The following is a 72,089-nucleotide window of genomic DNA, read 5'->3' on the forward strand; positions in this document are numbered from 1 at the left end:
TAGCAATTGTTTTATATATTTTTGGGTTCCCTGATTGGGAGTGTAGATATTAGTAAGTGTTATGTTTTCTTGGTGTATGATTCCCTTCATCATTATGAAGTATCCTTCGGTATCTTTCTTTACCTTTTTTATTTTAAAGTCTGGTTCATCTGACATTAGTTCTGTCACTCCCACTTTTTTTCTGTCTTCCTTTTGCTTAAAATTTCATTTTCCACCCTTTCACATTGAGTCCATTTTTGTCTTTGGAACTGAGAGATGTTTTCCAGAGTCGGCAAATGGTTGGGTTTTGTTTTTTGATACAACCTGCAACTCTGCATTTTCATTGGTGAGTTTATTCTATTTACATTTTGGGTGATTATTGAAATATGTGTTTTTCCTATAACTATTTTATTTTTTGCTTTCTGCTAGCTCAGTGTCGCCATTGCTTCCTTATCCTGTGTGTGTTATTTTTTAATTTTGGTTGGCTTTTGTGGATTTTCCCTCTGGTTATTTTTGTTTTATGTTATACACTTCAGTTCTTTATCTTTGGCATGTGGTTACCATTATAAATATGTGGAAGATAGTTATATATACATAGTAGTACATTTTCTTCTGCATGTGCCTCATTTCCATTCCACTTTGTGAATTAGAATCTTTGACTCCTCCCTTTTTCTGTCATTGTCTCAATTTGTCCCTATGTATGCTGAACATTCATTACTATCTTGCTATAGCAATTCTCTTCTTATTATTTAAGCTTATAAATGCCTCTGTGCAAAGCTCACAGCTCTCTCACGCAGGGTTGTTCCGAGAATCTGCCACACCTTCTCTCCTCCCTTTCCTCCTGCAGGGAGTTCAGGCTGTGAGAGGCAGCTTGTTTTTCCCAGCCTTCTGCCTGACTCTCGCAGTTCTGACCTGTGGTATCTCTTATTTGCAGATGCCTTGCTCAGACGAGCTGGTGTGCAGCTTCAGTGTTTTGTTGTTGTTGTTGTTGTTGTTGTTGTTGTTGTTGTTGTTGTTGAGTTTTAGATGTTCAGCTTATTGATGTTTCAAGGGGAGTGATGTGGGGACATCTCTCATTTTGCCATGTTTCTGACCTCCCTGAGCTTTTGTAAAGCAAAGATTTCCATTATTTTGTGGTTTGATTACTGAAAAAAATCATTGTGGTGTCATGCTTCCTTGATTTTTATGTTCATTAAAGTTTTACATTGCTGTCTTTGCATTTGAAGGTGCACTCCAAATCCTCTAGTATTACTGACTAGCCTATGGATATAAATACCTTCTGTCAGCCCTATTAGAGATTTGAGGCTTTCTCAGGAATTTTCTATAGATATATCTGCTCCACTCTTCTTGTTCCCTCTTGGGGGTAATTCTTAAGGTTGTACTTTTTCTTCTTTTGATGCTGCAAGGCCAAACCAGTTGCAGAGAGACCACTATTTGCTTTCAATAGGGCACTGATGAATGCTCAAGTCTGTGTGATTATTTCCAATCCCATATAATCAGGCCTGCTTTCTGTGTGTGCTCACTAGTTATTTGTAATGGTTTATGACACCTTTGGGACATGTACAGGGATCTTTCCACATGGTGGAGATGTGTATATGTTAGGCACACTGAGTGTTGAGTGGGGGAGTGCCTCTTGGCTAGGTTGGGGGAATCTTCAGGTGAGGCATCCCCAGTGGCTTGTGGGCAGGTTTACGATGTAATTAGTATGATCCATGCTTTTTCAATGCCCTCCCAGATCTTTAGCTACAGTTCTCCTAGCTGCCCTCTGATTGTTTTACACACCTCAATATTCTGAATACAATGAGAAAGAAGTAGGTATGTTTGGCAGTACTCTGTTCCTCTGGAGAAACTGAGCACTCCCTCATATTCTCTACTTTCCCTGTGGGAAAAGTCATGGCCTAAGAAGGTCTCCCTTGGGGGAAGGGTGACATGGGTAAAGTGAAACCATTCCTCCTACCCTCTGTAGTGAGCCCAAGATCTGATTAATAGATAAATTAATTGATTGATTGATTGATTTAGATTCAGCAGAGTGCTGGAGTATCTCTTCTGGATTTCTGAACATCCACAAAGACACTCTCATTCATGGGCGACTCAAAATCAGTCTTCTTTGTGGGTAATATCATAGACAACTGATTTTGCCACTTTAATAATATCATTATCCCTTCATAGCAGTTTTACAGATTAAAAATATGAGCCTCAAAGAAAATTTGTTGTCATTTAGATTTATAAATAGAGGAACTAGAAAGAAAATCCAGATATCCTGAAGAAGAGGAATAGCAGGTATCATTAAGATAGAACATGGGATGGGGATGGGAAGCATGGGTGAAAATTTATTGGGGTAGGAAAGAGGAGGCTTATATAGGGTCAGACATATATTATATATGTGGCTAATTATAAGTCAAAAATAAGATAGTGTTGAAGATTTGTTACTCATGAGCTATGATGTTTGTTTTCCTGTTCTTTAGATAGAAATATGCCTGCTTCTTTCTTTGGACACTGAAATCTGAATGAGAATCACAGTAATTTGTCCTAAAGCCTTTTTTGAAAAGGCAGCAAGATTTTCACTTATATCAGGACGGCAGCAGTGAAACATTAACAAACTTACAGATCATTTTGCCTAAAGACTACAGTTTTCTAATATGAGTTATGAAATCTCCACTAGACAGGCCACAAATAGGACCACAATCACAAAGGGCAGCGGTCACTTACGGTGACCAAAAGTTGAAACACAGTCTCTGGAAACCCTATGGGAAATAAGTACATAGGAGTTGAATTTGAAGAGGTTTGATCCTTTGCCTGGCCCACATCCATAGAGTCTTAGTTTTCTTATCTATAAGCTATACTTTAAGGTTTCCTTTAGTTATACAATTCTATAGTTGCACATATACTCTAAAATATTGCTTTTCAAACACTAGAGGAAGTTACAGGTGTTCATGTTTCAGTATGTAGAAACTAGGCTAAATTAAAACTGTAAGGAGGGTTTGGAGAAACATGGCAGAGAGACGTCCCCAGATCTCTCCCTTTGAAACAATATGCTGAACGTCTAAACTCAACAAAAAACACCCAAACAGCACACCAGCACGTCTTAGAATGGGATCTGTGTATAAGAGCTACCACAGGTCAGAACTCCGGGTGTTGGCAGTCGACTGGGAGGAACAAAGAAGCTGCCTCTTGCAGCTGCCAGAGTACCCTTTAGGAGGAGGGGGAGGAGAGAAGGTATGGCAAATTGCCTGAATAGCCCTCCCTGAGCAGCCCTGCCTGGGAGAGCTGTGAGCTCCATGCCACCGGTGGCAGATCCAGGTATCGGGGCAGAAAGCAGAGAAACAGGATGGCAGAGAAACAACAGTTGATTTTTATCATCCCGGTTGCAAAATAAAGTCTGAGCCACAGCCCCCAAACCCAAACCCAGAGAGCCCTTACCCTCATAGCTTCTGAGACCAATCTCCCCAAAGCCCCAGGGGAACCTGAGCAAATGCTACTACTGAGCAATTGTTACTAACACTGATAGGAACTGAGACTGAGGGTAGTGAGTATGATTAAACATTTATAAGAAAAACAATATATAATTAAGACTTTATATAAAGCAGAGATCCAAGAGGCTTGGATGCCACCTACTGGAAATCAAAAGGAAAACACCTTCTTTCCAACAGCCAAGGGACCATTATATAATAAATCTTCTTTCTGGGGAAAAAAGGCAGAACACACTTCCATTAATGCCCAGGTGAAGAAATAGTCCATTAAACACCATGAACAACAAAGGTGACAAGGCATCTCAGAAAGGAAAAGAAAAATCTCCAGAAAATGAGCTTACATACATAGAAATATGCAACGTAAATGACAGAGACTTCAGATGGTACTTCTGAAAAAAAGCTCAAAGAGATCTCAAACAATTCATATCAACAATTTCAGGAACTGAAAAGACAATTCGATGAGCAGAATAAGTTCGTTAGCAAAAAGATTGAAAACCTCAAAAAAAAAAAAAAACGAATAGACCTTCTAGAGATAAAGAACACACTGAAGAGTTGAAAATAAAATAGAAAGCTTGGGAAATACAGTTGGCCAAATGGAGAAAAGGATCAGTGATATCAAAGACAGAAATCTAGAAATAAATCAGAAGGAATAAGATCAAAACTGAAGAATGAAAAAGAATGCAAGAGAAATACAAGAACTAGCTGATACTATCAGGAGAGGAAACATAAGAATAATGGGAATTCTCAAAGGAGAGGAAAAGGTGCAGGGATTAGAAAGCATTTTCAGATAAATAGTTGATGAGAATTTCCCAAATCTAAGGAATGAGCTAGAGCTTGGAATTCAAGAAGTCAACAGAACACCCAAATATCTCAACCCAAAAAAGGCCTTCACCAAGACACATTGTATTAAAATTATCAAAAATCAACAACAAAGTAAATTTTTAGGGCAGCGGGGAAAAGGAAGAAGGTAACCTATAAAGGAAAACACATAAGATTATTGCAGGACTTCTCAGCATAAACTTTACAAGCCAGAAAGGAGTGGAATCAAATATTCAGACGATTAAATAAAAGGAACTACCAGCCAAGAATAATGTTTCCAGCTAAGCTCTCCTTTAGATATGAAGGAGAAATAAAAACCTTTCCAAACATTCAAAAATTGAAGGAATCTTTCACTATGAGGCCTGCACTACAAGAAATACTAAAAGGGGTTAGCTCACATAAACCAAAACGACAACAACAACAACAACAAAACATAATTAGGAGTAAGGTGTCTAGCAGGCAGATAAAAGCAGACGAATTCAACCCATACTAGGAACAGGGCATTATAGGCTCAGGCAATAAGAAGAGATCTGCTATATCAAGATAGCAATGAAGGTTCAGCATACATAGGGACAAACTGAGATAATAATGATGGAAAAGGGGAGGATTCAAAGATCCAAATTCACAAAGGGGAATGGAAATAAGGCATGCGCAGAAGGAATTGGACGACTGTGTGTGTGTATGTGTACATACATACTATCCTTTACATATTTATAATGGTAACTACATTCCAAAGATTCAGAACTGAAGTATATAACACAAAACAAAAAACAAGAAGGACCAGAGGGAAAACACACACAAAAGCCAACCAAAATAAAGAAAATAGAAACATAAGGACTAGGAAGCAATGGAAACACTGAATACCAGAAAGAGAAAGATAAAATAATTATAAGAAAATAATCACCCTAAATGTAAATGGACTGAACTTAGCAATAAAAAGGTACAGAATGCAGATTAGATCAAAAAAACAAAACCCAACCATATGCCAGCTCCAGGAAACACATCTCAGTTTCAAAACCAAATATAGACTCGAAGGGAAAGGGTAGAAAATGATACTCTAAGCAAATGGCATTCAGAGCAAAGTAGGAGTAGAGGTGCTAATATTGATGAAATAGACTTCAAAATAAAAAAGGTAAATAAAGATACTGAGGGACAGTTCATAATGATAAAGGAATCATGCACCAAGAAGACATAATATTTATTAATATCTATGCTTCCAATTAGGAAGCCCCAAAATATGTAAAGCAATTACTAACAGAAATAAAGGGAGAAACAGACCAAAACACTATCATAGTAGGGGAACTAAATACCCGGCTGTGGGATATGGACAGATCATCCAAACAGAAAATCAGTAAGAAAATATGATCCTTAGATGATACATTAGACCAACTGGACATAATTGACATATACAGAGCTTTCCATGCCAAAACAGCTGCTTATACATTCTTCTCTAGTGTACATGGAATATTCTCAAGAATCGACCACATACTATAACACAGAAATAGCCTCAACAAATCGGAGAGGGTTGAAATCATACCAACCATATTCTCTGATCATAATGCTTTGAAATTAGAGATCAATGTAAAAATAAACCATAAAGAACCATAAATACATGGAGATTAAACAACATGCTACTTAAGAATGACTGGGTCAGAGAAGAAACAAAAGGAGAGATCAAGAAATACATAGAAACAAATGATAATGGTGGTACAACATATCAACCTTTTGGGACACGGCAAAAGAAAAAAGTTGATACCATCACAGGCTTACCTCCAAAAACAAGAATGAGTCAAATAAACAAGCAAATGTTTCATCTTAAAAAACTAGAAATGGAAGAATAAATGAAGTCTAAAGTCAACAGAAGTAAAGAAATAATCAAAATTAGACAGAAATAAATGAAATTGAAAACAAACAAAAAACCATAGAAAAATAAATGCAACAAAGAGCTGGTTCTTTGAAAAGGTTAATGAAAACAATAAACCCTGACTAAACTCACTAAAGAAAAAAGAGAAAGGACACTAATAGATAAAATCAGGGATGAAAGAGGGAAAATTATGACAGACACTGCAGAAATGCAAAGGATCATACAAGAATACTGTGAAAAAGTAACACCAAATTTAATAGTCTAGAAGAAATGGACCAGTACTTAGAAAAATACAACCTTTCTAGACTGAATCCAGAAGAACTGGAAAATCTAAATAGACCAATCAGCAGTATGGATATTGAAACAATCACCAAAAACCTACCAAAAAGTAAAAATCTAGGACCAGATGGCTTCACCAGTGAATTCTACCAAACATTAAAAAAAAAATTTAATACTTGTTATATTCAAACTCTTCCAAAAAATCAAAAAGGAGGCAATACTTCCCAACTTATTTTATGAGGCCAATATTACTCTGATACCAAAACCTGATAGAGATAACAGAAAAAAAGAAAACTACAGACCAATATCTCTCATGAACATAGATGCAAAAAAACTAAGATACTAGCAAACCGAATACAGCAACACATTAAAAAGATTATACACCACGATCAAGTGGGCTTCATCCTTGGGGCACAGGGATGGTTCAACATATACAAATTGCTTAATGTGATATACCACATAAACAAATTAAAAAATAAGAATCACGTGATCATATCAATAGATGCAGAAAAAGCCTTTGACAAGATTTAGCACACATTTATGATCAAAACACTTGACAAAATTGGTATAGAAGGAAATTACCTTAAATAAAAAAGGTCATATATGACAAGCCCTCAGCCAACTTTATACTTAATGATGAAAACTAAAAACCTCCCCTCTAAAATACGGAACAAAGCAAGACTGTCCACTATCGCCACTGTTATTCAATATAACTTTGGAGGTCCTAGCGAGTGCGATCAGAGAAGAGAATGATATAAAAGGCATCCAAATAAGAAACAAAGAAGTCAAACTGTCACTATTTGCAGATGACATGATTTTCTGTATAGAAAATCCCAAAGACTCCACAAGAACACTACTAGAAACAATAAGTAAATATAGTAAAGTTTCTGGATACAAAATCAATGTTCAAAAATCCATAGCATCCCTATACTCTAATAACAAAATGTCAGAAAAAGAAATGGAAAAAATAATTCCTTTTGCAATTGAAACAAAAAGAAAATACATAGAAATAAATCTAATGAAACATGTGAAGAACCTATGTAATGGAAACTATAAGACCCTATTAAAAGAAATCGAAGAAGATACAAAGAAATTGAAAGATATTCCATATTCTTGGATTGAAAGAATCAATATAGTTAAAATGACCTTATTACCTAAAGCATTATACAGATTTAATGCAATCCCCATCAAATTCCCATTGGCAGTTTTTAAAGAAATAGAACAAAAAAAAAAATCAGATTTCTACGGAAGCACAAAAGACCCTGAATTGCCAAAGCCATCTTGAGAAAAAGAAAAAAGGCTGGAGGCATCACTCTGCCTGACTTCAAGTTATACTACAAAATGACAGTATGGCATGGTATTGGCAGAAAAACAGATATATGGAGGAGTGAAACGGAAACGAGAGTCCACGAGTCAACCAATATTTATATGGGCAAATAATTTTTGACAGAAAAAACAAAAACATACAGTGGAGAAAGGAAAGCCTCTTCAATAAATGGTGCTGGGAGAACTGGAAAGCCACATGCAAAAGAATGAAAGTAGACTGCTGCGTATCACCACATGCCAAAATGAACTCAAAATGGATTAAGGACCTCAATATCAGACCTGAAACAGAAAAATGCATAGAATAAATCATAGGTACTAATCTCAAGGACCTTGGACTTAAAGAGGATTTTATGAATTTGACCTCAAATCAAGGGAAGTAAAAGCAAAAATAAATGAATGGGACTACATCAAACTAAAAAGCTTCTGCACAGCAAAAGAAACCATCAACAAGGTAAAGAGACAACCATCTGAATGGGAAAATATATTTGCAAGTAACACCTCCAATAAGGGCCTAACATCCAAAATATGCAAAGAACTCATATAGCTCAATAACAACAACAACAAAAAATGATCCAATCAAAAAATGGGCAGAGGACCTGAACAGACACTTCTCCCAAGAAGATATACAAAAGGCAAACAAACATATGAAAAAATGCTCAACTTTGCTAGCTATTAGGGAAATGCAAATCAAAACCACAATGAGATACCATCTCACACTTGTTAGGATAGCTATAATTAACAGGATAAGTAATAACAAGTGTTGGAGAGAATGTGGAGAAAAAGGATCCCTTGTACACTGGTGATGAGACTGCAAATTGGTACAGCCACTACGAAAAAAGTGTGGAGGTTCCTCAAAAAATTAAGAATTGACCTACCATATGATCTTGCAATTCCTCTACTGGATATTTACCCCAGAGACTTGAAAACTCATATCAGAAAAGATATTTTCACACTGATGTTCATAGCAGCATTATTTACAGTGACCAGGACATGGAAGCAACTGAAGTGTCCTATGTAGATGATTGGCTAAAGAAGGTGAGGTACATATATACAATGGAATATTACTCAGTCATAAGAAGAGATGAAATATTGCCATTTGTGACAACATGGATGGACCTTAAAATAATCATGCTTAGAGAACTAAGCCAGACATAAAACATTGAAAATCACATGATATCGCTTATATATGGAATATGAACCTAAAAGCAATAAATGAATGGGACAATGAAACAGAGACTCATAGACATTGACTATAGACTAGTGGTTACTATTGGGTAGTCATGGGGGGAGGGGAGGTGACAGGGTAAAGGGGTTCAAATATGTGTTGAGAGAAAGAAATCTAACTATGGGAGGTGAACACACAGTGTAAATATATATACATATGCCTTATGGTTAAAGTGTACAGCTGAAACTTATTGGATTTCGTTAACCAATGTCACGATAAAAAAAGATAATAATTAAAAATTTAAAAATCTGTAAGTTCACTATTTAGGACCAAACTTTAAGAAAACTAATATTTGGAAAATTAAAATTGAAAAATAAACTAGAGAATGTATTAGTTGTTCAGTAAATACACATACGTATATAATTATTTGAATTATATCAAAATCTGAACTTATGTCATAAATACATATTAGTAGTATAATCGAGCACTATTTCCTCAGCATGGAGATCACTAGATTAGATATATATTCAATACCAAGAATGAATAATATTATTTTAAAAAATTTGTCTCTCAGAGCACTATTTGAATCATCTGAAAATCATAAAAAATGCTTATAGTGTAATATTATCTAAATAGAGTTGAGAATAAATGGCGTATTAATAACAAACATAACATTAATAATGGTAAACATGTTTATTTAATCCTAACAAAAACCCTAAGAAGAGGCAATTATTAACTTAGTTCTAGAAAGAAAGAAATTGAAGCTTGGAGAGGATTCATTAAGGTTTTTATCCAAAATCACATAGTGATAAACAAAAATGCTAAGGATTTACCTATTTCTTACATTCTCCGATCTTACTAGGTTTTATTATTTACCAATTACTCTTCATTCTCTAGGGTTATGTGAAAGCAATTCAAGAGACTTCTATTAATAGAGTGGGTTGACTAGTAATTCCCTAAATATCAGCTCCCTTGGAGGTGAACCTGGCACTATTTCTTCAACTGAAAATTATAGCAGTTCCATTTTTCACATATGAAGGTTTGTGACCTGCACAATAAAAGAAGACAGTGCCAAAGCCAAGGAGGAAAAAAATATAGACCAACTCTTCAGAGAAATTGAGCTTTACAGGTTGTTGCTCCTTTAAGCCTGAGACTTGAGTCTTAACGGTGTCACCTGACCAGAGAATAGTGTCTGATCTTTTGGCAGAATTCCAGAATATTTTGTTCCATAATTTGACAAGAGGAGTCCTAGATTATTTTATATATTTGGACACTGTATACATTAACAAAGAGTTATAAGAATCAACTCTATTTCTTAAGGATGTGGCTGCTTTAATAATGCACATCTACATTTTCAGCAATATAAGAAAATATAATAAAAGCAGTATCAGTTTAAACCTGTTTTTATTGCTTGAAACACCCAGCTTTGCATACTTCAAATCCTATTTTCCTCCTACATTCATAAAGAACATGATAAGTACTAGTTACAAATGCACCATGTATGGTAAAACTAGAGGCTCAATTATGCTTATGAGCACCTACTGCCAGTTTTACAACAATTGGCAGAGCATTTTTAAATGTTATCCTGCATTTTAACCTAGGTACAACTTTCGATAAGAAAAACTTATTTACAAAATATAACCTCACTATTTCAAAAATAATACCACTTTTAAAAAGAAAATCTAAGTGAATATCATACACACACCCAAATCACATTTGGAAACAAGAAAAAGTATTATTTTATTTGTTGATTTTTTAAAACTGAGCTTTACCAGGGAGAAATGGGAAAAATGGGCATCAAAGACGACATCCAGGACATTTTCTTGCCCTGAATGAGGAATGACCACATAGAGACCTGTCACATAAAGACAAGTTGATCGATTAGTGATTTTGAGAAAATAAAAATCCCATGATTATGAAATAATATATTTAAAAAACATTCCAACATTGGAAACTCATGTAAAAATGTTAAACATCCTAGATACTTGTACTTACATAATTATTTAATGTCTTACCTTTTAACTACATGATAAATGTTAACAAATTATGTATCTGTAATATATATATATATGTGTGTGTGTGTGTGTGTGTGTGTGTGTGTATACAGAGAGAAATACATTTAGTATTTACATTGTCAAATTTCTTTTCCCAAGAAATATTACATTTCATTTGGTAAGACGATGGTACTTAAGTGTAGTGTCCAGATGAGCAGCATCAGTATCACATTAGACAGTGTTAGAATGAAAATTCTCAGGTGTGAGTCCCCAGGTCTGGCTGTGGTCCAGGCTTGCAGCTAGGAATAGGACCCCGGATTTAGAATGTTACATTAGTGTAGTAGTGTGCCTGTGCCTAATATATATAAGCATGATTCAGCTTATTGTTAATTATGCAAGTATGGCAAAATCCCACCCTGTTCTCTGACATATATAAAGTCCATGTGGTCTCCTAATGAGGCAGAAACGTGTTCCCTACAATAGAAGCTTGCTCCCCACAATAAAGTTGGTGCCTGCTGTTTCATTTTCATGTTGGCCCCTTGTGCATTCTTTCAACTGACACCTCAATCAGCTCGGCACTGACATCAGGCATCACCTGAGATCTACTGAGTCAGAAACTTTGAGAATGGCCCCAGCAATCTGTATTTTATTTAACTTCTCTGGGTAATTTTCATGCATGCTGATGTTTGACAACAACCATTATGCCAAAAGTTCCTTAGCGAACGGGTTAAGTGTAGAGAGTACACTTGTTCCAAAATAAACTAGAAATTATATTTTTAAGTCTTTTTAAATAAGCAAAACAATTGAATAATCTCAGAAAAACTGGACTATGTAACTATGATAGACGATCTCAGATATCAAATTAAAAACAGAATTTCACTTTAAAAGGGAAAACTCGATAACACAATAATAAGTAACACCATTATAGCACTATCATTGTGCCAGACATGGTTCTAGGAACTTTCCACATAATAAGTTATTTAATTCTCACAACAATCCACTGGGATGTATTGAGAGCATTTAGAGGTATAGTCACACATGAATAATTTGGTTCCTTCTATTACTGTGTCCACTTGATAGATGGGGACACTGAGGCAAAAAAAAAAAATGGTTATATGACTTGCCCAAAGCCAGAGTTGGTCAAAGGAGACTGACATGCAGAGCTAGTAGGTGTCTGAGGTGGGTTACTAACGCTTATTAGAAATTTACACAATTTCCACTTTTAATAATGAGGAAATGTTAATGCTTATCATAAATTGTTTCAAGTACTTAAGTTTTATTCATGGTAATTTGCTTCTGAAAGTGGTGCATAGATGTAACAACACTATTGGTAGGTGGCTGCAAATGAAGAGCTTTTTGACCTAGGTAGATCACCTACTGGCAAGGATTTATCCAGCAAACTAGTTTGCTTGTTTATCTGTTTTTAATTTGAGAGATATTAGGCTGGACTGCGTTGCCAATTCCCCTGCTTTCCTTCATTCCCTGATGTCTTACACCTGCAGTCTGTGAATTTATCTTACTTGCTTAGCCCTAGCAATGAGCACTGGGAAGCAGGTTCAGTTCTCTAGTCTATATGAGTCCTAAAACAAAGCTCTCAAAGACAAAAGCAAAGATGATGGGATATTTATCTTTTATTCATCTCCTGGCATTAAGGTTACTTTGAGTGTGGGCTCTACCCACATTAGGGAACTTTATGTTATTCTCCCTAAAACCCTGAGTGAGATCTCACATAACAGTGAATAAGAAAACTAACAAGAATTAGCAGGAGCTTCTTGATGATTTAAGTCCCCAAAGTATATATTTTATATTTTGAGTCACAAATTGAAAAATGAGCCAGTGGACATGCTGATGCAAATCTCAAGCTTTTTAATTTTTTTTCAGTGATAGATAAATGGGTATTTATGAATATTTGTTTTGTTTTCCTTTCCCTAGCTTTATTGATATATAATTAATAAATAACATCGTGTAAGTTTAAGATGTATAATGTAATCATTTGATATATGTATGCATTGTGAAATGATTACCACAATAAAATTAGTTAACACATCCATCACTTGACATACTTACCATCTCCCCCTCTCCCGCCCTGTAGTGAGAACATTTAAGACTACTCTCAGCAAATTTCATTTATACAATACAGAATTTTAACAAAAGTCACCATGATGTACATTAGAACCCTCCTCAATCTTTCTTTGAAAGTATTTACATTAACTGAGATTCTCTGTTCTCCAACTAAATCCACAGGTGGCTGAAACTCGTAAATGTGAAGGACAGGGACAGCCATCTAATTGAAGGCTGCTGTGATTGCTCTTATTACAGTCACCAGGAAATAAACTCCCACCATATCTAGGCCTCGGTTTTTCCATTTGGTGGAAGAGACTAAATAGCATGTTACTGTTTTGTGGAACAGGCTAGAATAATTATGTGCTGCATTATTTATTAACTATACTGATTCTGATGTGAGTCAGCAGGGGAAACAAAAAGCTGGAGATACTTAGAAACTTGTGAATAGGAAGAGCAAGGTAATTTACATATTTCAAATGTTTTCTTTACTGTCTCTCCATCATTTGTGGAACATATTTCTCCCAACACTTTCCTCCAATAGGACACCAACAGGTAAGTGGCGACACCTCTAAATACTAGTGACTTTAGTGCACACAGATTTTCCTTATAATGTTAACATTGTTATATAATGTGGTGGGTGCCTCATTGCCAGGGTCAGAGGGAGGAAGATTCATGCAAATTCAGCTGTGACTGAACCTTACCCTAGCTTGGCCAGACTCCTTGTACATTCTAAAACCTCTGCCCTGTGGTAAGCCCAAGACACAAACATTCTTGGTTCTGCCTCCTTTCTCTCCTTGTTCTCTCTCTCTCTCTGGCTATATTCTCATAGTAAATAAATTTAATTAATTTAATTAACTTAATATTTTAACTTGTAAGAAAAATAGATAATCTTCCCCACTTTTATACAGTAGCGATTCCCCCATTTGAATGAATACTATCCCTAAAACATTACTTATTTGGATCTCACTTATATAGGACTGACTATAAAATAAAAATTATTCTATAAGTCATGTAAAACAGTCATTCATTAGGCAAACAAATATACAGCTGGCCCTCAAAACTTCTAATTTCCATAACTTTTTCTATTAAAAATCTTTGATACCCTGTTATTTAAAAATATGCATTGTGCATTCTAAAATATTTTTACAAAATTTAAAATGTTAGCATAGATGATCTATTTTAGTAATAAAATTGAATAAAGTTCTAAAGTTTTATTTTGACTCTCATGTTCCTTTTTTATTATGAATTAATTGTTTTTAACAATATAAAACCAAGAAAAAAAACTAAAATAACAGTTACCTGGTAAATTACTAATTAATCCATTTTAATAGGACATTAAAAGACTTGCTGTGCATGTTCTTCTCTATTGCCTGTTCTATGGTCCACAGTTGAAAAGTTTACATTTAAAGGGATCGAATCAGAATGATATTCAAGAGGACATAGCAATTTGGAAGGGAATTACTGATATAAAGTTACTGAGTACATTTTCACAGATATGTAGATCAGGAGAATAAGAGAGAGAGCATAGAAATGGATCTACATATCTATGAAAGTCGATGCTGGCAGAGGTAAGCATTACAAATCAGGGAAAAGAGGAAAAATTCACTGATGTTGCAATGATTAGTTATTTATGTAAAATAAAGGTAGATATCAACTCACACTATATAAAAAATAAGTTCCAAGTAGTTAATGATCTAACTCTGAAAAACAAACCTGCAAAACAAAAGCGAACACCTAAAAATACAAATCTTGAAAAATTGATAAATATGAGTGTTTAAAATTTCTGAATAAAAAAGACATCACAAATAAAGTGAAATAAAAGCTATAATATGGGAGAATATAATTGCAATACATATAAAGCATAAAAAGATTTTATAACTTAAAATGAATTTCTATAAATCAATAAGAAATAAGATAAGCAAACTAATAGAAAAAAATTTTAACTATGTAAAAAGGTGATGAATATCAGGAGATATGATCATTCAACAAATAAAAATAAAAATATGCTTGATCTGATTAGAAATCTCAGAAATTAAAATAATGATATGCCTTATTAAAACATATCAGTTGATAAAATCTGACAATATCAAGATGTGGTGGTATGTGAAGCAATAAACACTACTCATACACTACTGTTAAAACAGTAAATTGATATAACCAATTTGGAGAGCAGCGCTACAATATCTCATAATGAAGATATTCATATCTTAGAACTTGCAATTCTAATAATAAGAATAGCCCCAGAGAACCTCTTCCAAATGTGTACAAGAAAACATGTGTAACTGTTGGTGGGATTGCACAATGGCGCAGCCGCTATGGAACACAACATGGAAGTTTCTCAAGAAATTAAAAATAGAACTACTTTTTGACCCAGCAATTGCACTTCTGGGGTATTTATCCAAAGGAAAACTAAAACATTTATTCACAAAAATCTATGTACCCCTATGTTCATGGCAGCACTATTTACAATAGCCAAGATATGGAAGCAACTTAAATGCCCATCAAAAGATGATTGGATAAAGAAGTTATAGTTCACATATACAATGGAATATTACTTAGCCATAAAAAATTGAAATCCTATCATTTGCAATGACATGGATGGACTTAGAGGTTATTATGCTGAGTGATATAGATCAGAGAAAGATAAATACCACATGATTTCACTTACATGCAGAATATAAGGAACAAAAGAAACAGACCAAATGAAAACAGACTCACGGATACAGAAGACAGGAGGTTTGAGGGACTGGGAGAAAAAGGTTAAGGGATGAAGAAGTACAAATTAGTAGTTACAAAATAGTTTCAGGAATGTAGAATACAGCATAGGGAACAGTCAATAGTATTGTAATGGCTGTGTGTAGAGCCAGATCAGTGCTGGAGTAATTGAGGGGATCACTTCATAAACTATACAAATGTCTATCCAGTGTACTGTATACCTGAAATGAATAAAAAATTAAAATAATTAAAATAAAATTATGAAAAAACAAAAATAATGAAGTTTTCTTGGTAAAAAAAAGAAAAGAAACATACATAAATATTCACAACGAGATTGATAATAAAGTTAGTGTATTAGTCAGGTTGATTCAGAGAAACAGAATGAGGGAGAGGGATAGGAGTAGGGGTGGGGGGAGAAGGAGAGATTTCAAGGATTTGGTTCACATGATGGTGGCAGCTGGCAAGTCCAAAATTTGAAGATATGTTGACAGATTGGAAACCCAGGGAAGAGATGCTGCAGTCTGAGTCTGAAGGTAGTATGTTGGCAAAATATTCTCTTCTTTGAGGGAGGTCTCTCATTTTTATTAAAGTCTTCAACTGATAGGGCGAGGCACACCAACTTTATGGAGAGTAATCTGCTTTATTCAAAATCTACTGATGTAAATGTTAATCTCATGTAAAAAATACCCTCAAAGAATCATGTAAAATAATGTTTGACCAAATACCTTGAGACTTTGGTTTAGCCAAGTTAAGATAAAATTAACCATTACAGTTGGCAACAACAAAAATGTCTATCAAATATTGAATAGATAAAAACATTGTATTATATTGATAAAACAGAGTACTATCTAACCATAAAAATGTGTTAATCAGAGTTCAAAAAGAACAATGTAAAAATATTAAATAAAAATTCTAATTGCAGAATATGTATATAGTATAATGTCATTTATATCCTATTAAAACGCATGAAAAGTAACATATTATTAATGGATATACACACACATATATGTGTATGCATGTATGTGTACACACACACACACACACTGAAAGAAAGAGATACAAACAGAAAGATGAAGAGAGAGACAAAATATTTCATTCATAAAAGAGCTGTGAACAGTATTACTCTTTGAATAAAAAATTGACAAAAATAATATAACGGTTATATTTATATTTTTCTTAAATAGAAGCTTTTGGTTTTATTCATGCCCCCATATCTAATCACCCAGTTTATGGGTGTTTTTAATCACCCGAATGTTCCCTGACATGGCATGGCAAGTGGATACATTTAAGTTTATAAAAGAACTAATCTTCTCAATACATTTTCATACTGGCTGAAGACAACTCAGTAATTCCTGAAAGCATTTCTAGGTGAGTGGGTGATTGAGTTACTATTGTACACATTACCCAGTATTATGTTACATAGCAAGGGTTGTGGATGGAATTAAAGTTGCTAATCAGCATGATCAGTTCATAAATTATATAAATGTCTAATCACTGTATTGTACACCTGAAACTAATAAATATTATATGTCAACTATAATTGAAAAATTTTTAAATTTTAAAATTTAACCAAGGAGGTAAAAGATCTGTATACCCAAAACTATAAGACATTGATGAAAGAAATTGAAGAAAGCACAAAAATATGAAAAGATATCCTCATGGATCGGAAGAATTAATATTGTTCAAATGTCCATACTACACAAAGAAATTTACAAATTCAGTGCAATTCCTATCAAAATTCCAATGGCAGTTTTCACGGAAAGAAAAAAAGTCCTAAACTTTTTATGGAACCACAAAAGATACCAATAGCCAAAGCAATATTGAGGAAGAATAACCAAGCTGAAAGCACCACATTTCCAGCTTTCAAACTATATTACAAAGCTTTAATAATCAAAAGAGTATGATATTGGTATAAAAGCAGGTAAATGTAATAACGAAACAGAATAGAGAGCCTAGAAAAAAAACTCATCCATATATCATCATTTAATTTATGACAAAGGAGCCAAGAATATACAATGGGGTAAGAACTGTCTCTTCAATAAATGGTGCTTGGAAAACTGGATTGCCACATGCAAAGAATGAAACTGGACCATTATACATAAATTAACTCAAAATGGATTAAAGACGAATGGAAAGCCTGAAATCATAAAACCTCTAGAAGAAAAGGGGGTAAGCTCCTTGACATAGGTATTGGGAATAATTTATTAGATTTGACACCAAAGAAAAAAATTAAGTGCTACTTTAATGAACCGAAAGCTTCTGTATAGCAGAAGAAACCATCAGTAAAATGAAAATACAATGTATAGAATGAAAGAGAACAAATATTTGCAAATCATATCTAATAAGTGGTTAATACCCATAATAGATAAAGAACTCATGCAATTCAATAGGGAAAAAAAAAAACCCAATCAATTCAAAAAAGGGCAGAAAATATGTATAATATTTTTTTCCCAAATAACACATAAAAATGGCCAATAGATATGTGAAAATGTACTCAACATCAGTAATCATCAAGGAAATGCACATCAAAACCACAATGAGATATCACCTCATACATATTAGAATGGCTATTTTCAAAAAGACAAGAAATAACAAGTGTTGTGGTAAGGATATGGAAAAAAGGGAACCCTTGTGCACCGTTGGTGGGAATGTAAATTGGTGAAGACTTTATGCAAAACGTTATGGACACTACTCAAAAAATAGAACTACCATATGATCTACCAATTTCAGTTCTGGATGTTTATCCAAAGGAACAAAATCATTGTCTTGAAAATGTATTTGCACTCCCATGTTTACTGCAGCATTATTTACAATAGTCAATACAACCTAAGTATACAAGGAAGATAAATGAATAAATGATCCATATACATATAATGGAATATTATTCAGTCATAAAAAAAGAAGGCAAGCCTACCATTTGCAGCAAAATGGATGAAGTCTGAGGGCATTACACTAAGTGAAATGAGATAGATAGTAAAAATAAATACTGTATGACCACACTTAAATGTGGAATCTAAACAAAAACTGAATTCATCAATATAGAAAACAGATTGGTGATTGCTAGAGGTTGTGGTTAGGAGACTAAACAAATGGGTAAAGGTGGAGAGAAGATATAAACTTCAATTTATAAGGTAAATAAGTCCCGGAGATGTATGTACAGCATCGTGAGTATCGTTAACAATATTGTTTCATGTATGTGAAAGTTTCTAGAGTGTAGATCTGAAAAATTCTCATCACAAGGGAAAAAAATTGTAATTATATAAGGTGATGGATGTTGACTAAATTATTGTGGTAATCCTTTTGCAATGTATACATATATCAAATCATTTCATTGTACACTTGAAGCTAATACAATATTATTTATCAATTCTCTCTCAATAAAACTTGAAAAACATTACTTCACCATGTGCTATCCTAAAAGCATGTTGAGATTCCTATGATGCTGTGTCATATTGCATCTTATCATTTGGTACTAGTTGCACTTTGTCTTATTACTAATGATGATCACTTTGATCACTTGATTATGTTGAGGACTGCTAAGGTCTGCTGTAAGTAAGTTACTCTTTCCCCTTTTAAAATAAAATTTCTGGGAAAGTAAATTAAGACTGTATGTCTCTTTGTCCTCACCAAACTTTTAATTTTCACATTTATATCTGTAGAAACTCATGGTGTTCTGTTTTATTCAATAGGTAATGATCTCTTCCTATCAATATTTTGCTCTTCAAATTTCCTTAATTTTGCTGGTGGGAGCCTTTTCAATTTGGTTCCTTCATACTTTGATATGCCACAATCCTTCCTTGAGCAACTCCTTGGCTTTTCTAGAAATCATTTGAGGCTCATCTCGTACTTGTCCATGGCTGAACTCTGGGTATAACCACTTCTCAAAGAGCCCAGTTCGAGTATTTACAACCCAGGATCTAGGACTTGATGGGCAGTATGATGACCGGGGATGCGATGTTTTTCTTTTGTTCTCCTTAGGGTAAGAAAAGAAGGGCAAAGAAAGCCCCTGTTCTAAATGAGTCTATGACATCTTTATATGTCACATCATCCTGAGGGAAAGAATCTCAGAAGTGGTAAGGTGTCTACTGAAAGGCATGAATAAAAACATGGAGGCAAGGCAGCGAGTACCTTTATCGAATTATCTTTTTGTTCCACATCCTTTGGTCCTTTTAAACACCTGTAATTAGAGTATTGAATTGATCAATCTCTATTGGTGAGGTAAGAAAAATGAACTAGACTGTGGGAATATCAAGGAAGTTATGCCACAGAAACCATTTTACTATGGCCTAACAATGTTTGCCATAGTGCAGGAATGTAGTAATTGTTTTGTAAATAATAATTATAAATAGGTATCTTAATTATTTTTTCTGATATGAGGTAAATTAGGACAGAGTCCTGATTGCAAATAAGTTTTCCTATTTTTTAAATTATTCTCTTAGCTCCATTGATTTCTGCTTGTGAAATTTCTGTTATATATAAATTGAAGTTGATGTATCCATTTTCGAGAATCAATTTTTTCTTCTATACTTTGTGTTTATCTGACTTTTGGAAGAATTTCTAAAATCTTTTATCTTATTGTGTTCTTTGCACTTTCTGCAATCTACTATTCCAGTATTTCTATTATACTTTAAAATGTGGTTATCATATTTTCCCACTTTATTAAAATGTTGCCACATCAGTGTTTTTTTCTCTTCTGCCTGTTCCAGAAACAAATAGGCAACATTTTTCTCAGATCTCACTGAGATTACTAATTAAGACATTTGTGTCAATTCATGATATTTTTCCTGTTTAAATTCTAATATTTCATGTTTGATGATTTTTCTCTTTTTAAATATTTAACGAGAAGGTATTTGTCTGATATTTGAACTTAAATGGGTTTTGCAGGTAATGACTAAATCTTTCCTACACAGTTTTAGTTTAGTTACAGTTTTACTTTGCTTAACCAGAGACCCTGAAGCCAAAGCAAAGAAAGGGGAGGAGCAGGAGGAGGAGCAGGAGTGGGAAAATGAAAGCAAGATGTAGCTGTCACAGTGATAATTTTAATACTTCTAGCTTCGTTTTGAGTCGTTTGTGGAACCTAATAGCTAGCCCGGAAAGCCTTTCCCTTCTCTAACCTGCATAACTAATGCCACTAGGATCCAGCTATGCAAGTACTTACTTCACTTTACCTGGCATGCTGTCTGCACAAACTATAAACTGAACATAAATGCCATGATTACTTCTCATCATAGGAATCTGACATGTAATGAATGGTTATCTACACAGTACTTTTCCTGTAGCTCCCCTGCCATCTCAATGTTCTCAACACTAGGAGCTAGTGGTTTGATTGGATTTTGTTGTCACCAATATTTACCATTAACAATGGTGGGCTATGTGGAGTTTTGCTGAAGATGAAAGGGGATCTCTCCCCCAGGCTCTTATTTCGTAATTTTTCTTTGCATGAAGTAAATTGTGGGTTGGTTTCCCCTCTCTCAATTCAATCTTCCCCACAAAATAGATTACAAAAATTCCTTTAACTTTCTGACAGGTAGAAACCCTAGTTTCTAGTATCATATGTTTTACTAAATAGTATCATATGTTTTCCTCTTTTTGAAGAATATTTGAAAAGGAATAGAAGGTAAATGTGCAGAGTTCTGAACACCACCTTAATCAATTGTTCATTGTTCCTTTCAAAAAATAAAATATACAAAGAAATATAGCAACACTTTTTATTTCAGTTATTTGATTATTGGTATAAATAATATAGACTATTATAGAAGCTTTTACTCTGTGAAGGAATATGTATGTCTATTAATACCTAAGGTGATCTCATAAATACCATATTCAATGAATGATAGAATATAGGAGATAATCATTCCATATTAAAAATTACCTCAAAAATTATAACAATACTTCAGTTTTAGAGTGAGTCTTTAAAAATGTGTCTTTCTTTGGAACAGAATCATGTCTTTCTTTGTTCATTGAAAACAACAAAAATTGGTAATTTATCGTCTTGTCAATATGAAAATCTTATTTACAGTAACAAATTAGATTATAGGAGATTGGAATTCCTAAATATACAAATTTTACTTTTCCCAGATAATATGCATATTAAGTACTATTTGAACACAATTATAAAGAAAATTGAAATTATGTTAATATTTAACATTTTTGAACATACAGTATTTGCAAAATAAGTTTAGTTGACATAAAAGTAAATTTAGATTTAATAAAGTATATTATTTTAATAGTCTATTTTTCTGTAAAAATGGAAAATAAATCAAGCTGTAATTCAAAGTAGTTTTGCATAAGTTTCATTTCTAAAGGCAAAATGTCCTATGTCATTGCTCTGAAATATACAATGAACATTAAAGAAAATACATAAAAACATTTATAAACAATTATATAGACAATAAACTATATAATTTGAAAGTGAAATCACATACCTGGACTACAGGCATCCCAGAGTAATTCACTAATGGTATAATTATTTTCAAGGAAAAAAACACCGAATTTTCCTTTTAGATAATCCAAGTCAGTACAGAAACTTCATATTTTGAGACTTTCATTAATGCACTACCAGAATTTTGCTCTCAGGAACGAACGTATTATTTGAGTACATGAATTGTTTTCAAAAAACATGAAATCCTAGATTAAAAACAAAAGTATAGAATGAGCTTTCAGCAGCAAAACAGAGATAATTCTCTGATGAAGAAATGCTAAGCATTCTGATGAAAACAGTAATATATCTGTTAAACAAGAAAATTTAACTGTAATCAGTAAATCTAGGAAACATCTATAGCTATATAGGCTCTACCTTTAGCTTTCCATTTTATTAGCAATTAAATCTTATAATTCTATTCATTTGTTGATATCTGCATGAATTTAATTAATCTTCTGGTAATTTCTCTATATTTTGCTTTTTCTAGTCTGCTAGAAAAATTTGTGTTCCAAATTTGTCCACTATGTTTTCCAGCTTGTTTCATTTCATCAGTATTTATACAGACTCCCACTCCTATAACGTCAGTCAAATTCTATGAAATTTATATCTCTCACATCTGTCATTTTCATTTATTCCTTCAACAGAAATAATTTTATCCTTATAGCAAATCACTAGCAATTGCAATTGTACCTCTCAAATTCATTTCTCACATAGATGCCAGGATTTATCATTCTAAAATTTTGATTTGTAACTATTTTATTTATACCTATAATCAATATTTAACAAAACAATTTTCAATAAAGTACAATTCTCTACAAAAGGTGCCTTATCTTTAAAGGTCCTTTAAGGAAACCCTCAGTCGTTTTCTAGTAAATCCACCACCGATCCCAGTCCCATTTTCAAACTATCTAATTACCCCAGACTATTCTCTCTTTCCTGAATACACCATATCTTTCACATTACTCTACCTTTCGTTGAACTGTTCCTACAAGATTAAGGTTAGATTTTACTTTTTATCTGAAATTAACACTTATGGAAAACCGTTTTTACAAAGAACTTTGGTTATGTTATAAACTTATTACAGAAAATAGTAAGTATATTTCAAATTAGATAGAATAGCATAATAGGTCCAAACAACCCACCCCTCACTCAGATTCAATAATTATTAATATGACTAATCTTGTTTTAACAAATACTCCAGCCCTTCCTACCTCCTGCAATCACTCCCATTATTTAAAGCGAAGTCCTAATATCATTCCATTTGGTACTGAAATACTACAGTGAGTGACCCTAAAAGATATGGAAGTTGTTTTGCTTTTACATAACCATGATATCATCATCACAGCTTAAAACCGCCTTAGTTTTTTAGTGGAGGTTAGGTAGTGATAAACGTGAAAGGAATTAAGTAGTACAAATTGTTAATTATAAAAATAGTCATAGGGATGTAAAGTACAGCATAGACAATATAGTCAATAATATTATAATAACTATGTATAGTATCAGGTGGACACTGGTATTTATTGTAGTGAACACTTCAAAAAGTATATAAATATCTAATCAATACATTGTACACTTGAAACCAATATAAAATTATATGCCAAATGTAATTTAAATATAAAATTTTAAAAGATGTGAAAGATAAATCAATTGAATAAAAGTTAAAAATCAAAAACAAAAAAATCCCACCATTATAATTCATTAATATCATCAAATAGCCAATGTCCAAATTTCCCTAATGCCTTAGAAAAATTTTTTAATCATTCAAACCTCTATTTAAACATGGTCTACAAACTGTATTAGGTTCATGCCTCTCCCTTTTTCATTTCATTTTTATTTTTTAATATTTATGACACATTTTTGTTGAAGAAACTAGATATTTTTTTCTGTACATTGTCACTTTTTAATTTTTTCTATTTGCAACTCCAAATCTATGTTTATAAGATATTCATGTTAATGATTCAAAACCTTATTTGCACATTGGAATCATCTGGGAAAGATCTAAATAGCTTGAAAGCTTGGTGCCATTTCCAGAGATTTAATTTCTATTTGGGTGTACCCTTGACACAGGGAATTTGAAAAACTACCAATGTGTTTCTATAGTACATCAAAGCTAAGAAACACTGCTCTATCCAGGGTGTCTTAGACTTTGACTGCATACTGAGTCACCTAGAGAGTCATACAACTTCTACCCTTAGCTTATTATTTAGTTAAACTGGAATATAGTTTGGTACTTGGGGTTTCTGAAAGCTCCCTAAGCGATTTAATGAATGATAAGTTCAGAATCACTGCTCTAGCCAATGTGTTTCCTCTCAAGCCATTTGAAGGCTTATTTGGATGTGTACACTTACGGCAGCTTACATTCCTGTATCAGAGAATATAGTTTATAGTGAATCAGGAGGAAATCTGTGTTTCACTGAGCCTATTCCATGTAAGCCCATATTTGAACTCTTCTAAGTAGCTATTTCAATTTTTAAATAAAACCTCCAAAGACCATGCCCTCTACTTCAGACACAAAGTCCTTCTATTGTCATGTGAAATGAGTAGAAGTTCCAGAGAAAATAGTCACTTGTGAATCTGGAGTCTCAGAAGAAAATGGAATCTCAGAGCTAGGATTAAATGGGACTCCTTTAAATAAAACATATACACTTAAAAAAGGTCATTTAAAAATGTACAATTTACTGAATCATTTCAGAATGATACTAGAGAAACCATCTATACACCCAGGATTAACAAGAATTGACTTACAATGAGGAGACACGCGGCAAGCATCACAGCTTTCATTTTCACATCGAGGTCTAAGGGAAACTGTATCCCAAAGTGATCGGCATCTGTAAATGTCTCTCTCGCAAAACCAGCCCACTGCTTGGAAATCTTGCCAACCACATTTTCTTCATCCATAGATTTAATCTAAATTGGGGTAAAAAAATGACAGTCATAAAGAATTCTAGAAAACTAATAAGAAAACTACTTCCAAAGTTGGAATAAAATGAAACAAATATACCTTTAAAATTATGTGTAGTACATAGCTATAAACATTATATCACTCATCACATTTGTATAAATTCCTGTATCTATTTATAGATATATGCAAAAAAACCCACATTTCTTTGCTACAGAGAACATATGTGAAAGTAGTTTTACTGAAATATTTAACATTTCTATTTTACATTAAGACAGACAATAAGAAATGAATTCAATTGTTTTAAAACAAAATTTTGGTATGAAAAGATACGAATATGAAATATTTCTTTGATGAAGTTTCTAAAAGCCAGCAGGAAGGTGGTAAACTAAACCCCCAAGTGACATCTGCTTTAGAGAAGCACAAAAAAATTTACATAGGCTGAGTGTTTAAATGCAATGGCAGGGGAGAGCATTACCACCCAGTGTCAGTAGGAAAACATAAAGTACTAAGAGCCTGGGAAAGAAGACTGGCAGTTTTGAGTGAAGGAAAGTATCTAGTAAGTAGCTAGATGGGATGCCACAGGTCAAGATTTGGGCTAAGACTGGACAACAGGAGGGTGGGGGAACAACAAAAGAGGAAGGGAGGTGTTTGAAAAAAAAGAGCTCCAAACTAAAACTTTCCTGATTTTAGAATTCTGTGTAAGGCAAGTCATAAAAATTGAACAGATCATAGCAGGACAAATGTACCTCACCAGGTGGGCATGTGGGGTTGAGTGTAGCCACATCCCCATGGTGTGTGCATGTATAGCTGCATTAGCCCAGGAAGAGATGTGTCCTTTTCAAATGTACACAAGGTAGCGCATGTGCTAGCAATACTCTTTAAAGCCCTAGCTCAGGTTGGGAGCAGCTAAATATATGTGGGGAAACTAAAAACAGTTTACCCGTCTTATTTGGGTGTGCATGGTTCTTAACAAATTCAAAGTAAACTCTTAATATGAAAACTGTGATAGTATGGACGACTGTTCATCAATATTCGTTTACTGACCCTCCCTGCTGTAGGCCCAGTATATGTCCCTGAACATGGATAATTAGGCTTGGCCATGTCACTTGTTTGACCAATGGAACGTTGATGTGAGGTGAACAGACAACTAAAACATGGCTGAGTGTTTGGCGTGCTCTTGGTGTCCAGCAATCAGCTATGAGAATAGTATGATCCAGTTAGTTGCTCTTGCTATAGCTCCGAAATGAGCATACCGAGAGCAGGCCTGTGGCCAACTTATAGCCTAAATCAGAGCCATCTCGCTGAGCCAAGGTGTATTCATTGAGACAGAGTTGATCGATGGACCCATAGCATGAGAATAAATACCTGTTGTTGTAACCTACTGAGCTGTAGGGATATATATATATATATATATAACATATATGTTATATAACATATATGTGTTATATAACATTATTGTGGGAATGTTAAATAGCATGAGAATAAATACCTGTTGTATCCTTGTGCTGTAGGGATATATATATATATATATATATATATATATATATATATATATATAATTATATAACATTATTGTGGGAATCTAAAAGGATACAAATTCTCTCTTCTGATACTTTATTGTTTTATCTGCTAATAGCTATCATCTAAGCATTTGTAACTAGTAATAAAGCCTTACATTTTATTTTTTAATTTAGTTTTTTTTTTGAAATATACAAAATTTATAAAATTAAAATTACAAAGTTAACTTATCAGCTCCCATAATCCTATCACTAGGCTTAAGAGATAACAGCATTTCCCTTTTTTGACTCTTATAGCAAGAAATCTAAACATTCAACAAAATTAATGTGAGAAACAGAATATATAACTTTTTATAGGAATGTTCAGAAATGTGAACATAATCTTCAGCTGAAAAGTCAACAGGACTAGATAATTTTTATCTATTGTCTAGATAATATTTTAAAAATAGAAAATTTATGCAATGAAATGATTTCAACTTCTGGAAGAAATAAACTTATATATTACTATTATATTTAAATTTTACATATTTCTAAAAATGATAAAGGTATTCAAAAGGATCTATAGGCTCATGTCATTACAGATATGTGTAAAAAATCCAAATAGAAGATTAGCACACAGAAACTAGATAAGTATCAAAAGAATATACTATAAGAAATTGTAAAATGCTAGAGAATTATATAATTAAAAACATAGGAGTATATCCATAGATGCTAAAAAGGTATTGTATTTATTTGCTAATCAGCATTTATATAACATCTAATATATGCATGCATGGCATATAAATTCTTTTCAAGTATTAGGTAATTTTTTCTTCATATCTTTATAAGATACATACTACAAATACACAGAGTTTTCACACACACACACAAAAACTGAAGTCAAGAGAGGTTAAGTAATCAGTCTAATATCACACATATAAGAAGTTGTCAGGATGGATTTCAAATCCAGGTTCTCTGCTCCAGAGTCTGTACTCATTACCATTATTTTACTGAGACTTTTAGAAAGTTAGGGATCAATTCTTAATAAAAATCGAGGCTAAGGTTCAGCAAACAATGGCTAATGGGCTATATTAGGCTGTTTTTATAAACCGTTTTATTAGGACATAGTTACACCCAGTATTTATGTATTGTTTTGACTTCTTTATCTACAATGGCTGAGTTGAGTAGTTGTCATATAAGTCTAAAATGTTTTCTGTCTTGTCTTTCACACTTACAAATAAGTTAATTTTGCTGATACCAGCTCTAGGAAAAATAGGAATAGAAAATACTATGAAAAATAGCAGGCAATATATTTCTAAATTATGAAACTTTTGCTATTTCAGTTAAAATCATAAACTTGGTAGATATTCTCATAGTTGGCATTATTATTCAGCTTTCCTGTAGAAATTGGCTGGAAAAGAAAATGAGCTAATTGGTTAATAAATATTATAAGACCTAAAACGATTTCATTTGCTCTGTGATTTTATACCTAGGAAACCAAGAAATATAGCAAAAAAGTTCTAAATTTAATACTTGAATCCAGTCACATGACTGCATAAAAGGGAATAAAAATGAATAGCTTTTCTCAACAGTTAACAAGAAGTACCTGAAATATAAATAATCTTTCTTAATTGTGACAATGCCTATAAATTAGCAATGAATTCATAAAAGTTAGAGGATGTATATGAAAAAGAACTATATAGTTTTCTCAAGATTACAAAATTTGGTAGGAATGAATAAAAAGATGTCCTACATCTGAGATGAGAAAGGTCTAGCATCATAACTATTTTAATTAGAAAAAATTACAAGGTCAATGGGCATTTCCAGCTTCCAAGAATGGCAAGGGCCCAGTGCCAGAGCCAAGGTGTGGGGCAAATTTTCAATCCAGAAGCCTGGAAATGTGAGACATGGTGGAGTGAGAGACATCCCTATATCTCTCCCCTTGAAACAACATCTAAAACTCAACAAAAAACACCCAGAATGCATACCATCATAGTGTGGGATCTACGTATAAGAGCTACCACAGGTTAAAGAGAGACCCTTATGTAATAAATATTTCTGGGGGAAAAAAAAAAAAAAAAAAAAAAACAGAACACACTTACATTAATGCCCAGGTATAGAAACGCTATGAACATTAATGCCCAGTCCAATAAACGCTATGAACAACCAAGGTGACAAGGCATCTCAGAAAGAAAAAAATCTCCAGAAAATAATCTTTCAGACATAGTAATATGCAACTTAAATGACAGAGAATTCAGGATGGTATCTCTGAAAAAGTTCAGTGAGTTCCAAAATGAATCATATCAACAATGTCAGGAATTGAAAAACCAACTAGAAGAGCAGAATGAGTTCTTTAGAAAGAAGATTGAAACCCTTTAAAAGAACAGAATACATTTTCTAGAGATAAAGAACAAACTGCAAGAGTTAAAAATGAAATAACAAGCTTGAGAAATACAGTTGACTAAATGGAGGAAGGGATCAGTGATATCGTAGACAGAAATGTAGAAATATATCAGAAGGAAGAAGAGAGAAACTGAAGATTAAAAAAATGCAAGAGAAATTCAAGAACTAGCTGATATCAGGAAAGGAAACATAAGAATAATGAAAATTCTCAAAGAAGGGGAAAAGAAGCAGGATTTAGAAAGAATTTTCAGACAAATAGTTGACGAGAATTTCCCAGATCTAAGGAATGAGCTGGAGCTTGGAATTCAAGAAGTCAACAGAACACACAATTATCTCAACCCAAAAAGGCCTTCACCAAAATATATTGGATTAAAATTATCAAAAATCAATGACAAAAACTGAATTCTCAGGGCAGCCAGCGAGAAGAAAATGGTAACATTTAAAGGAAAACCCATTAGATTACTGTTGGACTTCTCAGCATAAACCTTACAAGCCAAAAAGGAGTGGAATCAATTTATCAAGTAAAAAAAACTACTAGCCTAGAATAATGTATCCAGCTAAGCTGTCCTTCAGATATGAAGGAGAAATAAAGAACTTTCCAGGCATAGAAAAATTGAAGGAATTCTCTACTACGAGGACAGCACTATAGGAAATACTGAAAGGGGTCAGCTCACCTAAAACAAAATGACAAAAACAATACATAATTAAGGCGCCTAACAGGCAGATAGAAGCAGAGGAGTGCAACCCTTATTAAGAACAGGGCATTATAAGCTTAAAAATAAGAAGAGATTTGTGATAGCAAGATAGCAATGAAGGTTCAGTACTCCTAGGGATAAATTGTGACAACAGTGACTGAAAAGGGGAGGATTGAAATATCCAAATTTGCAAAGGGGAATAGAAATAAAGCACATGAAGAAAAAAATGGGTGACTGCAGATATATAAATATTTTTTATATATTCAGACACCAAAAATTCAAAACTGAAGTATATAACATAAAAATAGAAAGACCAGAGGGAAAGTACACAAAACCCAACCAAAATAAATAAATAATAGAGAGACAAGACAAGGAAGCAATGGAAACACTGAATACCAGAAAGAGAAAGATAAAATAATTATAAGAAAACCTCGTATTTCAATAATCACCCTAAGTGTAAATGGACTGAACTTAGCAATAAAAAGGTACAGAATACAGATTGGATCAAAAAACACAACCCAACCATATGCTAGCTCCAGGAAACACATCTCAGTTTCAAAACCAAATATAGATTCAAAGGGAAAGGGTAGAAAATGATACTCCAAAAAAAATGACATTCAGAGCAAAGTAGGAGTAGAGGTACTAATATTGATGAAATAGACTTCAAAATAAAAAAGGTAAATAAAGATACTGAGGGACAGTTCATAATGATAAAGGAATCATGCACCAAGAAGACATAACATTTATTAATATCTATGCTTCCAATTAGGAAACCTCAAAATATATAAAGCAATTACTAACAGAACGAAAGAGAGAAACAGACCAAAACACTATTGTAGTAGGGGACCTGAATACGCCACTGTTGGGTATGGACAGATCATCCAAACAGAAAATCAATAAGGAAATAACATCCTTAAATAACACATTAAACCAACTGGACATAATTGTCACGTACAGAGCTTTCCATCCCAAAATAGCTGCTTATACATTCTTCTCTAGTGTACATGGAACATTCTCAAGGATTGACCAAATACTGAAACAGAGAGACAGCTTCAACAAATATAAGAGGGTTGAAATCACACCAACCATATTTTGATCATAGCGCTTTGAAACTAGAGATCAACTGTAAAAAAAGGTGGGAAGAATCACGAATGCATAGAGATAAAGCAATATACTACTAAAGAATAACTGGATCAAAGAAGACATAAAAGAGATCAAGATATATATTGAAACAAACGACAATGATAGTACAACATATCAAACTTCTGGGACATGGCAAAAGTGGTCATAAGAGGAAAGTTCATATCATTACAGGCCTACCTTCAAAAGCAAGAATGAGCACAAATAAACGACCTAATGCTTCATCTTAAAAAACTAGAAACGGAAGAACAAATGAAGCCTAAAATCAGCAGCAAGAAAGAAATAATCAAAAACAGAGCAGAAATAAATAAAATTGAAAAAAAAAAGCAATAGAAAACATAAATGCAATGAAGACCTGATTCTTTGTGAAGGTTAATAAAATTGACAAACCTGTGGCTAGACTCGTGAAAGAAAAAAGTGAAAAGACACAAATAAGCAAAATCAGGGATGAAAGGGGAAATTATGACAGACACTGCAGAAATACAAAGGATCACACAAGAATACTGTGAAAATGCATGTAACACCAAATTTAATAACCTAGAAGAACTGGACAAGTAAGGACTTATAAAAATGCAATCTTTCTAGACAGAATCAAGAAGAACAGGAAAACCTAAATAAACCAATCAGCATTATGGACATTAAAACAACCATCAAAAATCTACCAAAAAGTAAAAAGTCTTGGGTCAGATGGCTTCACTAGTGAATTCTACCAAATATTCAATTAAGATCTAATACTTATTCTTTTTAAACTCTTCCAAAAAAATCAAAGAGAAGATAATACTTCTCAAATCATTTTATAAAGCTAATATTACTCTGATACCAAAATCTTGTAAAGATAACATAAAAAAAGAAAACTACAACTAATATCTCTTATGAACACAGATGCAAAAAAACTAAATAAGATACTAGCAAACTGAATACAACAACATATTAAAAAGATTATACACAACGATCAAGTGAGCTTACCCCAAATGCACAGGGATGGTTCAATATATGCAAATCGATTAATGTGATATACCACATAGACAAATTAAAAAATAAGAATTATATGATCCTATCAATAGATGCAGAAAAAGCCTTCAACAAAATACAGCATGCATTTATGAGCAAAACACTTAACATAACTGGTATAGAAGGAAAATGCCTGAACATAATAAAGGCCATATATGACAAACCCTCAGCCAACATTATACTTAAAGGTGAAGAACTAGAAACCTGCATTCTAAGATCAGGAACAAGGCAAGACTGTCTACTATGGCCACTGTTATTCAATAACATTGGAGGTCCTAGCGAGTCCAATCAGGGAAGAGAAAGATATAAAAGGCATCCAATTAGGAAATCAAACTGTAACTATTTGTGGATGACATGATTCTCTATACAGAAAACCTTAAAGATTCCGCAAGAACACTACTAGAATAAATAAGCAAATACAGTAAAGTTTCTTGATAGAAAATCAATGTTAAAAATCCATAGCATTCCTATACTCTAATAACAAAGTGTCAGGAAAAAAAAAAGTGAAAAAAGTAATTCCTTTTGCAATTGCAACAAAAAGAATAAAATACCTAGGAATACATTTAACGAAACAAGTGAAGGACCTGTATATCGAAAACTACAAGACCTTATTAAAAGAAATCAAAGAAGATGCAAAGAAATAGAAAGATAGTCCATGTTCTAGGATTGGAAGAATCAACATAAGTTAAAATGACCTTATAAGTGTTATACAGATTTAATGCAATCCTCATCAAAATCCCCGTGGCATTTTTTAAAGAAATAGAACAAAACATCATCAGATTTGTATAGAAGCACAGAAGATACCCAATTGTCAAAGCTATCCTGAGAAAAAAAGAACGAGGCTGGAGGCACACTGCTGACTTCAAATTATACTACAAAGTGACAATAATCAAAATGACATAGTATTGACAGAAAAATAGGCACACAGACCAGTGGAACAGAATCAAGATCCCAGAGGTAAACTCATATTTATATGGGCAAATTATTTTTGACAAAAAAAGCCAAAAACATACAGAGGAGAAAGAAAGCCTCTTTAATAAATGGTTCTGGGAAAACTGGAAAGCCAGAAGATAAAGAATGAAACTAGACTGAATTACAGACCTGAACATAAGACCAGAAATAATAAAATGCATAGAAGAAAACAGGAACTAAATTCAAAGACCTTGGACTTAGAGAAGATTTTATGAATTTGGTCTCAAAGGCAAGGGAACTTAAAGCAAAAATAAATGAATGAGACTACATCAAACTATAAAGCTTCTACTCAGCAAAAGAAATCATCAACAAGGTAAAGAGACACCCATCTGAATGAGAAAATATATTTGCAAGCAATGTCTTCAATAAGGGGCTAATATCCAAAATATAGAAAGAATTTATACAAGTCAAAACTACAACAATGCAAATGATCCAATCATAAAATGGGTAGAAGACCTGAACTGACTCTTCTCCCAAAAAGACATATACATGGCCAACAGTTATATGAAAAGATGCTCAATATTGCTAGCTACTGGGGAAATGCAAATCAAAACTGCAATGAGATATCATCTCACACCTGTTAGAATAGCTATAATCAACAGGACAAGTAATAACAAATGTTGGAGAGGTTGTGGAGAAAAAGGAACCTTCAGACACTGCTGGTGGGACTGCAAATTGGTACAGCCACTGTGGAAACCAGTATGGAGGGTCCTCATAAATCTAGGAATAGGTCTACCATATGATCCAGCAATCCCTCTACTGGGTATTTACCCCGAAGACTTGAAAACCCATATCTGAAAAAATATTTTCACACCGATGTTCTTAGCAGCATTATCACAGTGGCTAGGACATGGAAGCAACCAAAGTGTCCCACTACAGATGATTGGCTAAAGAAGCTGTGGTACATATATACAATGGAATATTACTCAGCCATAAGAAGAGATGAAATACTGCCATTTGCAACAGCATGGATGGACCTCAAGATAATTATGCTAAGTGAAATAAACCAGACAGAAAAAGTTGAAAATCACATGATATCACTTATATGTGGCATATAAACCTAAAAGCAACAAATGAACAGGACAAACAGAAACTCATGGACATGGACTATAGACTAATGGTTACCAAGATGGTAAGGTATGGGGGAAAGGTAGACAGGTTAAAGGGGGTCAAATATGTGGTAACAGAAATAAATCTACCTATGGAAGGTGAACACACAGTGTAAATATATACATTCCTCACTTTTAAAATGTATATCTAAAACTTAACAGATTTCGTTAACTAATGTCATCATAAAAAATAAAGAAATTTAAAAAAAATTAGAAACAGATGTAATATAATTTGAATTGGATTCTAACTTTAGAAACATTGAATGAAATAAAATTAATGTTTACAGGAAAAGAAACATTTGATAATAGCAAGAAAATACAATGAAAAAGATTAAGTGACTACTTTGCTATGATTGGATATAGGGCATATCATTAAATCATCATAGTTAAAACATAAGGTAGTGCTATAGGAACGGATAGCTATAGCTAGATCAATGCACTAGAGGTGAGAATCTAAAAATAGATCCCATTACTTACGGGAATTTAATGTATAGTATTTTATTTTGGCAAGGAATTAATAGTGTACTTAATAAACTGTGATGACACAGTTACACAGATATCTGAAAGAAAAAAAAGTGTGATTCCATTTGTATAAGTAGAATTCCAAGTAAGTTAGAAATGTAAATGTAAGAAGAGAAAAAAAGTAGATAAAATGTAAGATTGGTAAGAACTTCATTATTAAGGTAGGAGAACATAAAACTATTAATATAGGTACATTTGACTACATGAGATTTAAATTTTCTAGGTGATATTTCTATTTCTCACAAAGTCGAGAAAAAAAACAGCTGTGGAAATATTTTCAAAAAAAAAGACAGATGCGGAGTTGACATCTTCAACACACAAATTACATAAAATGACAAGGAAAGATTAAACCACTTAATAAATAAAACAGGCAATGTACATGGATAGATAATTCAAAAAGAACAAATACAAGTAGCCAATAAACCTAAAGTCATGCTCAAAATCTTTAATGGTAAGGGAATTACATATTAGAGGTAACCTTTCCTCTCCACATTGCTGATTTTAGATTTCCTTTTTAGCTTGATGTTTGTAATTTATCTGAGCTATATCTAGATGTCATTTCTCTTTCTAACCCAGAACTCCCTGCACTTTCTGAATCTGAGGATGCATAGCATCAAGTTGGCAAGATTCTTAGTCATTTACCTGCTTGAATATTATCTCAACACATCCTCTGATTTGTCCTTTACTGTAGCTCCTCCTGGGCATACGCAAGAGTAGTTTACCCTAGCTTCCTGTCCCTTCAATTATTGTGTCCCTTCCAATTTGTATCTCCCCTGTATATTTGCCTCATATAAATCATCCACTTAAGCATCTTCTCCTCATCTGTATCTAATTTGCAGCTCATCCTTTCCAATGAGGTTTTCTCAATGATGGTCCTTCATTTCTGGAGGTTCTATTTGGTTTGTTTTCAAATCCCCCCATTCTTTAGTCTCATTCTTCCCCTATGTTTCTTGTTTTGTCTATTTAATGTTTCCTTTAGGCATTTCTCATAGGATCGATTGCAGATTGTAGTATTATATGCAGTTTGTTCCTGGTGGAGTAGTTCCTTGAGCTGTTGGTAATTTTTAAATCTGCTCACGTGAAGATAGGGTTTGTTCTGTAGGAAGAGAGGGTGCCCTTGGTGATTGATGTTCTAGTGGGCTTTTGCATTTGACTCTGCCATCTGTATCACCACTTGGGATAAATTTCTATGATTTTAGATTGCTAAACCATGGTATGGAACAGTGGTATGAATTCAGACACTAAACTCATCTAGCAGCCTGAATTGGAATATCAGTTTCATGTAGGCATATTGATTTTCCTACCAAGAGTCCTGGAAGGAGACAAATTCCCTCATCATCTCCATGGGATAGAAATTCTATCTTCCTTCTATTCACCCTTGGAATAATCTTATCATGGCTTCAACCACCATCAACATGCTACAAACCCCTTAACTTTTCCTTCTACATACTTGAAATCCAATACAATTCAAGTACACACTATTAGCTCTCCACAAATCAACTATTTCTCCTCCAAGATTTTTAACTTGGTCATTGGCATTGTATTCATTTACTTGTTAATCCTCAGGTATCAGAATGATATCTAAATTTTCTTTCATCTTCAACTGACATCAAATCTATAAGTAGTTCCACTTAGTACACTTACTGTCTCTTGAATTATTTCTTCCTTTAGAATGTGCCTCTCCCTGCTGTGTTTCTATACCCAGTTGCCATGCCCACTGACACCCAAATGAAAATTATGTTCCATAATGGTCCCTCATATTGACAATTTCTGCCTTCAAACTTCTCTTATATAGCCTGCAGAAAACATTTCAAGAGACTAGTTTCTCAATTCCCTCAAATATGTTACTTAGTAGAACCATTCTAGATGCACAGGAGGGAAGTTAATTTATTACATATAATATATGTTCTAAGATATCCATTCAGAATGGTTGATGGATGACTTCTAAATTCTTTAGCATTAAATGTAAGGGTTTCATGATCCCATCTGACTTGCTTCCTTAGTATCTTCTCTTATTTTCCATAAATAAAATATATGTTATCTAAACTTGTGCTAATATTTCCTAAAAGAACAGTTTTCTTTGACTCCTCTGGATCTTTGATAGGAATGATAATCTCTACATATAGAACTATTATTATACATAAACCTATAAAGTCTTTACACATACATAGTATACATCCCTCTCCCCACAATCCATATTCCATTTTAAGAGTGTTCATAAAGCCTCTATTAAATCACATGTGCATTCTTGGAAATGCCTGTCTCAGTCATTAGATTCCTAAGTCAATGAGAGAGAAAATTTATTTTTGTATAACCAGCATCTAACAGAGGAACTGAATATCACATGACTAATTACCAGACAGATACTATAAAAGAGTGAAGCTGGATTGTGGAAAACCTGAGGAAATCAAAGGTGATTGGCAGAGTTCCCACATATTATCCCAAGGGGGCAGCACTACTTAGGTTCAGACATTTTGCTCCTTTTATAGAAATGTGAGTCCAGTTTACCACATTTTCTGATTTTCCAAAAGAATGAGAAAATAAAGATTAACTTGTAAAATCACCAGATTTTTAATATTTGCAATTAAATAATGTGAGCTATCGGGCTAGGCCATCCGTTGGAAAACTGCTGTAATGAAATTTCTCCATATCTTAAGTACAATTATATTGTGGTTTCTAATGATCAAATTTAATACAAAGATAAAGGAGAGACCATAGAGAAGCATTATTGGGTAATATGTCTTACACTATCTTCTTTAAAACTCTCTTTGCATAATTGGCCTTTTTGTAGGAACTCAAAGATGTCGGGCCTACTAAAGAGTGCCTGAAAACACTGGCAGCCTGTATTTCAGACTAAGGAGGGATCCACATGCTTTGGAAGTCAGACTATACTGACAAAGTTAAGCTTCCACTGAAAATAGATAATATATTGTACTTCCATACAAAAACTACCACATTTAGATGTTAGATATCTTGCTTATATTTATTTGACTACAGGGCTCTACTTTTCTCTTTTCTCAATTAGCATAATGAGGACTGATCCTCAATGAGAGTAATAACCACCTTTTTGACCAAATATATTTGACCAAAATGAAATATATGAGCTCATTGTCTACCTCCTGAGATATCAGATATACATATATATTTAATGTATTTTTTATATCCTTCTAATTTATATTATTCTTATATTAGGAAAGCAAAACCTATAAAGATGATCACATTTCTTACCTCAAACTCAATATCTGCACAACAATTGCCTATAAGACATGGCGTACTAATTTTCAGTACATCCTCTCTCTTCTCATTTTGAAGAGTAAACGTTGGCACGTATGGGTGACAAATCTGAGTAACATACCCTACAGGTACACCAGGAGGAGCGAGGATTTTTATCTATAAAAGCAAAAGAACATATATAAATTATAATGATAATAAGGTCTAATAATAACTCTCATTAATTGAATACTTTGTAAATGTCAGAGACTGTTCTAAGCACCACTGATTTACAACTTGTCTTCCAGGTTGGTATCATCATCCCTATTTATAGATGAAGTAACTGAAGAACAGAGAGATTCATTAACCTGTATCAGATTTCACAGATAGAAAGTAGAAGTTCTGAGCCACAAAATCAGGCATGCGATACACATAGTCTTAACACATTTAAGCACTGCTCCACCGGCCTCGTACATTTTGAAATTTCTATACTAATGAAAAATAAAAGGAGCAAAATGTCTGAACCTCTTTTCTCTAACTCCATTAAAAACAGTGGTTTGCGTGTATGGACATAACTCTGATCATTGCCATTTTCAAATATGAATGGCAGTGGTGCTATAATGAAAAGAAATGGGGCCAGGAAATTTGGCTGTGTTACTTAGCTGGGTGACCCAGACAGTACCTCAGTATGATCATGTGTAAAGGAAGACTTCTAGTGCTGCTAGAAGTGCTGCTGTTTAAGATAATGCTTTTCAATGTATTCTTCACCTTTAGACCATATTCCATCAAACTCTCAGACTTTGCTCAGATATCCTAACTGATAGCAAGATACTACCATACCTAACCAAAATGACTTGGAAAACAAAATAATTAAGTATGAATAACTTCAGTTATCTTTTTAAAGGAAGTGCAGTATTACACTCCAAATATCTCTGTGCTTGAGTCTCTGGATCATGGCCTCCCAGCTACTTATGTGGAAGGACTAACCAGGCAGGGCTGGTCTCGGGCCAATAGGGATATAGGTGAAGGTCAACTTTCCTATAAAATCTCTGTATCCTGAGATTTATGTTCTCTATCAGTAGGCTGACAAGTAATATGAAACAGACAGCTGGCCATCATGGAACTAAAGGTACTCACGATTAGTATATATCTACCACAGGGGACTCAAATACATTAATTTTTTTTTTTTTTTTTGAATGGGGAACCAAAAAACACAGGAGTTGAGATTTCTCAGAGTAGCTCTCTTTTAGGTTTGTTCCATAACGGGTTGGCTAAATTGTGAGATTAATATATCTGTTTTTTTTTTTTTTCATCATTCTTCTGTGTACTTGCTCCAGGAATTGTATTCTAGGATATTGTCTATGGTCATTTCAAGTAAGGGACTTGACCAAGTGCCTTATTGTCCCAGCCCTTCCTGAAGATCGAGAAGTCTGGTCTCTGAGCAGATGTGCAATCCTACCAGACAAAATTCTCAAGGACATGGGAATGATTTCTCATTGTTTTTCACCTGCCATCCTTCCTCTTATTTACTCTTGAGTATAAACCAGTAGCATGTGGACTAACTTTCCTTAAATCTCATTTGAGTATATAGCTCCAGAAAATGGATGAAAATTCTTATTGAATTATTTTACAATTACCCGGGTAATTGGTCACTGACCTCCTGACGGTAGCAGGGGCAACAAGAGATGGTACACCTTAGAGGTCTCTCCAGAGTTATGACTTCTCGGCCCGTATTATCAAGAATCCTCATGGTAAAAGCTCTGGAAGCCCCACAGCAATTTCGGGTACAACAATCAGTATCCTCTGCTGCAAAGTAAATCCTCTGTCCAAACTTGTTCTTAATTTCGTATTTGTTATTTGCTTGAAAGCCTGTTAAGACTAAAAGCATAAAAGAGAATCATTGTGTTAAAAGAATATTGAATCTATCCTAAGATACTATAACATCCAGTTGTACCATTTTTAAATGATACTTCAAGCAACACAGGGAGAAAAAAGAAAAGGTATTTAGAAATAATTCAGAAAGAGGAAAAATGGCAAGGAAGAGAAGGAGGAGAAGGTATTAAGGAATAGAGAAATTAAGAGTTCCTTTGTGAAATATGGAAAAAAAAACTCATATCCTCCTAATTCCATAGACCCATGTCAGAAAGTGACTTTGCTGCTGAGGGATGGTCAATGCTATAGATGGTCACGGTCATGCTAGGGGTATGCACAACAGTTTGTCCATGTGCTCGGTATAGTTTTCAGATACTCAGCGAGGATGGGGATAGAGGATGATAGCTATGTTTATGCTCTATGAAATCATATTTTAAATAAATTGGCCAGAGATTTTGTTTTATACCATATTCATGGCCTATCTTCGTGCACTATGTGAGGGAAGGTAATTAAAAAGTTGACTCTTAATGCACACATGTTAAAAGGGAGAGAGTGAAAATGAAAGGTGAATTAGAACATCACATTGGGCCCAGGGCACCCTTGTTTAGAGCAGCCATAGTTGTTCAGAAGTAGGAGATGGGTATTCAATAAAGCATAAAGGAGCTTGGTAACCAAGGCTACAACTCACAGATTATGTAGACCCCTAGCATCCTAACTCTACCTTAGAAGGTCTAATGTCTTCCTTGAGGAATCAGAAATATGCTAAATATTGACAGCTGCCTGATATCTTACCACAGGTCTTTCCATATGAAATTAACCATTTGTAACCTCTCCTGGCTTAGAGACAGAAAAGGGCAATTCATAGTTCCACTTATCCATAGTATTCATTGACTTGGGTCATAGGATGTCTCAAGCCACCCAACTAACAAGTGACTAAAAGAGCTGTACGAAGACAAACACTACTCTTTAATATCTGTGTGAATGGACTTTTATTCAGAGAGAGATGTCCTTCACAAGTTCTATCACCATGATTTCTCTTAATTGCCTTTGTTCTGATTCGCACAGGCCCTGGACAATGCTTCAATTAGAACCATCCTTAGCCCCAAAATCTTCCAGTCAAATGTTTCATGAGAAAAAATTAAATGGATTCATGAGATAGGATCTATTATCTAAGTATTACATTAAGAAATCTCAAAAATTTTCAACCTTCTTATCTGTAAATTGAGATAAATGGGTTTACATATTTGTTTCTTTATAGTTACTGAAAACTGAAAACAAATAAAACATTAATTCTATATCTTTAACTTTATTGTTTATTAGTTTTTAATTGGGAAAGGTACCTTTCATAGTCTCTGATTCTAAAAATTAACTGAGTAATATTCATCTCTTTATACTACTTGTACTGTATAATGAATAGAGTCTTTTGGGGGGGGTATTATAATCTGTAAATTTAATCCTTTATATAAAACATTTAAAAAATGTAGAATAGAAATTATCTAACATCAAAGTGCTCATTTCCAGAAAAATCTTAGTTTAAACAAACAAAAATGAGAACATTATCAATTTCTAACAATGTACATTATAAGTAATCTAAAAACAATTGATAATCGTACATTCTAACCAAATCTATTACCAACTAGTGTAATTCATATTATAAATTCTACTAGCTGAAATCAATTTGAAGACAGGTGAAGAAGGATGTAATTGATATAGTTTAAAAACAAACAGAGTTTTCATTAACCTCTATATCTAGAAGATAGATACTGGTTTATGAATCTATCCAGGTTCTCTTTCTTCTGGAAGGAGTTCTGAAACATCTAGTGGCTTTTGAAATTTTCCTTATATATAAGGGGCACTGGACCCAAGGGGACATACGTTGGAGTCAGGCCCAAATATAAGAGCGTTATTCTAAGAAGCCAGTCTCTAGGTCTTCTGGTTAGCATCCTCCAGCATCCAAGTGATAGATAATTCTCAGCCTGTGGAGTAAAGGATTTACTGGGTTCATCTAAACTCTCAAGAAACACTATTAATAGGATTGCGATTTTTCTAAACATACTCATCCATATTCAAAAAAATGTAATCACTTTGCAATATACTAAGGTATCTCTACTACTACATGTGGCTCTGCGCCAATCTCGAGTTTATCACAAATTGGGGAGAAAACAACTGAAGCAATAGTAAGGTAAAGTGATAAATCATTGAAATGATCTCTAGAGAAAAGGGGGAGTAGAAGTAAGTTTTGATCGGTTTTCTTCTAGTTAGGATCTATATCGTGAGGACAGATGCCCAGAATATTAGTATTTTACTGCTTGCTTCCTAATTTGGAGAAACAAACTGCTGATAATTATCATCATTTCATTATCATGATGAGAGACATTTGTAATAACCAGACTTAATCATTCCACATCAGTGAAAGTGTTATATTTGTGGTTGTTGATATGCCTTTATCTGAAAAACTGTCTTCTCTTTCCAGAAATATAATCAATTTAAAGAATACATACCTTCCAGAAGCTTAAATTGCTGATGAATCAAAATCTGATCTATCTGTTATAGTTTAAAAAAATTAAGCTGTAAATTTTATATCACATTTATTAAGCCAACCAAAATAACATTACAGTTCTTATATATTAAAAATTATCAATATATACCAAAGACTATCAATATTCAATGTTAGTTTATATTATTTCTAGGTGCAACTAAAGTTAATATAGTTTTAATAAAAAATATCTGCTGAATATGCTCACTATGTGGGCAAATTCAGGTCATATAAAAATAGAATCCTTATATAAATTAGAAAAAAATGTTCCTTCTAGAAAAGACATAAGAAATATTAAGACCTTTTTATCCATTTAAAATGTGCTTGTAAAAAATATAAATATTTCCTTTTTAAGTGTCGTTGATATCATTTGTAGTAGGTGATAACTTCCCCTAAAGGTTTTGTAAGACATTAATTAACAACAACAACAAAAATGTCTATTTAGGGTATCTCTTGGAGAGTTTGTGAATTGCTATAATTTCTCATGGCATATGCTTCCCAAGAAACTTGTGGGAAATTAAATTAGTGCAGAGCATGAATGAGAAAGCGAATTCATTTAAAGCGAATTCGTTTAAAATTGTTGAATATCACAGGAATATTGGTTTATAGACCAAACACATACAATTTCATATTCCTACTTTACCTACCAGATTACTAACACCAAATACAAAACCTCAAATTGCTGAGATAAACTATCATGTACATCAAAATTAAGGATTTCTTACTTTATTGGTAGAATTGATAACATTGGGTCTTTCAAAGAACTAAAGCATCATAAAAATGTAATTTTATTCATTATAATAAAAGTGGGTTATAGTATATATAAAATATTAACTATTTTTGGGGCACCACTTACTGAAACTCAACAGTAAATTGAGTTGAATGTTTTTTCCAACTTTTAGAAAATTACTCAGTGTTAGGATTAAAGAGAACAGGATATAGAACCAAGATTCCAGAAGTAAAAAGCCATTCCCACTTCCTTAATGTTTTAACAGTGAGCAACTTATTAACTTCTCTGTCATATCAGCTTTCTCCTGTATAAAGTAATGATAAGAATAGCATCTGTATACCATAAAGTTTCTGAAAGGATTAAAGGGGTTAATATTTGTATTATACTTAGGAACAAAGCCTCGAAGATGGTACTTCATAAGCGTATGTTAGAGGTTACAATCACAGTATTCAAGGTCATAGAAAACACAATTTCCTAAGACATTTCCATCTTACTTTAAAGCAAATCTGACCTAGAAGAATCAGAGCAATTACTTAGCAAACAAAATTGCTTTACCATTTCAGTCTTTTGTGAATTCATCATTTGTTAATCATATTAAGTAAAATGAAAGCAGAGTTTTATTTATTTATATTTTTTAGGATTGTTTTATGTATTTAAATTACCTGACTTAAATATTCCAACCCTGGTGGACAGTCTGATTGAGATGGTTGTGCTGGCATCCATGGTACTCCTGCAGGTCCACCTGGCTGATGATACATGGGCTGGTGTTGAACAGGAAAGCCCACTGGGTCAGCATCTGCTTGGGTTCCAGGATAGGCAACCAAGGGGCCAGGGTAGCCTGTCTGTGTCCCAGGAAAGGCAGCTGGGGGGCCAAGGTAACCAGTATGTTCTGGAAGTCCTGAAATATGAACAAGTGAAATAAATTGTAACTACATTGAAAAATGGAATCACTGGCTCTTTTGGATTACTCCATTTATCTGCAAACTGAAATTTCAGTTCAGAATTCCTGTTTCTATGAACCTTAAAGTTTGCTTTTATTTTTCAGAAAAATTTTTCAATGAAATATCTGTGGGTTCATGTACAGTTCCATTAGAAGGATTAACTGAATAGAGTTGGCCCAAGCCTTACTCTTCTTATCATTCGAAAATCACCTGAAAATATGCTTGAAACCTGAGAATGAAAAAGAAAATCAACAATGATCTAGAGTCATTTGCATAAATGTTATGGAACGTCTTCATGGAAAAGAGATGACATTGACTAGATGGCCCAAAATAAAGCCAGAATTTTTCGAACCAAGATCTCTGTTAAAACAAACAAACAAACAAACAAACAAACAAAACAAACAAAAAAAAACTACACTACGGTCATTCTGGAATTCCAACAAACAGGATCTTCTGTATGTATGGCTGGGGATGGTTTTGCCCCCTCAAGGCATATTTGGCAAGATCTGGAGATGTTTTTGGCTGTCACAACTAGATAGAAGGATGATACTGACATCTGGTGGATAGAGGTCAGGAATGCTAGTAAATATCCTAAGATGTCCAGGGAAGCACCCTAAAGAAAAGGAATTACTCATCTCAAAGTATTATAGTGCTGCTTTTGAGAAACCCTGATATAGAGGTAAAGACATGTCATTTCTTCCAGTACTCTTCAGGTAATTTCCTGGGTTCACAATTTCTCTGGAGTTTAATCCAGGGTATAATTCCAATTCTAAAATCCTCTACATGAAAACAAAACAAAACAAAACAAACAAACAAAAAAAAACAGAAGAAAACAAGACAAAACAAAATAATCCATTATGATATTTAGGTAACAAATCTACCTTTTAAATTTTAGGACCTTCAGCTCTCTGTAAAAACAGTTTGAGAACCAAGGAAGGCAAGAAGTTGTAATGAGCAAAATTGTCTCAAGTGTTTAATAAGCACAGTAGAGGACAAATATATACAAATGTATACTCTATTATCCACATGAATTCTGACTATAGTGAAGCTTCATAAGCTAACATGTGTAGTGCACAGAGTAGCACTTCCATAGGAATGCAATATAATTTCAAAGAACTATATTCCACAATATTTTAACACTGAAGGCCTTGCAAAATTTAATACTTAGAATAGGCAATTTATAAATACTTTTAAATGAAACACTGATGAAAAATACATACACCATTAAAAATGGAGACTAAAGCATATGCTAATTTCTTTTAAATAGTTTAGCTTTGGACAGTTACAGTCAAGATGACTGAATAGGAAAAGTGTGTTGGCCTCCTCTGAAGATAACATCAAAATTACAACTAACCTATAGAAAAATTATCAATGAAAATCATCTGTAGTCTATCTTAAAAGAAGTCCGATAATTAAGGATATATAGAAGCCACTTCAAAACTGGTAGAAGAAGTGGAGTTGTAAAATGAGCTGGCCCCACACCCACATGTGATGCTTAAGAATCAAGAGGGATACCTCAGCTGAGGAGGTCTCCCTAGATGTACAAGGAGTCCCAGCCTGGAGCATCAGTGCTGGGAAAAGAAGTCTCCACAACCTTTGACTGAAAACCAGTGGAGTTTGTGATTGAGTGAAACAAAGAGCTGTGGCAGTTCCAAGTATTCCTCTTAATAGGCCTGCATGGACTTATTTACTCTGAGTTTCAGCTCTGGTGCATCAGCTTAGAACTCACTAGGGACATAAAGGGTAAAGTGAATTGTTTGGCTCCAAGGAAGAGCTGAAATGGCAGCTTTCTACCAGACAGATTCTCTGGTAAAATCCATTGTTCCTTTGTAGAGTCCTTCCCACTCCTGGCATATGGACACAGGTAACTGCCATATTCGACACCATCGACCTGGCTAATACTGGTCATCCAGCTCTGGTGATTCCTTGAGACCCCCACCCACTGAACTTTTGGGCCCATCCAAGCCACTTCCAGTGGCTCTTTTATTAAAATTGGCCTCTCTTGGCTCATTATGAGAACTTTTAAAAAATCTCTTAAAAGTTCACAACCCCAGGCAAGCAGCATCTGTCCTGACATGTCCCATACCTCTTGCTGAGCAGCCCCAAGCCTGACACTAATGGCAGCTGGCCTTAGTTTACATATTAGCCTCTTCCAGGCACCTCTAAGCCCAGCACAGGTAGAATACATCCGCAGATCACTTTTAGCCCCTCCTAGGAGGCCCCAGGGCCAGCATGTTTTGTGACCACTTCAGACTGAACCTAAACATCATCCTCTTGCCTCCACAAATGACTTATCCAAAGAGAAGACTGAGAAGGCACCAGAGCCCAGCTAGGGCAAATCCTGCTCTCTAGGGTCAGCCCCTGAACAACGGCTCCTCCAATGTAGTCACAACCAATCCTAAGAATCAATTATCTTGAGTGTGAATCCCTCCCATTAATGTGCAAACAGTAACCAAGTCTCAGTTATAACAGGAGGGCACACACAACCCACACAAGGGACACACACCTGGAGCACCCAAATCAGATGACCAGGGAGTCTGTGTCACTGGGCCCTTAGGACACCTATTATATAAGGCCACTTTACTAAGACATAGCAGCTATATCTCATACATGAAACAAACACAGAAAGGCAGACAAATTGGAGAGACAAAGATACATGTCCCAAATGTAAGAATAGAACAAAGCTCCAGAAAAAGAACTAAACAAAATGGAGACAAGTAATCTACCAGATGCAGAGTTTAAGGTGCTGATTGTAAATATGCTTAATGATCTCAACGAGAACTTCAACAAAGAGATGTGAAACATAAATATGGAGAAAAAATCATAAAAAAGGACCAGTCACAAATGAAAAATGTAAAAATTGGAATAAAGAATATTAGAAGGAATCAACAGTAAATTAGATGATGCAGAGGACTGAATCGGCTATTTTTAAGGTAAGGTAGCAGAAAATACCCAATCAGAACAGCAAAAAAGAAAAAAAAAATCCAAATATTGAGGATAGTTTAAGGGGCCTCTGAGCCAACATCAGGCATACCAACATTCACTTCATAGGGGTACCAGAAAAGAAGAGGGAGAATAAGAAATTGAAAACCCATTTGAAGAAATAATGATGGAAAACATCCCTAGACATACAAGCCTAGGAAGCACAAGAGTCTCAAATAAGATGAACCCAAAGAGGCCCACACCAAGACACATCATAATTAACAGGCCAAAGTTTAAAGATAAAGAGGGAATCTTAAAAGCAGAGAGAGAAAAGCAGTTAGTTACCTGCAAGGGAGCTCCAATAAGACTTTAAGCTGATTTCTCAAGAGAAACTTTGCAGGCCAAAAGAGATTTGCAGGAAATATTTAAAGTGATGAAAAGCCAGGACTTACAACCAATATTACTTTATGCAGCAAAGCTAATGTTTAGAATTAAAAAACAGATAAAGAGCTTCCCAGACAAGAAAAAGCCAAAGGAACACATCACCACTAAACTAGTATTTTAATAAATGTTAAAGGAATTTCTTTAAAAAGGATAAGAAAAAATATTAAAAATACAAATAATAAAATGACAATAACTACATATCTGGCCACAATTAGTTTAAATGTAAATAGCTCAAATCCTCCAATCAAAAGCTATAAGGTTGCAAACTGATTAAAAAAGAAAACCCTTACATACTCTCCCTACAAGATACTCACTTCAGATTTAAAAGATACACATAGACTGAAGGTAAAAGGATAGAAAATATATTTCATAAAAATGAAAATGGAAAAAAGTTGGGGTAGCAATAGTAATATCAGATAAAACAGACTTTAAAATAGGCTATAGAAGAGAAGAAGAAGGACCCAGTAATCCCCCTTCTGAGTATTTATTCAAGTAACCCAAAACGCTACTTTGAAGGGACACATGCATTTATATGTTCATTGCAGCATTATTTACAATGACTGAGATGTGGAAGCAACCCAGTGTCTATCAATGAATGAATAAAAAAAGAAGAGGTGGTATATATATACAAGGGAATGTTATTTGGCTGTAAAAAAAATTTAAAAAGGATGAAATCTTGCCATCTGCAACAAAATGGATGCAGATGAAATAAGTCAGATAGAGAAAGACAAATGTCACATGATTTCACTTATAGGTGGAATCTAGAAAGCAAGATAAACAAACAACAGAAACAAGCCCATAAAGATGAAGAGCATTTTGATGGTTGCTGGATTGGGGAGCAGGAGGATGAGTAAAGGTGGGAGGTGATTAAAAAGTACAAATTGGCAGTTACAAAAAGTCATGAGAATGTGGAGTATACCATGGGGAGTACAGTTGGTAGTTTTGTAATAATTATGTACAGTGTCAGATGGGTAATAGATTTATCAGGGTGATCACTTCATACATTAGATAAATGTCCAATCACTATGTTGTATATTAACTAATTGAAAAAATAAAAAAAGAAAATTAAAAAATTACTATAGCTTTTATAATTCATTCCTTTTACAACAACAAATATTTACAGATGATCTATAATATAACTGACTTTCAGAATCAGAGAACACAGCAAGGCAACCTGCTCACATGCAGCTTACAAGCAATTTTTGTGAGAAAGAAAGTACATTTTTAACCCTCTTCCTATTTTCCCTGACATAACTCACAGATTATGAAGCTTGCCATGAAATAAATTGCTTTTATTATTATTTTCATATCGCTCCAGTATATTGATATTCTTTGGATACAAATGACATCATTCTATTCATAGCATTCTGTTTTTAATAGTTCGATTCCTAAAAATGTCAAATCCTAGAAAACATAGAATTCCTACACAGGTTGTGCTTTTTTCTCTAAATGGGAAAGAGTTAAAAAAGATTTTGGATTGAACTAATGGAAGAATATGTGGGGGAAAGGGAAAAGTATCAAGTAGTTACTTTTAAATAGATTAAATTTAAGTTGAGAACTAAAAGACGAGAAAGGAAATGCTTTGTATGGAAATCTGGTGAGAAATGTTCCAAGAGGAAGGGAAACCAAATGCAAAAGTCCTCGACTTTAGGAATGAATTCTGCATGATTGAGAAAAAGAGGAAGATCATGAGAGAAAGAATAGAAACATCTGTCAGTAAAGAAATAGGAATGGTTCATCTAGGGAGCCCCTCAATAAGGAGTTTGGATTTTACTCTAACTGTGGTTGACAGGCATCAGAGAATTTCAAACGGAAGAGTGAGATGCATGGTCTAAATTATATCTTTAAAAGTTTTTAGGAGTGCGGAGCACTAGAATTTAAAATGAGATATGCAGATGAAAATCCCTGCCCTCATTGTCTAATGGGAGAGAAAACTTTACGTTCACCCCTACTGTAAAGAGATATAACACCAGTGTGACTGATTAATTAGAATTGGAAACAAGTCATTTGAAGAAAGGGACCAAAGTTGTATGACTATATTTGCCAAAGGAAGGTGTTGGGATGAGGAGAATACTGGGATAGCTTCCCTGAGGACCAAGGGATGAAAGGAGTTGAGTAGGTCAGCAACACAGAAAGAACAGTTCAGACAGAAGCCCTAGGTTACTAACAAACATACGGCCTTTCAAGTCAGAGAAAAAGGCCTGTCTATCTGAACAATAGAGAGCCAGGTTTAAGAGGGAATTAAAGGGAAGGCAGGGGAGCCCCCACGACCTGGTGGGCAAATTAAACATTTGGCCTCAAGCTTAAAAGCAATGGGAAGCCGATAGAGGCTGAATACTCTCTGTAATATGAAGAGACTTATAATTTTAAGCTCACTGGCTACAGTGCAAAGACTAGATTATAGGCAACTGAGGATATGAAGATGTGAGTTAATGCATAACAGTATCAACATTACTGTAATCTTCAACTCTTGGAAAGAATGGATGGTTGATTATCCCTCAAATCAATAAATTAGGCATATAGAATCACCTGAAATTTGATAATATTTTCAATTTATATAAAGTACAATTGATTTAACACATTAATAAAGTCAGCAAATATTTTTCATTTATTATTTGTAGAGTTTTGTGCTAGATGTTTTACTTAAACTTTTATTTAATCTCCTAACCAAACTGAATTGAAAAATATTCCATTTTATAGATAAGAAGCTTGGAGGTACTAAATAGTTGTGTGGTGGGTAGCCCTTCTACTTGTAAATTTGGGTGCACCATAAACTATCCATTTAGTAAAGTTCTGGTCATTTTGATAACTGCATTTGTATAAATAAAAATGGCTGAAATTTTTTATGAACCGGTTCAAAAAATGTACTCTTAGTATGTAGTGATATGATTCAAACACTTTTCTTACAAATTCAAGACATGACTCAGACTATCTACAAAAGGAAAGCTTTCACAAAGCTTTTACTACAAAACAAAAATAATAATTATCCCCAGGGAGATAGATTATATTGCTTGCAGCTTCATTTTAAGCAGTCTCCTCTTTTTTGTGTGTGACTCGCTGAATACCATTAACCTCATGTGCTTTTTGCACATGACTAAAAAACACTCAAGGATAAATTTTCTCAATGTGATCACATGATCACAAGTTTCTGAAAATATGGATAATTAAAATATTTTATTTGATATGTGTATTTTGGGATTTAAGTTATATGCAGCTTTATATTTCATTGGCTACATGTAAACTCACTATGATTTTTATTAACTCTATACCATTACCATCCTGTATAAAAATTACTTCAATGATATTTATGATAACGTATAGGCACACAATACAAATCAAGAACTAGCTTCCAGGTTCATCATCGCACTTTCACAAAATGCACTATTGCAATAAATAGACAGACAGAAACACACCCTTTGGGAAATATCAATAATTGATTAATTTTGGTTTTTATATTTTAAACAAATACTTTACCTTGGAATGCTGCTGGACGATTTTGAGGAGGATTCTCAGCAGGTAAATTTGTTTCTGGGTAAGAAGCATTCATTTGCACATCTGTAACTCAAGAAGAGGTAAACATATATCTGCTTCAATAAAATATATGTTAGGAAGAAAAATACAATGTCTATAGATAAGTTTCATTTGTATGATCTTGTGCTATATTGAAAGAAAGTGAATTCTTCACTTAACAAAAGCTATGCCTGTTATCAGAGTTATTTTGCAGTAGAATTCTGTTTCAAACAAATTCCCTTTTAGATATCTTTAGAGAGTTGAGTTATTGGGGTTGATTGATTTCTAATTTTCAAATATGCCTGATGAGTGTTCACTTCCATACTTTGATTTTGTTGGTATTAGAAAAAATATTATTCTAAAACCACTATAGACTGTGAGAAAAAGATAAATAAAACTAGGTAGATGTGAGTATGGTAATAGAAGGATTATGGATGATTTTAAAGATACCTGTAATCATTGCTATAGGGATTTTTAAAATGTTTAAAATAATGTATCTATTTCTGTATTTAAATATTTTTTATGCTTACTCTAGAACTATTCTAATATTATTGAAACATAGGAAATTCCAGTATTTGACTGATTTCGACCTGTACAAATTATGACTGACTTCAATACAATAAACTAACACATTAAATATTGTTATCTGCTAGTCAACGTACCTAAAATAATCTTAATATACGTACAAATGGTTCAACTCTAGTTCTTCATATTTGTGTTTCTCTAGTCATTTACTGAGAATCTCCTGTGTCACCCGTGAGTTAGGCTCTGGGGCTGCACTAGCTCTGCCTTCATGGAACTTCTGGTCCATCAGGAGAGGACACTACATTTATATCACGTCTTTCTCTCTTTCCTTGTGACTTATTAACTGTAAATTCAAATTCAGGATACAGAGAATTTTCTACTTCCATGATGGCTTTTCTCTGAACAGACACTGCAAGATACTCTGAATTATCACAGACCTCTGAAATACCACAAGCCATTCCATCCCAACCATTCCTTCTGTTTCTCAGCTTCAGTTGAGTTGCCCAGCTTCTAGTTCTCTAGTTCTCAATGCTCTGCCACAGCCTCTGCCCCAACCTGTTTTGGTGATGACAGGATCATACTCAACAGATCTCATGACAACACACTTCAAGCCTAACTTAAAGACCTACTCTTGAGGAGTGATGTCAGAAATATGGCGGAGTGATATATATCCCCAGATCTCTCCCTTTGAAACAACACTAAGCTAAAATATCTGCAACTCAACGAAAAACACCCAAACTGCATATCAGCATATCTGAGCATAGGATCTGCACACAAGAGCTACCACAGGTCAAAACCCTGGGTGTCGGGCACTGGACTGGGAGAAGCAAAGAAGTTGCCTCTCGCAGCCAGAGCTCCCTGTAGAAGGATGAAGGAGGGAAAAAGATGTTGCGAATTCCCTGAAGAGCCCTGCCTGAGAAAGCTGGGAGCTTAACACAGCTGGTGGGAGTGCCCAATGATCTGGGCAGAAAGCAGAGAATGAGGATGGCACAGAAGTGAGGATGGCAGAGAAACAACAATCGATTTTTACTGGTCATGGTTGCAAAACTGAGACTGAAATGCACTTCGCATCCCTCAACCCAAAGTGCCCCTCCCCTCATGCCATCCAAACTGAACTGTGGAGCCCCAGGGGAAGTTGAGCAAATGCTACCAAAATTGTCACTAATACGGACAGGGACTGAGACTGAGAGTAGCAAGTGTGATTAAACATCTATACAAAAAAAAGAAGCCATTATTAAGGCTTTATCTAAAGCAGGGATCCAAGAAGCTTAGACGCCACCTACTGGAAACCAAAAGAAAAATGTCTTCTTTGCAACAGGCTAGAGAGACCTTTATATAATAAATCTTCTTTCTGGAAAAATAAAAAAATAAAAGCAGAATAAACATCCATTAATGCCAAGGTGGAGAAATAGTCCACTAAACACCATGAACAACCAGGTGACAAGGCGTTTCAGGAAGGAAAAGAAAAATATCCAGAAAATAAGCTTACAGACAAAGAATTATGTGACTTAAATGACAGAGACTTCAGATGGTATTTCTGAAAAACCTCAGAGAGATCCCAAACAATTCATATCAATGATTTCAGGAATTGAGAAAAAAAAAAAAAACTAGATAAGCAGAATCGGTTCTTTAGCAAGGAGACTGAAACCTTCAAAAAGAACTGAATAGGCCTTCTGGACATAAAGAACATACTTCAAGAACTGAAAAATGAAATAGCAAGTTTGGGAAATAGAGTCGACTAAATGGTGAAGGAATCAGTGATATCACAGACAGAAATGTAGAAATAAATCAGAGAGAAGAAGAGAGAAACCGAAGAATGGAAAAAAAAATGAAAGAGAAATACAAGAAGTAGCTGATACCATCAGGAGAGGAAACATACGAATAATGGTAATTCTCAAAGGGGAGGAAAAAGAGCAGAGTTTAGAAAGCATTTTCAGACAAATAGTTGATGAGAATTTCCCAAATCTAAGGAATGAGCTGTAGCTTGGAATTTAAAAAGTCAACAGAACACCCAATTATCTCAACCCAAAAAAGGCCTTCACCAAGACACATTCTATCAAAATTATCAAAAATCAATGACAAAAACAGAATTCTTAGGGCAGCCAGGGGAAAGAAGATGGTAACCTATAAAGGAAAACCCTTTAGATTGTAATTGGACTTCTTAACACAAAACTTACAAGCCAAAAAGTAATGCAATCAAATATTCAAACTATTAAATGAAAGTAACTACTAGCCAAGAATAATGTATCTAGCTAAGCTCTCCTTTAAATATGAAGGAGAAATAAAGACCTTTCCAGACATATAAAAATTGAGAGAATTCTCTACTACGAGGCCTGCCTAACAGGAAATACTGAAAGAGTTCAGTTCCCTTATAACAAAATAACAACAACAAAAATTACATAACTAGGAGTAAGGCGACTAGCAGGCTGATAGAAGCAGAGTAGTGCAACCCTTACTAAGAACAAGGCTATTATAACCTAAAACAATAAGAAGAGATCTGCTATAGCAAGAGAGTAATGATGGTTCAGCATACATAGAGACAAATCGAGACAACAATGACTGAAAGGGAAGGATTCAAAGATCCAAATTCACAAAGGGGAATGGAGATAAGTCACATGCATATATATATGTTATATATACATATATACATGTGTATATATACATGTGTATATATGTATATGTAACATATATATGTATATATAACATATAATATATATTATGTACATATATGTTATATATGTATATATATGTGTGTATATAATATATATAAACATATGCCAAAGATTTAGAATTGAAGTATATAACATAAAACAAGAAGAATCAGAGGAAAATAAAGCCCAAACAAAATTAAAAAAAAAAATTAAAACAGACACACAATGACAAGGAAGCAATGGAAAAACTGAGCTACCAGAAAGCAAAAGATAAAATGGCTATAAGAAGACCTCTAATTTCAATAATCACCTTAAATGCAAATGGACTGAACTGACCAATTAAAAGGCAGAGAGCCGCAGAATGGATCAAAAAAATAAAACCAACCATATGCTAGCTCCAGGAGACACATCTCAGTTTCAAAGACAAATATAGACTCAAAATGAAAGGGTAGAAAATGATATTCCAAGCAAATGTCATTCAAAGCAAAGCAAGAATGGTGGTCCTAATATCAGATGAAATAGACTTCAAAATAAAAAAAGCAAAGAAAGATACTGAGGGATACTTCATAATGACAAAGGAAATCATGCAACAAGAAGACATAACACTCTTTAATATATCTATGCTTCCAATCAGGGAGCCCCAAAATATATAAAGCAATTACTAAAAGAACTAAAGGGAGAAACAGACCAAAACACTATTAGTGTGGGGACCTACGTACCCCACTGTCAGATATGGAAAGATCATCCAAACAGAAAATCAATAAGAAAATAACATCCTTAAATGACACAAAACATTTGAGACTCAGCAAAAATAGTCATAAGAAGAAAGTTCATATCATTACAGGCCTATCTCCAAAAACAGAAGTGAGCCTAAATAACCTAACACTTCACCTTTAAAAAACTAGAAAAGGAAGAACAAATGAAGCCTAAAGTCAGCAGAAGGAAAGAAGTAATCAAAATCAGCTGATATAAATGAAATTGAAAACAAATAGAAAAAATAGAAAAAAATAAATGCAACAAAGACCTGGTTCTTTGAGAAGTTTAATAAAATTGACGAACCCATGGCTAGACTCACTAAGGAAAAAAGAGAAAGGACACAAATAAACATAATCTGGGAGGAAAGAGGACAAATTAAGACACACGCTGCAGAAATACAAAGGATCATACAAGAATACTATGAAAAAGTATGTAACACCAAATTTAGTAAGCTAGAAGAAATAGATCAGTACTTAGAAAAATACAACCTTTCTAGAATGAATCAAGAAGATCTGGAAAATCTAAATAGACTGATCAGCAGTATGGATATTGAAACAATGACCTAAAACCTATCAAAAAGTAAAAGTCTGGGATCCAATGACTTCACCAGTAAATTCTACCAAACATTCAAAAACAAAAAGAAGGCAATACTTCCCAACTCATTTTATGAGGCCAATATTACTCTGATTCTAAAATCTTGTAAAGATAACAACAACAACAAAAAAACTACAGACCAATATCTCTCACGAACACAGATGCAAAAATCTTAAATAAGATACCAACGAACCAAATACAGCAACATATGAAGAAGATTATACACCACGATCAAGTGAGCTTCATCCCAAAGGTGAAGGTTCAACCATCCAAAGAGATGGTGCGACATACGCAAATCGATTAATGTGATACACCACATAAACAAATTAAAAAATAAGAATCATACGATCATATCAATAGATGCAGAAAAAGCCTAAAACAAGATACAGAATGCATTTATGATCAAAACACTTAACAAAATCGGTACAGAAATAAAGCATCTTAACAGAATAAAATCCATATTTGACAAACTCTCAGGCAACATTATACTTAATAGTGAAAAACAAAAAACCTACTTTCTATGATTAAGAACAAGGCAAGGCTGTCCACTATCACCACTGTCATTCAATATAACATTGGAGGTCCTAGCGAGTTCAATCGGGGAATAGAATGATATATAAGGCATCCAAATAGGAAATGAAAAAGTCAAACTGTCATTATTTGTGGATGACATGATTCTCAATGTGGAAAATTCTAGACTCCACAAGAACACAACTAGAAACTATAAGAAAATACAGTAAAGTTTCTTGATATAAAATCAATATTCAAAAATCCATAGTTGCCCATAGTCTAATAATGAAGTGTCAGAAAAAGAAATGGAAAAAATAATTCCTTTTGCAATTGAAACAAAAATAATAAAATACTTAGGCATAAATCTAACAAAATATGTGAAGAACCTAGATAATAAAAACTATGAGACCCTATTAAAAGAAATCAAAGAAGATAGAAAGAAATGGAAAGATAGTCTGTGTTCTTGGATTGAAAGAATCAATATAGTTAAAATGACCTTATTTCTTAAAGCATTATACAGATTTAGTGCAATCCCCATCAAAATCCCATCAGCAGTATTTAAAGAAATAAAACAAAAATTCATCAGATTTGTATGGAAACACAAAAGAACTAGAATAGCAAAAGCTATCCTGAGAAAAAAGAACAAAGGTGGAGGCATCACTCTGCCTTACTTCAAATTATACTACAAAGCGACAATAATCAAAATGGCACAGTATCGGCAGAAAAGCACACACGGACCAATTGAACAAAACTGAGAGTCCAGAAGTACACCCATATTTACATGGGCAAATAATTTTTGACAAAAGAAACAAAAGCTTACAATGGAGAAAGGAAAACCTCTTCAATAAATGCTGTTGGGGAAATTGGAAAGCCACTTGCAAAAGAATGACACTAGACTATTGTTTATCACCACACATCAAAATGAACTCAAAATGGATTAAAGACCTGAATATAAAACCTGAAACAGTAAAATAAATAGAAGAAAGCATAGGCACTAAACTCAAGGATGTTGGACTTAAAGAGGATTTTATGAATTTGACCTCAAAGACAAGGGAAGTAAAAGCAAAAATAAATGAATGGGACTACCTCTACTAAAAAGCTTCTGCTCAGCAAAAAAAAAAAAAAAAAAAAAAAGAATGAACGAAAGAAAGAAACCATCAACAAGGTAAAGAGACAACCATCTGAATGGGAAAATATAGTTACAAGCGAAGCCTCAATAAGGGCCTAATATCCAACATATACAAAGAACTCATACTACTCAATAAAAACAAACAAAAAAATGATCCAATCAAAAAATAGGCAGAGGACCTGAATTGGCACTTCACCCTAGAGGATATACAAATGGTCAAAAAATATATGAAATGATGCTCATCATCGCTAGCTATTAGGGAAATGCAAATCAAAACCACAATGGATACCTGCTCACATCTGTCAGAATAGTTATAATCAACAAGACAAGCAATAACAAGTGTTAGAGAGGATGTGGAGAAAAATGACCCCCCATACACTCATGGTGGGGTTGCAAATTGGCACAGGCACTATGGAAAACAGTATAGAGGTTCCTCGAAATACTAAGAACTGATCTCCCATATGATCCAGCAATCCCTCTACTGGGTATTTATCCAAAAGTGTTGGAAACTCATATCCAAAAAGATATTTGCACACCGATGTTCATAGCAGCATTATTCACAGTGGCCAGGACATAGAAGCAACCAAAGTTCAGGTCCTATGACAGATGACTGGATAAAGAAGCTGTGGTACATATATACAATGGAATATTACTTAGCCATAAGAAGAGATGAAATACTGTCATTTGCGACGACATGGGTGGACCTTGAGATAATCATGCTAAGTGAAATAAGCCAGACAGAAAAAGTTGAAAATCATATATCACTAATATGTGGGATATAAACCTAAAAGCAACAAATGAACAGAACAGAGACTCATGGACATGGACAATAGACTAGTGGTTACCAGAAGGTGGAGGGAGAGGAGGAGGTAGACGGGGTAAAGGGCTCAAATATGTGGTGAAAGAAAGAAATCTAACAATGGGAGTTGAGTACACAGTGTAGCTATGTATATGCCTTACTGTTACGTGTACAGCTGAAACCTTTGGATTTCCTTAACCAATGTGACCCTAGAATAAATAAATAAATATCTTTTTTAAAAAAAGAGATATACCTACCCTTAAACGATATGTCACATTTTGTCACTTCTGAGCAAGTGCCATTGTTTCAACAATAGTAAAGATACACACATGCCATAACATGACAGATTCAAGAAATCAGGAGCTTATAACCTCTGTGGTTTTGGTTCTAGAGCAATGATTCTGGTTTAATGAATTTTGAGGAAAATCCATACAAAGAGAAACTATATGAATGGGCTAGTGGTTGAGTAGACCAAAGAACATATAAATTATGGATGGATTTCTGCATTTGCGATATACAAGTTAAAATAACTTAAAAAATTGTAAGATTATAACATTGTCTTAAAAATATTTTATTTTTACTTCTTTATGTATTTTCATACATACATACATACATACATTTTATTCCTATTTTTACACACATATACAAACACATACAAATATGTGTATGAAGCTGAAGAGTTAAAAAGTGATTATGACCACAGCCAAATGAATCGTTAAGTGGTTCGAAGCATCTTAAAGTTTGTCGCAAATAAAATACCTTAATATTACATAAATTTATATTTAAAAAACTGAGTTTTATAAATAAAATTCAGTAAAGCAATAATTAAGAGAAGATAATGAAACTTCATTAGGGAAAAGTGATTGCTGATCCTGAGAGTATCTTAAAAATCTAGGGAGACTGAGGAAATTAAACATCATTTTCTATATATTGACAAAGATAAAAGGGAGAATAATATTTCATAAAAATAGATTTTTTTATTGTACTTTTCTTTTTAAGACATTTTTTTAAGAGCAGTTAGGTTTACAACAAAACTGAGAGGGAAGTGCAGATTTTCCATTTCCTCCCTGTTTCTACATATGCATCGCCTCCCCCATCATTAACATCACCTAACGGAATAATACAATTTTCCCAAGGATGTACCTACATTGACACATAATTAATCAAAGTCTCTAGTTTACTTTAGGGATCACTCTTGGTGTGGTACATTTTATGGGTACGGACAAATGTATAATGACTTGTAGCCCTTATTATAATATTATACAGAGTATTTTAACTGGCCTAAAAAATCTTCTGTGGTCTGCCAATTCATCCTTTCTGTCACACCTGCCCTTGGTAAGACTGATCTTTTTGTTGTCTCCATAGTTTTACCTTTCCAAGCATGGCATTTAGTTAGAATCATATAGTATATAACCTTTTCGAATTGGCTTCTTTCACTTAGTAATATGCATTTAAGTTTCCTCCAAGTCTTTTTGTGGCGTGAGAGCTCATTTCTTGTTTATCACTGAACAATAGTCTATTGCCTAAATGTATCACAGTATATTTATCCATTCACCTACTGAAGAACATCTTGTTTGCTTCTCAGTTTGAATAATTATGAATGAAGCCACTACAAACATCCAGGAGCAGGTTTTGTATGGATTTATTTTCAACTCCTTTGGGTAAATATTAAGGAGTGTGATATCTTGATTGCAGGGTAAGAACATGTTTTGTTCTTCTTCCAAAAGTGGAAGAAGTCTTCCAAAAGCGGAAGAATTCTTCCAAAGTGTCTTCCAAAGTGGCTGTTCTATTTTGCATTATCACCATCAATGTATGAGAGTTCCTGTTGTTTCATATCCTCACCAGCATTTGGTTTTGTTAGTGTTCTGGATTTTGGCCATTCTAATAAGTGTATAGTGATATCTCATTGTTGTTTTTATTTGTAGTTGCCTGGTGACATGGGATGCCAAGCATCTTTTCATATTTATTTCCCATGTGTATAACTTCTTTGGTGAGGTGTCCTTTAAGTTCTTTGGCCTATTTTTAATAGGGCTTTTTGTTTTCTTGCTGTTGAGTTTAAGAGTTCTTTACAAATTTTGATGTGTCTTTTGCAAATATTTCCTTTAAGACTGGCATGTTTACTGATTCTCCTGATATTATCTTTTGCAGAGCAAAAGTTTTTCATTTTAATGAAGTCCAACTTATCAATTATTTTCTTCATAGGTTGTGTTTTCAGGTTCTATTTAAAAAGGCATTGCAATACCTCCAATCATTTAGATTTTCTCCTATGTCATCTATAGGTGTTTTATAATTTCACATTTTACATGTTGGTCTGTAATGCATTTTGGCTTAATTTTTGTTAAATGTATAAAGTCAGTGTCTAGATTCATTTTTTGCATGTGGATGTCCATAGTCATTTGTTGAAAAGACTATGTTTGCTCCATTGTATTGTCTTTGTTCCTTTGTCAAAGAGTAGTTGACTGTATTTATGATATCTAATCATTGGCTCTCTATTCTGTTCCATTGATCTATTTGTCTATTGTTTTCACCAGTGTGAGAAGGCCCTGATCCTTGTTCTGTGCATCAATACATATGCTTAGTTAGAACACCTACTCTCAAGGGTTATAGTTGCTATAATACTATGACAATCCAACAGAAACTTTATGTTGCTCATTTCTACAGGAAACAAATAATAAAAACATTATACTCAGTACTTCTGCCTTCCAGAGCCTTGATCCCATCCTAGTCTTTCCCACTACTATCCAGTCACTACTTTTTCTATCTTACCACTTTAACCAACCCCTACATTCCTGTTAATTAAAATTAACACAGATGACAAACACTCTGTTACCTGTCTGATTTATCTTGGACCTACGCACTAAGATTAATCAGTCCTGCCCCTTCTCAGACCTCTATAGTCTTGGTTGACCTTTACTCACTCTTCCTACCATGTCACCTTAAGTGGTAAATAAAAGCCAACTAATCTTTCCATATTATTAACTAAATTCTTTTATTCCCAAGAAACCACTTCCAAGTACTAGAACAAAATGGGAGAGACAAAAAATTAACAAAATTAAATATAATATTACAAGCACTCAAAGTCCTACAAATATAACGATGCTATCTATAATAAAGAGTTATAGGGACACTAGGTTAGATGGTGGTGGTGGTGTGTGTGCAGCGGGGTGGGGTGGGGGGAAGATTGTCAAAAAAGACAGATTTGAGAGCTGAAGGAAGTTTGAAATCAACCAGGCCATGCAGGTGTGAGGGGTGGGGTGGTGTGAGACATTATGGATAGAAGTAACTGTCCATAGGTAGAAGTCCTGAGGCTAGCAGGAACTTTCTCTTTCAAGGAATATCAGGTCTGTGGGTTACAAAGCAAAAAAGGAAAAGATCATTAGACGTGAGGATAAAGAGGTGCACAGGAGACAGTTCTTAAAGTTTAATGTCTCTCCAGCTGCATTCTAAGCTCTCAGAGCAGGGCCTGTCTTGTCCAGGACAAGGCACTTAACTGGTGCTTGTTGATTCAACAATGTATGCACAGTATTATTTCATTACTCTCAAGCAGAAAAAAAAAAGCTCCTTAACAGAAGTGAAGGCTGCTTAATCTCTAGTTATTTCACATGCTACTTTTCTATCTAACTGCAGAAATTTAATCATTTCAAAAAAGCCCTTGTGTCTGGTCAGTGTCCAAAGTCCTACAAGTGTTATACTCATCAGAGTGGTATTAAGAGAAACCTCTGCTGTTACAAAAGTTCAAGGGAGAAAGAGAGGATCCCAAATCGCCTGCCACTTCACACTAAGCTAGTGACACTTGTATAGTATTAACCATGTACCTAACATTGCTAAACTAGGAGAAACTAGGTTTCCTGTCTGTTCCTGGAACTGGGAAGTGATCATGCCAGGACTTTCTGGAATAAATGCATAAATAAAACCACATGAGAACCAGATTGTAAGCCCGGAGAAGTAGGGACTTTGTGAAATATTAAAAATAATAAAAACTGTCACTGAGCACTTTCTGCATAGCCAGACCCTGTCTAACAAAGTTATACTAAGACAGGTCATACTCTAAATTTTGTAACTCTTTTAATAGTTACACAATTTAAGAGATGAGGTAAGGAAGGAACGTATATGAAAAACTGGCATGGAGTCCCTAGATATTAAATAGTAAAGACAGGATTAAAGCCAGGCAGGCAGACTCGTGAGATAATGGGCTTTGTCTCTATGCTACAAACCGCCTCTATTTTCTCAATTCTTCCTGTGTTCCAGCGGGGCTAGCATAGTTTTGGACTTCAGCCATATTCTTAATTAATATTTACTGTTAAATGACAGCTAGCAGGCTCGCTTAATCGACCCTTCTAACACTGCCAATACGCTGGCAGACACTTCTGAGCCCAGGCTCTTTACCTGATTCAAGACTGCAGTCCGCTCTGTGAAGAGATGTACAAAGGTAATCCAAGCCTGTAAAGGCGGTTATCATCAGCCAAGAAACACCCTGTCATTGGCGGGGTTTATTAGAAACCCTAACGGCCTAGTGTACTGACCTGCCAGCTGGGGTCCCTTGCTGAGCCGCTGCTCCACTTCCGGAGGGAGTCCAGCCCCTCCCTCGACGCAAACACAACGTCCCGTCCTCGCGCCCCTCCCCCACTGTCTCCCAGCTCCTGGGTCTGGGGCCCTGCTTCTGCTGGGGTTCCAGGGCTGCTAGGACCCAGGGGGACGAAGCCTTAGATCCCTGGCTCCAAGCCTTTACTCTCTTTTCTCAGGGCCCCGCGTGGCTGCGGGGAGGCGGGAGAGCGGTAGGCAAGAAGGCTCTCCAAGTGCGGCATGGAGGTGGCTCCCTCGCCCCCTTTCCTGCTCTCTGTAGAGACTCCAAAGCCGTTGGTTGTGCAGTTAAGGAACTGGGACGTCAACAGTAGTTGGAACTTGGAAAGTCATTAAGGCTTGTGTGGTCGCCTTGGGGTTGGTTGGTGGCTCCTAGCTTTGGGGAACTTCATTACTCCTGTTGCTTTCAAAGCAGGAAAGCAGGAGGTGTTTTGAGTACAAATTAGAAGAGGTCAAGCTTGTTTTTCTTCGAGGTCTCTCTTCACTCTTGCTCATGCTCTCTCCTTTCTTCCTCCCTCCTTCCCTTCCTCTTTTCTTCTTGTCTGTCCATCAAAAAGTTTTAACTTAGAGACAAGGCGACCAAGTGTGCAGAATATTTACTCTTCTATACATGTTAAATAGAATTGTACATTGATTTTTTTCTTTAAAAATTTTTATTTACAAAAGTAACACAGAATTTCCAAACAATAAAGCCTAAAAAGGAGAACACATGTGAATCATACTCTTCCCTCCTCATCGGTTTCCCCTGTTAACCACATTAACAGACATTTGAAGATTTGACTGAGAGGTAGAGAGATGAGAGAATTAAGAAGAGAGTTGAAAGAGAGGAGAATAGAGAAAGAAACATACAGAAAATAAAATAGAGGCAAGAAAACCAAGCCATTTTGGTTTGAATGGCTTCTCATCACTATCATATGTGTGATCTTATAAAAGTTACCTGACAATCTCTGTGCATCATTTTTAATCCGTAAAGTGAGAGTGGAAATAGTAGCTACATCATAGGATTTTTATGAAGATATAGGAAGATAAAATATGTAAAGGTTTTAGAATGATGTATGCCACAGAGTAAGCATTCAGTAAATATTATCGTACTGTCAAAAGTTTAGAAGTAATAGAAGTAAAATCAATGAATCACTGAAGCAGTAATTAATGTTTATTTTGTAGACAACCGAAAGACAGTTCGCAAACCGGGAGCACTAAACCAGAGCATGGAATGAGGCTCAGGACTATGTTGTTAATAAGCTTATATAGGGAGACATCAGTGACTGTTTATTCTTTATATTAATTGATTATAATAGAATTTTCAGTGGTTACCTCATATCAGCCTGGGAAATAGTTCCTGTTTTGCTTATGATTTCCAGAGGCATAAACGAGAAATGATCCAGGTCAATTTAGTCTTGCAAAATAAACTAAATTAAGATAGATTTGTATGACTAAACTGATTTTGTCTACTTGGGAATTTTTAAGGCTGGTCTCCATTTGTTTTTATTTATTGTTTTTAATTTTAATTTTAACCATACACATATGTATATATATCTAAATAATATTTTATGTAAATATTATTATTTCATACAAACTGTTTTCTGATGATGCATCTTAGAAATCTCCAAGCCTTTAATACAGAATTTTATTATTGATCTAAAATCTAGGTATATTTGTTTTCAGTTTTTCACTATTATAAATTATGCTGTAAGCATCATTCTTTCACATATCTTTCTGTACAAACTACAGAAAAAAACACTGTTGTATTCTTTAAATAAAGTATGAGAATGCTTGTTTTCTACATCTGTCCAATTTTATAATATCAGTTCTAAATGTTTGCTATGTTCTTGGTGAGGATTATCTTATTCTTGTTTTGTTTGTAATTAATAATTGTTAATAGGTTGAGTACTTTTAAATGTGATTACTGATCATTTACCATTTTTTTCTGTGACTTGTCTGATATTTAATGCCCATTTTTCTGTGAGATTTGCATTTTTTCCCCCTTGCCTAATTGTTAGTGTACTTTTTAATATTGTGGAGTTGAATCTCTCATGAGTTAAGTAAGGTACAATTCTTTTGCCCAGTGGGTCTCTAGATTTTAACTTATTTAAAGTGGTTTTCAGGATACATAAATTTTCATTTTTATCACCTTTTACTGTGTTTTTTACTTTTGACTTTTGGGCTTTGCACCTCATTTTAAAAATCCTACTGTACCATTCATTATGATTTATTCCTTGACACCTGTTTATCTCCTAATTGCCAAGGGGATAGGAATTTCTAGTTACATTTTTATTATTTATAATTGTATTATGGTCCAAGAACATGTTTCAATAATTTGAAATATGTTGAGACTTGCATTATGGCCCTTCGATATACAGCCAATTTTCGTACATATTTTACACTTGAAAAACAGGTATAGTCTTAAACTGAACACAATGCTTTTTAAAAAATTGGCTCAGTTTGTTAATTGTACAGTTATTTTATTTTCTTGTTATGTCACTTATTCAGAGGATTATTAAAATCTCAACTGTAATTATGAATTTATTTCTTCTTACTTTGATTTTTTTCCCCACACGTTTTGAGGTTATATGATTAGGAAAAACATAAAAGTTGTACTTTGCTGGTGAATTGATTATTTTTATCAAGTGTTTCTCTTCCCTTCTAGTAATGCTTTCCCTATAATATTTGTTTTGTCTGAAATTAATGCTTAATTTATATACATATATGTATATATATGTATATACACATATGTAGATAGATATAATTATAGGTATAGGTATAGATATGCTCCCTTATCCAGCAAAACATCAATAGGAACAAGTTTTGTGTGCTCTTCTATTCTGCATGGTAGATTACTTCTGATTCATTTTATGAGGTGATAACTTTTTATGACCACAGATTTTAGTGCTAAAATTTATCTTTGATCTTAACATCAGTTTTCTTCAACTTTTGCTGCTATAATAGACTGGGTGGCTTAAACAACACATTTTTTTCTTACAGTTCTGGAGGCTGGGAAGTTCAAGATCTAGGTGTCGGCAGACCTGGTTCCTGGTAAGGGCCCTCTTCCTGGCTTGTAGACTACAGCCTTTTTACTGTGTCCTGGCATGGCAGAGAAAACTAGCTCTTATCTCTCTCTTCTTACAGAGATTTTAATCTCATCATAATATTCCACCCTCATGACCTCATCTAAATCTAAAAATCTTTCAAATACCCATCTCCAAATGCCATCACACTGGGGCTTAGGGCTTTGACATAATAAATTTGGGGACACAAACATTCAGTTCATAACATTATGCGGTAGTCACAGTAAATGTCCTAGGGCTCTAGTGCTTATAGAAGCTTCTACTTGGGGTTTCGCTTCTTGACAATTGATCTTCTGCTGCAGAAGGGGTATGAAAACTGTAGAGATCCAGTAGCTTCCAAAACAAAAGGTTATTTTTCAACCTCTCTTTCTCTAATGGATGTTATGTTTTTGAATCTTGATACTTTTTTTATTGTTTTTCCAGAAATCTTCCATGCTTTGCTTAGTGTAATATACACCATTGCCACATTTTCTCCATGGGGGTAGGAAATGAGGGCGGGTGAATAGCTTTATGATTTTAGGCTTTCATGCATTCTTCATTTTAATTTCTAATTTTTGACTTTATCCTCCTCTGTATTTGGCATCACCAAATCCTCATCTTTCTGGGAGATCTGCGAAGGTAAATTGGATCTCGTTATTTTTATGTACCTCTTTACACATTTTAAGTTGTGATTTCCTCTATTTCCCAAAGCCATTTACCATATATACTATTGCTTTCCATTTTCTTAAATTTATTGAAGTCTAACTCCCTACTATGCATTTCAGTGTTTTTGTTTGTTTGTTTGTTTGTTTGTTTATCCTTGGGTTTACTACAGCTCTTGGGTTTTTTTGGAGGAGGTTTGTTGTTGTTGTCTGTTTGTTTGAATTGTTTTCACTTTCATTTTATTATGGTCTATGGAGAAAAGTATCATCTTTAATTTTTAAAAAATGTCTAGGTATAGTATAAACCAGGGGTCCCCAGCTCCTGGGCCATGCACCAGTATGGGTCTGTGGCTGTTAGGAACCAGACCTCACAGCAAGGAGGTGAATGGTGGTAGAGTGAGCGAAGCTTCATCTGTATTTGCAGCTGTTCCCCAGTGCTAGCATCACCACCTCAGCTCCACCTCAGATCATCATGCATTAGAGTCTCACAGGAGCATGGGTCCCTGATGCCAAAAAGGTTGGGGGCCGCTAGAAACTATTGGTTGCCTACCTAAAACTCAGTATCTACTTTTATATGATAAAATTCTAGTGTATATCTGAATCACCTAGAAAGCTTGTGAAACTCAATTTTCTGGGCTCCATTTCCAGGGTTTCTGATTCAGTAGGTTTGTGTTGAGGCCTGAGAATTTGCCTTTCTAACAAGTTCCCATGTGATACTGCTGATGTTCCATGAACCTCACTTTGAGAACCACTTAGTAATGAACCGCTTTTGTTCAGGGCTTGTAAGCAATGTGTTCATGGAAGGAGAGTCCTAACCAAAAAAAACTAATTTTCATTAGTAGACAATCATAGCGACACCACTCTCTTTTGCCTGTGATCAGTGTATATGTGGGCATATTACTCAGAGAGCTAGAGATTCCTACCTACTTTTGTATTTGCATATGTATGTACTTTTCTGTTTCCAGGGTAAGGGATAAGAAGGTTGCATATGGGAGGTTTTTATGAGTCAGGCCTGGAATTGACAGACATCACATTCTGTTTGTCAGAACTAAGTTGTATGGTAACACTTAACTGCAAGGGAAGCTGAGAGATGCTGTTTTGTGTCTGTCTAGAAAGAACTGAAAATAAATCTTCTATTAATTGAACAAGTAATTTTTATACCATTTCTAGGGATTTTCACTAAAGATTAAAAAAATTGTCCTTCTTTAACAACCATATATTACAAGATGTATGATAGTTATTTATAATATCCTCAGTCTTGGTGTTTTAACAAAAACATCTTCAGAAATTTGTAATAAGAGCCACTATAAATGAGCCAAATATCATTTTCAATGCCCATGTGTCTCAGGTTCAACTGAGAAAGAGAAAATGGGCATTTTTAAGTAAAGATGCATAGAATCAGTCCTAATAGGATTTTCCAAGCACATATTGCAACAGAAAAATATAGAACACACAGGGAGGGTATTAATTCAGAAAGTAGAGGCTTGTGACGGCTTTCTATGGGAAAAGATTACTCATCTAAGTTTTTAAAGAGTAGAAGATAGCCATGAGCAAAAGACAGCAACGTATCCCAAGGGAGGCTATGGGTTTACTTTGAGAGTGCAAGTGTTTATGTATGGCAGCAGTACAGGAGGGAATAAGAAAGGAAGTTGAAATACTTCTCATCTTGAGGCCGAGACAACGAACTGTTCACTATCATTTGTATTCCTTCTTCCTTGGTATAGAATTGTTGCTGAGAACTGGATATCTAAGACTTAATCTATTGTATCCAGGATGAGGCCATGTGACTGAATTTTAGTCAATAGATGAGAGATGAAACAAATATGTTACCCCAAAGCCAAGGATTTGAGAAGTAAATGAGCTTTCACCATGCTGTTTCTCTCCCTTGATGAAGAAGATGATGATACTTCAGATATGGCAGACCTACAAAACAGAAGGATCTTGTAGCCCTGGAACCATCTGAATGATAGCTGCCTACAAACCAGAAACCCCATCTCGATAGTCATTTAATGGAGAATTAAAATTCTATTGGAAAAAGCTTTTGAAATTTTCTTACATTTGCTATCATTATCCTAAGTAACAATCCTGGATAAGTTAGGCAGAAGTCACTCTTAAAAAGCCATATAGTATGCTGAAGAAATTGGATTATATATTGAAGGATGGATTGAAGAATGATAATTTTCAGTGCAAGAAAAACACTATTAGACTCTCTTTAGAAAGACAAAATTAGTGACAATGTGAAGAATGATTTATAGGCTAACAGCTGGGAGTCATTTAGTGGCAATTCTAGACACAAAGTCATGTAATCCAAATTAGAAAGAAGGGGAGCAGTTTCAGTGACTAAAATGGAATAGGTGGTGCTCAGAAAGTAAATAGATTTTAGAGAAGAGAAGAGGATGGTTTTAAGTTTTCCAACTGAAAAGTTGAATGGATGACAATACACATATATAGAGAAGGATGACAGAATGAGATTTGAGGTAAAGTCTGGTTAAATTAATGAATCTGAGATGCCTATAGGACAGCAAGTGGGGATAACTGACAGGTAAAGAATATAGATTCTCCATCTTTAGTCTAAAGAAAACTAAAAGAGAGGCTCAAAAGGGATGTATAAAATAGCAGTGTGATAGCTCTGAAACTAAGGTGGGAGATAAATTTTATAGAAAGTGATCAAATGAGTTACAAGCTGCAGGAAGTAAAAGAAGTTGTGGCTGTAGTGGCCAAGTCCTATTCAGGTCATAGAGTCATGTACTTTTGTTTGCACCTAATGACAAGAAAAAAGTACTCACACACACCTCCTGGTTAAACACAATGCCTAACTTATCATGCCCTCCAGTGCCCCAGTTTTAGAAAGGAAGGGAGGTTACTAGTCAGAAGACAGACATATCCCACAATCTCATACACAATCTTAAGCTTACTAGGTGGATGTTATAAGGGTAAAAAGAAAGTAGGATATCACTCTATAGAATTCTATTTACCCCAGCATCTGTTCTGATTGCTTGGTTCCCAGTTATACTTTTGATTATCATTCTGACTATAATCTATTGTCGATAGTGGTGAGGTACATCAGAACTTTTGGTGTTAGCCCTCTTCTACTCATTATTCCTGGTTAAGGAAGCACCAGTTATTCCCCTGGCATGACTGAGTATGTAGGTCTAAGCCTTGCATTTACAGTTGTTTTATCATATGGGGCAGTCCTGATTTCCTTGCAGCACTCTACTAGGAGTTCTGCAAGGCTAATTCCTCTTTGGGAGGCCAGCCTCTCATGAATAATTCGAGTTAAACTTTACCATCTGTTGTGCCTATAAAAATATTTAAGGTTTGAGATTTGAAAAAGTGCTTTTCTTTTTCAGGACTTAACATTGGCATCATGATAATAGATACATATCTGCTGTAGCTCCAAATGACAGCAAAGGCTCTCAGTATGGTGTACTATGGAAAGACCTATTTCAAATTAGAATTTGTGAAAATTCAGATTTCTCTTCGGAGAAGAGTTGAGGTCTTAACCATAGAATTGGCTCAGGGAATTGGGATGTAGAGAGACCTTGAGATAAGAGAATTATCTCCTAATATAATTAGAGTTCATTTATTCTTTGCTAAATTACATTTTGATGATTCCCACAAATTGTCTATAACTTCATAAAAGAAATGGACTATTTTATTTTAAAAAGTCCTCATGAACTGTGAAACAGAATATATAGATTCAGGAGACATGCTTCAGTTATCCCATACCCTGTATCCACACTACCTTGTTGGAAAATTAAAAAACAAAACAAAATAAAAAACTACCACCTAGGTCACTTTTCCTCTGGACCACAGAGCCTTGTGTTTCAGTGAGTTCAATGCTAATAGCAAATGTACTTTTCTTTTTGATGGCCAAGATAAACCTGTGTTCCTCTCCTAATAGGGTGTTCAAAATCACCTTTTTATTTCTACTCTCTGTATGCACCCATCACCTCTCATACCCTATTTTCTCTACTTTTTTTCTCTCGATATTTTGTTTAAAATTCTAAGAAAACTTGAGAATGTCAGAACATGGAGGAGTGAGAGTTGTCTCCAGATCTTTCCCCTTGAAACAACAATATGCTCAACAAAAAAACACCCCAAACACCCAACCTACACACCAGCACATCTGAGTGTGCGATCTGTGCATAAGAGAAACCCAGGAGTCAAGCAGTAGACTGGGAGAAAGAAAGAAGCTGCCTCTCACATTGTGGGCTCCCTACAGGAGGAAGGAGAAGGGAGAAGGTGCAGCGGGTTCCCTGAAAAACCTTGCCTGTGAGAACTGTGAGCTCCACTCAGTGGCAGTACCCAGAGGTCAGTGCAGAAGGCAGAGAAGTGGGGATGGCAGAGAAGGAACAGTTGATTTTTACCAGCCATGGTTGCAAAATGAAAGGCTGAGCCGCAACCCCAATCCCCCAGCCCAGAAGGCTCCTCCCCTATATCTTCCAAGATGGAACACTGTGTAGCCCTGGGGGAATCAGAGCAAATGCTACCAAAACTGTTGCTAACACTGACAGGAACTGAGTCTGAGGGTAGCAAGCATGTTTGAATGTCTAAATGAAAAAGAAGGCATTATTAAGACTTTATATACAGCAGGGATCCAAGAGGCTTAGACGCCACCTACTGGAAACCAAAAGAAAAATGTCTTCTTTACAAAAGACTAGAGAGACCTTTATATAATTAATAAATCGTCTTTCTGGAAAAATAGAAAAATACACTTCCATTAATGCCCAGGCAGAGAAATAGTCCATTAAACACCATGAACAACCAAGGCGACAAGGCATCTCAGAAAGAAAGAGAAAAATCTCAGAAAATAAGCTTAAAGACATAGAATTGACCTAATTGACAGAGAATTCAGGATTCTCTAATTGACCTAATTGACAGAGAAGTCATTGAAAAAACTCAGTGACTTTTGAAATGAGTCATATCAACAATTTCAGGAATTGAAAAAACAACTAGAGCAGATTGTGTTCTATAGCAAGAATATTGAAACCCTCAAAAAGAATAATAGATTGGAAATAAAAAACACATTGCAAGAGTTGAAAAATGAAATAGAAAGCTTGGAAAATAGAGTCAAACGAATGGAAGCAAAGATCAGTGATGCTATAGACAGAAATGTAGAAATAAATTAGAAAGAAGAAGAGAGAAATCAAAGAATGAAAAATAATAAAAAAGAAATACAAGAACTAGCTGATGCAATCAGGAGAGGAAACATAAGAATAATGGCAATTCTCAAAGAGAAGGAGAAGGAGAAAAAATTAGAAAGCATTTTCAGACAAATAGTTGATGAGAATGTCCCAAATCTAAGGAATGAGCTGGAGCTTAGAATTCAAGAAGTCAACAGAACACCCAATATGCTCAACCCAAAAAAGTCTTCTCCAAGATACATTGTATTAAAATGATCAAAAATCAACGAGAAAAACCACTCTCAAGGCAGCCAGGGTAAAGAAGATGGTAACCTATGAAGGAAAACCCACTAGATTATCATTGGACTTCTCAACACAAATCTTATAAGCCAGAAAAAAGCGGAATCACATATTCAAACTATTAAATGAAAGGAACTATCAGCCAAGAATTATATATCCAGCAAAGCTGTCCTCTAGATATGAAGGAGAAATAAAGACCTTTCCGGACATACAAAAATTGAGAGAATTCTCCACTATGAGGCCTGCACTATAGGAAATACTAAAAGGGGTCAGCTCACCTAAAACAAAATGCAAAAAAAACATACATAACTGTGAGTAAGATGAGTAGCAGGCAGGTAGAAGCAGAGGAGTGCAACCCTTACTAAGAACAGGGCATTATAAACTTAAACAATAAGAGATTTGCTATAGCAAGATAGTAACGAATGTTCAGCATACATAAGGACAAATTGAGACAACAAGGATACTAGTAAACAAAATCAGGGATGAAAGAGGGCAAATTAAGACACACAACACAGAAATACAAAAGATCATACAAGAATACTATGGAAAAGTATGTAACACCAAATTTAATAACCTAGAAGAAATGGACAAGTACTTACAAAAATACAATCTTCCTAGAATGAATCAAGAACTGGAAAATCTAAATAAATCAATAAGTATTATGGAAATTGAAACAATCATCAGAAACCTACCAAAAAGTACATGTCCAGGGTCAGATGGCCTCACCAGTGAATCCTACCAAACATGCAAAGAAGATTTAATATCTATTTTCCTTAAACTCTCCCAAAAAAATCAAAGAGGAGACAATACTTCCTAACTCATTTTATGAGGCCAATATTACACTGATACCAAAACCTAGTAAAGATAACATAAAAAAAGAAAACTGTAAACAAATATCTGT

The 72,089-nt window shown here is 34.4% G+C and overlaps 1 protein-coding gene across 1 annotated transcript; it reads right to left on the reverse strand.

Moving 5' to 3' along the window:
* Positions 1-22,230: 22,230 nt before the first annotated feature.
* LOC107521480 (phospholipid scramblase 1-like) lies at positions 22,231-50,553 on the reverse strand. The gene is made up of 7 exons (XM_036219668.1): positions 50,476-50,553; positions 43,357-43,592; positions 41,930-41,972; positions 39,214-39,434; positions 37,575-37,736; positions 24,842-25,003; positions 22,231-22,302 (listed from the first exon to the last, which is right to left on the reverse strand). Exons 1-7 carry the CDS (start codon positions 50,546-50,548, stop codon positions 22,231-22,233), a joined length of 969 nt encoding a protein of 322 aa, XP_036075561.1. The 5' UTR covers positions 50,549-50,553.
* Between the last annotated feature and the right edge of the window lie 21,536 nt (positions 50,554-72,089).

This window comes from Rousettus aegyptiacus, unplaced genomic scaffold, assembly GCF_014176215.1.
Source record: "Rousettus aegyptiacus isolate mRouAeg1 unplaced genomic scaffold, mRouAeg1.p scaffold_m13_p_4, whole genome shotgun sequence".
Lineage (NCBI taxonomy): Eukaryota > Metazoa > Chordata > Mammalia > Chiroptera > Pteropodidae > Rousettus > Rousettus aegyptiacus.

Coding starts and splice junctions, on each gene's coding strand:
- LOC107521480 (XM_036219668.1), bottom strand. CDS start 50,548: ATGAATGCTTCTTACCCAGAAACAAATTTACCTGCTGAGAATCCTCCT. Junction 41,973..43,356: donor GGTTGGAATATTTAAGTCAG/GTAATTTAAATA, acceptor AAACTATAACAG/ATAGATCAGATTTTGATTCA. Junction 37,737..39,213: donor GCCCCTGCTACCGTCAGGAG/GTCAGTGACCAA, acceptor TTGCTTTTATAG/ATAAAAATCCTCGCTCCTCC.